At 35.2% G+C, this 72,089-nt stretch overlaps 3 protein-coding genes and 1 long non-coding RNA gene across 7 annotated transcripts in view; 1 reads left to right on the top strand and 3 right to left on the bottom strand.

Moving 5' to 3' along the window:
- Positions 1-6, top strand: part of LOC122304173 (multiprotein-bridging factor 1b) — a 4,550-nt gene extending 4,544 nt beyond the window's left edge. Inside the window, exon 4 of the mRNA XM_043116267.1 lies at positions 1-6. This exon is cut by the window's left edge and continues 328 nt beyond it. The gene's annotated coding sequence lies outside the window, so the exon portion shown is untranslated.
- A 10,521-nt stretch (positions 7-10,527) lies between these two features.
- On the bottom strand, positions 10,528-22,151 carry LOC122304172 (peroxisome biogenesis protein 6). 4 transcript variants are annotated; one of them, XM_043116264.1, is made up of 18 exons: positions 22,015-22,151; positions 21,545-21,923; positions 20,501-20,922; positions 19,270-19,893; positions 18,933-19,176; positions 18,565-18,703; positions 18,035-18,218; positions 16,770-16,934; positions 15,051-15,302; positions 14,819-14,890; positions 13,081-13,167; positions 12,805-12,927; positions 12,580-12,690; positions 12,450-12,488; positions 12,218-12,339; positions 11,835-11,979; positions 11,412-11,492; positions 10,528-10,924 (listed from the first exon to the last, which is right to left on the bottom strand). In XM_043116264.1, the coding sequence occupies exons 3-18, from the start codon at positions 20,783-20,785 to the stop codon at positions 10,835-10,837; spliced, it is 2,763 nt and encodes a 920-aa protein (XP_042972198.1). In that variant the 5' UTR covers positions 20,786-20,922; positions 21,545-21,923; positions 22,015-22,151; the 3' UTR covers positions 10,528-10,834. The 4 variants fall into 4 exon arrangements, with proteins under 4 accessions (XP_042972198.1, XP_042972200.1, XP_042972199.1 ...); XM_043116266.1 differs by having other exon boundaries at positions 21,545-21,704; positions 21,771-22,098; XM_043116265.1 differs by having other exon boundaries at positions 21,545-21,700; positions 21,771-22,098.
- Positions 22,152-44,171: 22,020 nt separating this feature from the next.
- On the bottom strand, positions 44,172-47,015 carry LOC122305648. Its single transcript, XR_006241191.1, has 2 exons — positions 46,886-47,015; positions 44,172-45,336 (listed from the first exon to the last, which is right to left on the bottom strand). It is a non-coding gene; the product is annotated as an uncharacterized LOC122305648 (long non-coding RNA).
- A 15,890-nt stretch (positions 47,016-62,905) lies between these two features.
- LOC122304171 (phospholipase A1-IIdelta) lies at positions 62,906-64,770 on the bottom strand. Its single transcript, XM_043116262.1, has one exon. The coding sequence runs from the start codon at positions 64,709-64,711 to the stop codon at positions 63,326-63,328; it is 1,386 nt and encodes a 461-aa protein (XP_042972196.1). The 5' UTR covers positions 64,712-64,770; the 3' UTR covers positions 62,906-63,325.
- Positions 64,771-72,089: the final 7,319 nt, after the last annotated feature.

Genomic DNA, 72,089 nt, shown 5'->3' with positions numbered 1-72,089 from the left:
ATCCAAGTACGAGCGCTTAGTACTGTTCATCATGGTTGTAGTCTGGGAATCCAGGTTTCAAATTTGAAATCTGAAGGAAATCGGTTTTAAAAATCCAAAATCCGGATTTCAGGGTTGTACCTTTTTTTTGGGTTAGGTTACGTTTGTGAAGAGAAATCTATGAAAATATTGTTAAAATTTGTTTTAAAACTAATATCATCAAGCCATTTTATCTTGATTTCTGTAAGAAAAAATTGCAATAAACCTTATAAATTTTTTTTTTAAAAAAAGGCAAAACTTAAATATATTGTCAGTGTATTACAGCATCTTGTTTAGAACTCTAATAAAAATATATCTACTAACACTTTCAGCCAAAAAAACTTTTCAATGGAATTACCACTTTTATGAAACCCAGAAAATTGTCTCTCTAAAAGGTTTCTACACATTTAACCAACTTTTTTATTAAAAATAAAAAAAAAATCCTTACCTTCAAAATACCCCAATTTGCCTGATACCAGGCCCCATCGCCTTTATCGATTAAGACACAAACACTTGGATGAAAAGATTCACAACTTGCAAAGTATATATACATATATATATATATATATATATATATGCACAATAGATGGGCGGAAATGGAATGGGAAAGAAATCAGGGTAGGCATCAAAACATTCAAACAAGGAAGAGGTTTTGGGTTTTAAACCTGGTACATGGACTAGGTGTACCTAGATTTTTTAAAGCGGTACCAACCTGAGTTTGTTCAAGGCCAAAACTTGTAAGCAGAATCCAGTTATCCGAATTTCGGATTGAGCTAGAAAAAGAGGGAGAAAAAAAAAAAAATCAGACTTGGATGAATAGGCCTATGAGCACTCACACACTCCCCGCTTCTCTATTGATATGTGCTCTAACCCTTTCCATTTTGACCAAAATCTAATTTAAGGATGGGACGGTTATGTCTATAAACAAGCTTTCGGTTAAATTCAAGTTAATTCTTTCATTCTCTTTGTTTTAATTAAGATAAGGTAAATTACTGTTTAAGTCTAATGTTTAAGTCTAAGGGCTGGGACTTTTTACATATTGGTACTTGTAGTTTAAAATAGAGAGAATTGGTCCTTGGACTAAGGTGATACTTCAAATGATTTATTCCATCACAATTCCGTTAGTATAGTAGTATACACAGTTATGTTATAAAAAAATTAAAAATTAAAAATCACAATCATCATGCCATGTTAATATAAATAATAAAAAAACTAATGAAATGGAAAAAATATTGCAAAATATATAAAATTATAAAATCTAAGAAAGAACTAAATTAAATATAAAACCGGTTTAACCTCCTCTTATGATTTGCAGGCCTTAATTTTACCTTTTAGCACCTCCAACTACAAAACAAAACGTCAATATGAGTAGTGTTCTGCTATCCTTTTTTACCTTCAGCAAACAAACTACAGTTTCGAGCAAACTTTAGAAACCACTTACAATAAATGAACACCATGCATATATTTCATTAATATATGTGATGACAGTGCCAAAACGAGAGAAAGAATCACCTCACATGGGCAAAATGCTAGTTGAAAAGAGGCAATTGAGAGAGCTTAGTAGATGCAGGACAACACATGGTGACAAAGAAAGGTTTGCCCTACACCAGGCGAGTAAAGGATGTTTTGACAATATGAAAAGTGAGCAATGGGTGAGGACAAACCCGGTGTAAAGCTGGGAACACTCTGAGGTAACACAGAGGAGATTAAAGGGCAATAGGTGTCATACGCAAGGCCCATGGTCCATTAAGGACGTCATAGCAGGAGTACTCATGGGAAGAGGGAATACGGGCTTGCAAGCCATATCGTTTGACCTCATAAATATGGCCTCACATCATGTGAGAGACTCTCATAAGAAGGAGGACTGCAAGTTTGGTTCCAAGGCAAGTTGTAGAGATGTGTGCGCCTTGTCCCATCAGTCGACTACCATTTTTCAAGTCTAGAGGACAAATGGATGATCGAGATTAAAGGTCTCTCATTCAAGTAAGACAATGGTCAAAGGAAACATCAGAATCTGTCAAAATTATAACTGGCAGTTCTATCATATAATAGTTATTGGATAATAGTCGATATCTCACTTTTGAGATTGCAAAGTGTTTCTCTTTTCTTTCTTCTTCTACTCAAGACTTCAAGGAAGCAGAAGACTCAGGGTCTTCACCAACTAAAGAATCGGCACCACCAGTGCAACCTTGGTATTAGAATACTATTAAGGTAGGTTTATTTCTATAAAGATACTAGAAATGTGAGGTAAATGTTTATGGGTATCTTCAGGATTGCATATTCTACTTCTCATCTCTCTCTCTCTCTCTCTCTCTCTCTCTCTCTCTCTCTCTCTCTCTCTCTCTCTCTCTCTCTCTCTCTCTCTCTCTCTCTCTCTCTCTCTCATGAAAGTGCATATCTCTTTCATTTATTACTTACTTTGATCGTTTAATTTCAAGATGATGTGGTTTAAAGTGATGTGCTTTCAATGTACTATGTACTCATTAGATGTTGAGGATTTCCTGTACCATTCTCGAGTAGCACATTACCACAAGTTTCATATGAGTAGAGGGATTTCCTATGATGAATGGGATGGAGCATTTCCTTATGGCTTCACATGATATCACGGGTAGAGGGAATCACCATGTTGTTCAGGTAGAGTGGTCTCTGTGATGATTTAGTGGAGGTGTTCCACGTGTTGACTGGTTAGAGGGATTCCCCGTGTTGAACAGGTGGAGTGATTCCTCATTATGTTTTGGTGAATGTGTTTCACATGTTGATCAGTAGAGATATTCCCAATATCGAATGGGTGGAGTGATTCCCTATACTTAGAGATGTGTTTTATTCAGAAGGTAAAATTATCGTACTTATGAATACATGTGTTTTTGTAAGAGGGTGATTTATTGTTGTGCTTAAAATATGTGTTCTAGGTTTTTTTATACGAACTCATGCATGCATATTCATTGCCCTTTTTGTTATTAGTACTATTATAGGATTTTAACTTGTCGAGGTTTCATTGAGATCGCACTGTGGTGGTTGCACTACGGTTTTGCTCTTCGGAATCGTAGACTTTGATGCATATGTAGCCTAGGAGAGTTACCCCAAGGAAGAAAGACCTTCCCAACCTGAGAAGTAGCCATGGGTAGGGTTGCAAATGAACGGAGCAGCTCATGAATAGCTCGAGCTTGGCTCATGTATACTCAGTTTCATTAACAAATGAGATGTTCGTAAATACTAATATATATTCGAATATTAAATGAGCATAACTCGTATAAACTCAGCTCAACTCAGTTTAGGCTCATGAACAAAATTTGTATAAACTCAATTTAACTTGTTTGAGCTCATTTTGAAGCTCGTAATATGTGTATATATGTATGTGTTACATTTATTACATGTTAATTATATTTTATATAGTTAATTATATGCTATTAAGTTATTTATGGTTTATGTTATTTAATATATTTATTATGTTACCAAAGTGTGAATAGGATAATTTGTATAATAAAATTTCAAGCAACTAGAACTTTTGATTTTATAATATCTATATATATATATAGATATTAAATAGTTGAGTTCATTACATTGATCTTATGTATTATTATTTTTTAATTATAATTATAAGTTAATTTATTTTTATAAAAAGTTATACCATAAGAGTCTTTTAATCAAAACTATTTGGTTGAATAGTTAAATGGTTAGATTTTTTTTTTTTTTTTGTGAAATTTAAAAATTTTTTGCTAATCAAAAGATAGAATTCAAAAATTTTTTATTTTTATTTTGAAAAAAATTGAGTTCGAGTTTAAGCTACTCGAACTCGAGTTGTTTGTTTATTTTTAATCAAGATCGAGCTGAATTCAAACAACAATACTAGTTAACAAGCCTAGTCCGAATAAAGATATTTAAATTCGATCGAGTAAACATGCTAGTTAAGTCCAATTTGACTTGACTCGGTTTGTTGACAACCTTAGACATGAGAATATGACTCTGTTTAGTTTTGTGGTTTTTATTTTTTGTAAGTCAAGATGTTTATTGTAATTAGGTGATGAACACTCTATAGCTCATATATTGATGTAAGCGATAAGCTTACGATGATGTGTAATTATATTTGAGACAAGCAATAGTGAAATATGGATGTTACTATTATTGGTGACAGGGTATTTGTATACTTGTTTAGTACTACTAGATTAGTCTTCAACTAATTCCCTTTAGTTATTTCTGTTGCAACTTCTTGTTACACGTGTGCTTTGTATATGAGCGCATAACACTCATAACAACGAAAGTGTTATACAGTCGACCGGCTCGCATCCTTGGCACCTCGGTTTCTCACTAGAGAACTATTGGAGATTAGGGTCACCACAAAATATATATATATATATATATGGGAAAACATATAATATTATTGTAAAGAAGCATTAGCCATTATACTAATAGATCCCAACATAGATCAAACTTGGATAAAAACTTATTAAAAAAAGCCAACCATGACGGGTGGCTAGAAAAGCAAGAAAGTTGCACTTCGTAGAAAAAGTACTTTGAAGAGGGGTTTCAATGATATGGTATGAAAGACTCTGTTTAAAGTGAATACTCCAATAGTCGCTTGTTCCAAACTTTGTGCAGCTTTATCGCCATGCAAAGAGTGACGAGGAGTAACATCTTAAAAAATTGGATACTTCGGCTTTTGAAAGGCACTGCAAATGTTGAGTTGATCTCTGGTAGAAGAAGAGGCATCGATTCAAGTTTCATTGGTTATGTTTGACTTAGATTATACTGGAGATTTGTAAAAAGAGTAATGCTACATACAATCTTTGGATATACAAGTTCCGGCGCCCCATTTACTCCTTTTAAAACAAATGAAGTCTACCATTTAAAAAATAATTTCTTCATATTAGTATCATATTTACTTACATTTTTTTAAAAGGAGTATGCGAAACTAACACATTCTAAAACTGTAAATATCATTTCTCTTGTATAAATGAAGATTTATGATTGGTTATGTTTTAAATCTCTAAAGTTGTGCCAATAGTTAGAAGGCGACATCACACTTGATGGCTGCTTTGGTTACCATAAAGGCATATTACAAGTTGGCAGTTGAGGGAGCAGAAGGGTCTAGTAAGCAACTTCGGCTTATGACAAGAAGTAGCCACAGTGTTTAATTAACAATAACCCGAGCCCTATACATTAACCAATCTCAAATATTAATTTTCAATAATGAAGGTTGCACTAAAGTGATGGCATGGCATGTATGGTGATGTGGCTTCATGTGTAAAGCTGATGACAATTTGCATGCACAATCAAACGAAATAACTGAGACAGCTTTAATTTTGAACTTCGAATTTGATTTTAAATTAATGATCTCATCCTTAAAACTTTTTTTTTTTTTTTTGGAAAGAAATCTTTATTTTTATTCAAAACAATAACTCTAAACCAAAGTAGCAATACAACTTGAGATTTCTTCAAGTTCAACAAGTACATCATCTATATCAAGAGTCTTCTTAGCTAAACAATGAGCCACTTGATTAGTAGACCTGTTGATGTGATTCACTGTCCAGTTTTCAAAACTGTTGAGACTCTTCTTCACATTTGATATAATCAAACCATTTTGACCCCAATGTTCTCTTTAACTACATTTAGAGCATCACCCTCACGGATGATCTTCCTCAAACCAATATCAATTCCCAGTAAAACAGAATGAAGAGCTGCTACAAGATGTGGATCAGGAAAAAGAGGTTTGTTCATTCTCATGGTGGACATGACTTTCCCTTCCTAGTCTTGGATAATTATGCCAATGCCAACCCTTGACTTCTCCTTGTTTATAGCAGCATCCCAATTAATCTTATAGCAACCATTTGGAGGGGCTATCCACTGAGCAATAGGAATAGACTCAGCATTTGAAGAAACTAAAAACTTCTTGTGCTACAGCCTGAGGTCGGTCCTGCAATTTTTTAGTAGTTTGCTTCAGAAGGGAAGTGGATACAAAAGAGTTCATATAACTTGTTTAAATCTCAAGTATGGTAGATGTAACAATTAAATGGTGTATGGACACTTAATGTTTGTAGTTGGAGATTGGCTGATGTAATTTTTATTTTAAAGACAATGTGGCGACCAGAGGTAGTCTTTGGTTGTGAATTCTTAGGGTATTCTTGTGGAGTTGGGTGTCTTCCTTTGTAACTCCTTCCCATATATGCATAAGCTAGAGATGTTACGTGTTCTAATAAAAATAGTCCAGTAAGAGATCACATACTTAATAAAAATAAATGAGAATTATTTCATAAAAAGATGTCTCCAAATAATATTAAATGAAGAAAAATAATTTGTACAAGCTCCAAATAGACAAGCCACGTACAAGCCCTTATAAAATAGTGGACCACACCTAAAAAAGTGTTAAAAAAAACTATTTTTTATTAATAGAACCCACTTTTTTATAATGACTTGTATGTGGCTTATCTATTTGAAACTTATACCTAACATTAAATCACTAAATAAACTTTTATGTTATAAAAATGATTTATTTTAAAAAGTCTAAAATTTAATCAACTGCTCTATCTAATACTAGCATGCCTGCTCGTGTTCATCATCCTCACCTGCGTGGCTAAAAACATGAAAAACAATCAAAATTGAGTCGAAAATTTAGTAAGAAACCCATTACTACCTAAACATTATAAACATAGAATTTTTCATAAAATATTTGATATTGAGAATTAAAATCATGATCATTCATACATATTCTTATATCATGCATGACCCTTTTTTTTTTTTTTTTTTTTATAAATTATCTGACTTATTATACTTATCTTATTAGCCAACACAAATAATCTTATGTGCGAGGTTGTGCACCGGCCCCACATCTTGTGGCCACAAGGGAAACCACTAATAGTATTTTAGCATACTATAGTGGATCACGCTTACGTCTATAACTTATACATCCACCCATAAAATTACATTGATACCATGCATCTAAATAACCATCTTATAAAACTTATCTTATTTTACACTTAATCATAAGAAAACTTATATAACTTGATCATAAAAAACTTACGTGTCTTATGCAAAGTTAGATACATGATATACATAATATGTACATAATTATAAATGTTGAATTAAACGTGATGCGTAATTTAACACGATCATGGACTATAAATAATGATATGTTTACATATATCATGACATATGTGGTACATAAAAAGAAAATATTAAGAATTGGATATAGTAATAATAATAATCTAACTATGTGCTAATCGTAATTTATGATCAAGTACTTACCTCGTTGGGTTGCTTTCAAGATTTCATTTTGTAACTCAACACTTATACGAAATACAAATCGTCACTAATCTTCTAGAAGAACATGTCAAATATTATACTTAATTAAATATACACCAAAAAACTTAATCTAATAAAATATCAAGTTATATATTAAAATTAATAACTATTAATATCATATAATTATTTAAACAATAATATCATATTTAGTCCTTCAAATATAATCCAGTAAGGAATATATTTTTATCTAAATCTATAAAATAAAGTGGAAATATTTAGTTCATAAAATAGACTTAATAATACTTAATATTAAAATTCTTGTAGACTATTACTATAGTTTAATCATAATTTAATACTTAACATATTTTAAACCACTTAATTATTTTAGGTAAAACTAAGTTTCTGGGTAACCATATTTATTTAATTAAAAACCAAGCCCTTGTAAAACATAATATAGCTAAAGGTAAAATACATATCTAAATTAATATTTACTTAACATAAACCCAACTGAAAACACAACTTCAATTAAAGATCAAGCCCAGCTCAACGACAAAGGCCCATGTAAATCACAAGCTGAACTTAGAATCAAGCCCAACCAAAAAACAAGGGCCAACGTGAAAATCAAAAATAAAAATCTTATAAAATCAAAAAATTGTTTTGAGTATAATTCTTTAATATTATTTTTGTTTTGAGAATTCAAGTTGTATTATTTTTTATATTTCCTTTGAAAGTTAGGGGTAGGCAATAAGTCATCTGTAACCACCATGGCGGCCACATTTCTCTGTTCTATTAGGGGATGAACAAGCAACTTGCCTGCCATGAGAGAGGTACAATTTAGAGGATTTTTAACATGGAAAAATATAATTACAAATATGATTGTGTATTAATCTGTGCACCAATATAATGTGATTGGTCAAAAAATAGATTTTATTGAAAACAGTGTTAATTTAAATTTTAAGTATGAATGAATCAGTATTGATATACAGATTAGTATGCAACTGTGCTTGTATATAGCAAAACTCTTTTAACATATAGCGAAGGGGGCGCAGGTGGCATACCAACCCGCCTGCTCATATTTTAATATACACACACTACATATATATATATATATTAAAAAACCCTAGCAATCTCGCACTCGGCCTTGATTTTCTCTTCTGTCTTCTCCCTTCTCCCTTCTTGTCTTTCTCTACCCCTCTATGTGCCAGGGAGGAACTCTCTTCCATCCGACCCCTTGTCCACCACCCAGACATGATTGTCACAGTTGGGAAAAAAATAAAAATAAAAAAAGAGTCCAAAATTATAACAAAATACAAAATCACAACAATGAACAAAATACAAAACATGATACACATAAAATTGGAAAAAAAAAAAAAAACTTAACTAGTAAAAATAACCCACGACTATTAAGAGGGACTAAGGGAGAGTAGATTTGAGAAGAGGGAGGAGCCAACAAGGAAGTCAAGAAGAAGACAACATCGGCCGCATCACTACTACAATTGCAAGAGGAAGACAGGGTGGCGATAGAGAAGTAAGAGAGAGAGAGATGAGAAAGAGTAGGACTGTTCAGTCGATCCGATCTGACCCGTAGCACCATTGTTTCGACCCGAACCAGTAATTCCACTACTGAATCTATAATTTCTGAACTGTTACCTGATACCGATTAACCAACCTGTTTTCATTTCGGGTTTCTACTTTTTTCCCTATTAGAAAGATCTAGAGAAAAAAAAAAAAAGTATAATCGGTATCGGAAAAAAAGATCTATTATAAGCAAATTTTTTTTAAACTTCTCTCTCTCTCTCTCTCTCTCTCTCTCTCTCTCTCTCTCTCTCTCTTAGAATCTGCCATTTTCAATCCATTTCAGCTTCAAGAAAACTTCTAATTAGAGTTTAAACCCAAAAGAGTCAAGAAATGCTGAAATCCTCTCTCATTTCCAGTGCTATCAGCATGGTTGATTTTGGGCGTGGGTGTGAGTTTGTAACAGTAATGCATAGAGTCTTTTTTGAGCACCCATTGGGTCTCCCATGAGAACATAGCCTGGAATAAAAGGACCAATTTTATCATCTATAAATAGATTGAAGCTCCGATCGAAGAGTCTGGAACGGGTGGGTTTGACGAAGGGCTTTTGGGACTTTGAGAGTAGGGGAAGAGGAGAAAATGCCTGAGATAGCCATACTTGGTTCGGAATGAGCGATGATTACGATGCTGAGAGGTTTATGTTACAAATCTTCCACGTCTCCGTTTGTGCAATTTTTTTATTTTCTTTTCCTCAACTCGTAACTGAAAAATTGTCGACGAAGAAGTCGTTTTCTCTTGGGTATTGGGATCAGTTCTTTGATTTTTTTCTTTTTATATGGAAAAAAAATTTAGAATCTTTGACTTTGATTAGTAAATTTCGTGAGTGATATTAGATTCTTTGGAACATCTTAGTATTTTTTTGGAGGAATCGATCACCGTCCATGCAAAGCTCAGTTGAATTCTATAAGCATTTCAGTTTCAATTTCAATGGTAGTAGAACCATCATCAAATTCGATTAAAAAGGAGTATCGGGTATTATCTGATTAAACATCAAATGGGTTTCAGTTATGACTGATTTCGATTTTTATGTAAATAGGTCGGCTCTTTTCAAGTCAAGTCAGGTTGAAAAATCGGCCAGATAAGGTTGACGACTTTTTTGTACAGCCCTAAGAAAGAGAGACTTCTGAGCATGCACAAAAGAAAAAAAGGGGGGGGGGGGGGGGGGGGTGGGGGTTTAGGTTTAACTTTACCCCCAAAATGACGTCTTTATAATAATAAAAACAGAAAAACAAAAGGTTACCAAAACGACATGGGAGGTTTGTTAGGTTTAATTTTATTCCCCAAAATTACTTTGTTATAAATATAAAAAATAAAAATAAAAATTCATTAACGAAATGACATCTTTTTGATAACGATTTTATTATATATATATATATATATGGGTTGGGCTTAAGCCAGTCAGGAGTGCACCTTGCCCCTACATGGTGCAGGCGAGGTTGCCTGCGCCACCCAAGCATGGCCGAGGCAGTGGATGCAGGGTAGCTGCGGGGCACCACTCCTACCTGCATCTACCACGGAGTGTCTTCACTGCCAACTGAGGGACTCAAAAGTCTACATTGACGCCACATCAATTCTAACGAAGTTGATTTTTATTCAGTAGTTTGGAATATAAAAAAATTAGTTAAAAGAAAAATGAAGATTATTTTATTGTCTAATCTATACCCCATCACCGGAGCCTTGAAACCAAATGTCAGCACATGCATAAACTAAATCATATTGAGATTTCTGTGACAACGATGCGATCACTGGTTTCTAAAATAATGAGAGCATTTTGTGCAACTTAACTGGATGTCTATGATACAACAAGAAGATGTCATCCATGATATACCAGTACAACAAGATGCGATCACTGGTTTGAATTGTTGATGCCCTTCGTCGTGTAAGAATAAAGGCAGCTTCAAATTATTGCAAAAACATAAACATATATGAAGAGAAGATTGAGGTAGCCCTTGCACTGTGCTCATATGTATGCAATACGTATCGCTTACATTGCTTTACTGGGAATTCATTTCGAGGCTCCTTCAAACTGAGACCGTAGCAACTCGTATCTCTTAAGCTCAGCTGCGGAGATTGAAGGAGAAAGATCTTCTAAGACCTGATAAGTTATGGCAAAGCATTCGCACATTAAACTCCAGATACTGGCTTTTCAACTATTTTTTATGGGTTAGACTGAAAATTTTGACTGATTAGTATCACGTAACACGTCTCATGCAAGCACATGACTTTCTTTGATAAGTGTACTTGATGTATAATTTGTCGATCAGTCTAAAATATCAAACTATTAAATATTTCAGTAAACCACAGATACAATTGATAGGAACTAATAGTTAAACATTCAATGGGGTTTTCTGGTATTCTCATTCATCAAGTATGAAAATTGTAAGTCAGGAAGACTAACGTGAAAAGCGGAAAACTTGTTTAAAAATCATTCATCATCATATCAATTGATAGATTAATTTCAACATATTCCAAAACAATGACACTGTCATGACCCAGAGCTCTATTGCTTAGTACTATTCTTCTCTATTTCGGCTAATTCGAAAGGAACAAAAACTCACTTGGACGAAAAAGAACTGTCATACCTTCACAAAATCATTGTATTCGACAACAACAGAGTCTGCTTGATCATCAGTGTGAGAAGAATCTGAATCGACACCCAAAACCTACAAGAAAGTAGACCAGTCTAAGTACCTAGTCTCATTAGTGAACAAACCATGAAGCATGACAGTAACAATTAGGTGTACAATTGTGCAAATGATTGCACCAACTAAAACGGGGCACAAGATAAAATCCAACAAAAATACCCATCAGCAAAATAGCCTTCTACTATTTCTAATTATTAAAGTTACATATTTAGTCAGAACCAAGGTTTTATTGTATATCTACATATATAGGGGTATATATATATATGTGATGTATTACATATATATATGTGATGTATATTCTGTAGTGCTGACTCCTGACATAAAATAAATCCAGATATAATGTACACACACTGGCCTCACCTTGCGTTTTGCAGCATGAAACCAAGCATCTGCACATAAAGCATACATGTCTGCTCCCGTGAAGTTTGGGGGGCATTTCTTTGCTATCGAGTAAAGTGATACATCTTGATGCAATTGAAACTTTCGTGTAAGTGCTTTGAGGACCCTGAAAAGTGAAAATCAGGATGCAAATAAAAGCACATCGCATTAATAATCAGACACAATTTGTTTGTTTTGATTGAAAAGTTATACACACATTTGATGGGATTTAAATCACAAGTTGACTAACGTATTTCTATCCCTTCTTGCAGAGGAGGTCCATTTAAACCAAAATAGTTAACCTAAAAGATTTACATAATGTTTGTGTGTGTCACAGAGAGAGAGAGAGAGAGAGAGAGAGTAACCGCTCCCGATAAGATGCATCAGAATTAACTCCCACATAAAGCAGCTTATCAAATCTGCCAGGCCGTAGAAGTGCTGGGTCAATTAGATCTGGTCTGTTGCTTGCCCCTATTATAAACAGGTCCTAGAAGCCAGAAAGATTGAAAAAGATAGTCCTCTCTTTAGGATTAAAGTTAAAGAAGAAGAAAAACAGTAGATATAGGAAAAATGTGAATGAAAAGTACTATAAATCACCTGTGTTGAATCATTTAGGCCATCGATCTCTGCAAGCATCTGGTGACAAGATAAAGTTTCCGGTTTAAGTATTTCTAAAGGGAACAAGACAAACAATCTGCCAAAGTTTATAGCAAATATTCATTTTCACCTGAGAAACCACTCTGTCCATTACACCCCCAGAATCTCCAGAGGCCCCTCGAGCTGGAGCAAGAGAATCAAGCTCGTCAAAGAAGATAACACATGGGCGTGCTGATCTTGCCTGAAAAGCAATGCCCAGCATCATAAACAGAGAGTTGCAGAAAATGGTCATAAGACTGCCATATTTGGGGAAAAATAAAGAACACGTGACAATATCAAAACAAGAAAAATTTACCTTCTGGAAAATGTCTCGAACATTTTTCTCGGATTCTCCAATATACATGTTGATCAGCTCAGGCCCTTTTACACTGAGAAAGTTTAGGGAACACTCAGTTGCAACAGCCTTCGCCAACAAAGTCTGAAGTTTGAAACAAAAAGTACAAAAGTTATCAAACAGGTTCTTGAATTTGAAAAAAAAAAAAAAAAAGAAGAAGAAGAAGAAGAAGAAACAGAGAGGGAGAGGGGAGGTAAGTTGAAAAGTCACTAGTAACAATGACATGCCAGAACGTACTTTCCCTGTTCCAGGAGGACCATACAGAAGAACACCAGATCGCTTACGCAACCCAGATGAGAATAAATCCTTGTGCAGCAGAGGTAACTGCATATATGACAAATAAGAATGATCATAATAATCAGAACTAATTACTGTGCAAGCTAGAAGTGGACTTCGAAGCCTACTTCTCAAATTTCATATTATGTCTTATGAAATGAGCAAGATATATGGAGGCCATCAGCATCACGTCATCTAGTCATTTCTATAGTGAAACCTAGCATAAACCAGAAGAAAGCATTCGACTTGGTGGAGTATAAGTCCATAATGTTTACAGATGCACAACTCTCCAAACCTCCTTAATATTTCTTTTTATTGGCACCAAGTGTCTCAAACAACGTCCCTACTAATCTTGGCGGTGCCCAGGCTTTCGGTACGGAGTTTCTTGCAAGTGCATCTTAGATAATTTAAGGGAAAATTCCCCTAGTCCAATGGCCCCTAGAAATTGTTTGCACCCAAGGGTTCGAACCTTAGACCAGAAGAGAGCATACCTCCAAGACCAAGGCTCTTACCACTTGAGCCACCTCCTAGGGTTTTAAACCTCCTTAATATCTTGTCCTCTTTCAGATTAAATCTATCACTAAGGACATTTCTGAGCAACGTGACAGTCAATAGCCCATAATCCTCTTTTGATCAAATGTTCTCCTTTTTTCCTTTTCAGTGAATTATACACACATGCTCAATAGATCTTCAACCCATGACCTTTAGGGGTTTATGGATGCAGGAAGTTCCATTTGAGCCAGCACTCATTAATTTTTTTAATTATCTATTCAATAACCTGTATTATAAATTCTTTTTTTCTTTTACAAGTAAGAAAAAACCTGTATTAATTTATTTTTAACCAAATGGTGTGGTAGGCTACAAAAGGTGGGCCTTCCCACCCCAAAATCCCCGCCCTTCCACGTGCTGAACCCAAGATCTCCACCTTAATGAAGGAAGAGAGGTACCACTTAGCCATAAAGGTCAGTATTGAAGATTTGTAATACCAAGTAACCTTTTTCACAGAAGTATAAACCCACTCGGTAACTTGATTGAGGGAGCAATTCTTCGTTGACAATTTCAAATACCAAGTAACCACTTTCACTGAAGTATAAACACCACTTTACAACCTAATCGAGGGAGAAACTCTACATTAAGGATTTTACCAAGTAACCTTTTTCATGTAAGTATAAACAACACTTGGTATCCTAATTGAGGGAGCAACCCTTCAAATTTCACGATATTATTGAAGAACCACTAAGTTCAGAAGCTCGTGTGAGTAGACTGGCTCTGACAATTCACAAGCCCAAAGATACAATTCTCTCTTTCAGGACAATGAGATGAAAAGGACCAACCTAGAAAAGGGTGTTAAAGACAGTGTTCAACTTTTTGAGATCCTGCACTCTGGTTGGTTAATGTTTCCAACAAGCAAACGTGATGCAATATATCAGTTTCAAATATGCTGTTAGAGTATGTACAAAAAAATGTAAAGTTTGACTCAATGCCCAAAAAAAAAGAAAAAGTGGATATTCTGATTTATACATTGCTAAATAGGCAATCAAACCAGAAGCTCCAGTAGTTGCATTATCACTATATATCCCTCCACCCACCCCTCTATTCCTTTTTTTTTACCCTTTTTCTTTGGGCATGGGGGGAAGGTCCGGGGTTGAAATTGTATTCCAATAAAACCAGTAGTCTTTACAGGTCACGTGAAACCCACCTGAACAGTATCCAATATTGATTTCTTCACATCCTCTAGCCCACCAACATCTTCCCACTTCACATTCGGAACCTATGGTAAAATGAAGGGACAGAAAAAAAAAATCCCAGATCAGAAGCAAATTTCCTCAAGAGTATTTACCCCACAATAGACCGAAAACTAAAATACAAACTTCTTATTATGAAGGATGAACTAAGAGCAGCAATGAAGCTAATTTAGTGGCTTAGTTAACCTTTGGAGTGCCCAATGCTGATGCATTCCTTTTCTTTGATCGTTCTAATGCTTTAGTCAGGTCTTCTTTACCCAAATCTTGAGGCACAACTTCAGGGTTACTATCTACTTCCTTGGGCTCAACCTTTTGATGTGGAACATTGACCCTGGGAATTAAGTTTACACCAGCATCAGCAATCAAAGCGTGCATATCCCTGGGCATGAAACCAGATGTCTGCCCAGCAATTTCCTTGATAAAATCCTCTGAGCCAGCCTGCAACAGGCAATATTCTAACCCATCAAAGTTAACAGTCATAATCAAAAGAAAATAAATAAGAGATCAAAAGAAAATAAATAAGAATCGGTTGTGTAATATAATATATTCATAGAAAACGATGTATAAGAAATTTTGTGACCTTTAATGGCCGCAAATGATGAAACACCAATCACAACACACATGAAGGGATAAATCCGTTGATTCATAGGCTCCATATGAATCTTCCACTACTTATTCAATTAAAAAATCTTTCACCCAAAAAAATGCTTGGGCATACCCAAAGAAATATTCTAGAAGGGAAAAGCTTGGAGCCGGATGGGTGCCAAATTAATTTTCACACCAGCCAATGAGAAACGGCCATGTAGGCACTCCAGGAAAATGAAGATGAGCCCGCATGCACCAAATGTTGCCTTCTTTCTCTCCTCGTTACTGAACAACACGGCCTCTTCTCTCCTCATGTCGCTGGCTCGCCAAGGTTCCACCAACAAAAGCCGCCACATTCTTCCTCTATCAGTCTATCTACGTCTCCCTCTCATTTTTTCTCTCACCGTTACTGAGTCCTAATCTCTCCTCCCTTCTCTTTGTTCCATCAGCTTCCCACCAAGAGCAACCGCAACCGTGCAGAAAATACACAAAACAACATGTGGTTTCAACAGAGACGGCGAAAGTAGCCATCGGGTCTGGGTGTAAAGATCTCAGAGATCTTTCAACTCTCTGTTTTTGTAACCATCTGAGGAATTTTTTATTTTTTTGTTTAGATCTACACATATTACCGATCGTTTGTTAATTTGGTTTGCTTTGGTGTACATCGGTATGCTTCTTTTGCTCAACTTGTAGAAATTACAACATCTTAGAGATTGTGTTTGGGTTTGATTTGTGTTTGGGTGGAAAAGTGAGGAATACAATAGAAGAAAACACAAGGAGATGGGAGCTCGAGAGGGAGAGAAAGAAGAGGGCTAGGTCTGTCAATTCATTGAACACAGATGGGGGGTTGAAGGTGGGAGAGAAAGGAGGAGAGAAAGGAGATGGGAGCTCGTTGAACGCAGATGGAGGAGATGGGAGCTCGTTGAATGCAGATGGGTCTGTCGGGAGGGGGGGGGGGGGGGGGGGGAGGGGGCCCGGGGGTTGGCCCGGTTTGGGGGGAGAGAAAGAAGGCAACATTTGGTGCATGCGGGCTCATCTTCATTTTCCCTAGCATGCCTACGTGGTCATTTCTCATTGGCTAGTGCAATAATGAATTTGGCACCCATCCAGCTCCAAGCTTTTCCCATTCTAGAAAGATGATATGGACAATGAAATAGATGTCACATTTTACTGATTCCTTTGTACCAAAAAGCTGGGTACCCATTTGTCCCATACAAGGAAGCCATAAAAATATTCCTTTCAACAACCTCCATTGAAGCATTAAATGTACCATTACTCTAGTAAGCTACATAAAGACGTAAGAAAACAGTGTTCACTTACATTTGGCAGAAGCTTGGAAAGGCTTTGCAGCGACTGGGACAGCATTTCAACCCTTTGTTCCTCCGTCAAAGGACCCATACTAATTTCGTGACTGAAGCAACGCCTTATAGTTGGTGGTAGACCTTCAGAACTGTCAGCAGCTGCAACTAGCAACACCTTCATATGCTGCATCAGCACAGTATCAGAGTAAACACCCTTGACAAACCATAACGCACAAAAAGTCATCTCTTAATATATGTAGCAAAAGAATTTCCATAGATAGTTATCTCCATTCCCAGCTTGGGTTCCATTGATACACAGGAAGGGCAAAGAAATACTTGGATCCCCCCCAAGGTCCTGTCAAACCATCTCTAGTATTCTAGAAAAAGGTGTCTGTTATACGCATCCTGTGTACTTGGATTGCGCCTTTTAGTGAAATCTTTTCTTTATTACTTGTTTAAAAAACCCTCTATTGTTACATATAAAAATAAAAATAAAAACCGCTCTCTGGTATATGGGGCATTTTTGGAAGTTCTAAACCAGTAGTGTGGCATCTAAGAGGCATGATATTTCTTATTGGTAAAATCTAAGAGGCATAATATAAAAATTATCACTTGCACTGCATGCCTTTTTCAGAGGAAAAATCCATAAGCAATATCCTAAAACAATAGTAACTTCACCCAGGGGCCATGCCTCTTGAAGTGGAACCAGTAGCTTGACTCTCTCCCTTCCCTCCCCTTGGAGACACTCACTCACTTATCCCAAAAAGAAATGCCAGCCATAACAAGAGAGGTTCGTTTCCCGGATGTTCATTTGCTTCTGCCTTCTATCCAACTTCTCTCTGCCCCATACATACACCATTTCTTTTGATCCTCCTATTTTTGTTCTTTTTTCCTATAACTTTGAGTAAAAAAGAAAACGCTACGTTTCAATCCCAAAATGGACAACTGCTTATAAATGGCCCACATTTTAATGAAACTGATAAACAGAATACTCTTTCTATAATAGATTTAGTCGGGCTAAGGAAGGTGGGTTCAAATCTGAGAGGGAAAAAAGTGGATTCATAATTACAAGTAATATTGGACAATGCAAAAAACAATACATCCAATCCATTTTGGGATGGCAGGAATAGCATCTGTGGGAAGAAAGGAAAGGATAGAAAGAAATGTAAGAAACTTCTATCAATTAGCTTACAGTCATTCATGAAATTACAATATTAAATTATATCAATATATGATAGAATGTCCAATAAGAAGAAAAGGGCACAACAAATAGTTGAATCTTACAAAATCACCATTAGGTTCTCCTTTAGTATTAGTGTCGTCATCCTCATTGATTGGCTCGGTGTATTTTCGAATAACTGATGCAACTTCTGAAGTGACACCTAATTGATCATTTGGCGAACCCTCATGAGAGCCTAAATCTCGGAAAACATCAAAATGGCGGAGAAGAAGAATTGTGGGCAAGTATCTGTTACAAAAGCCAAATTCATGAGAAGCTAGAAATGGGATAACCATTACTCAGTGAAATGGTCAGAGGCCAAGTGGCATAAAAAGTAAGAAGTGATGCAATTAAGGACTTCAAAGAAGGCCACCCCATCAAGAGTTTATGGACCGTTTCTTGAACTAAGCTCGGCATTATTTCATAAATGTTATGCTACCACTCCCTTGGCATGATTATTAAAGAAACTCTTGAAAAACCTGTTGGAATTATATCTATGCATATTCCCTTCCAAAATTATTTAGCAAGCAACAAGGGGATAGATTATAAGTGCAAAACATGGATATATCATACTCATCGTGCTCAATTGCCTCACCTTTGGGCTGTGTTGAAAGCTTGAGCTAGAGCAACCGAAGCTTTTCTCTCAGATGCCATTAGACTTCGACAGCTATATTCCACCACATGCAGGCCCAATCGACGAGAAACATATTTGACCACGGTCCTCTTTCCACATCCTGCAACAGCAATCAGATTAGAACCCACCCGAACCAAGCACAAGAACACCAACAAAACCAATTTGTACCATTTTTTTACCAAGCTATTTTTCTTTTTCTTTTCCTTTTTCATTTTCTTTTCCTCCTTTTTGTTATTTGAAAATGATATATAGTAGAAAAATGTAGGTTAACTGAAAAACTATATTTATACAGTGAACAAAGGCAGCAGATCAGGAAACATAAAACACACCTGCCAATCCAGATAAAAGAACAGAAACTCTGAACTTAGAAGACAGAGATGATGGGCAAAGAGCTGGTGTAAGAACAGAGGCCAAAACTTTCACAGTGTCCCCTTGCAAAGGAGCAAAACTTTTTGGTCCAGCAATTAACAAATCTGGGGGAACAGCAGAAGGAACACTCCCCCCAAGCACAAGGGCAGTTTGGGTGCTATTGACTCGAAGAAGTTGTTCCTCTGATGGTTCCATGGCCACAACCTGAGGCCAATATCTATATCATATAAGAAACTGGCACTACTATGACATTCCTCAAGCATATGTGCAATCATAAATTGGTAAAAGAGAATTTACCTTGAAGTAGATAATGTTATCACCACTATCTTGTGACTTCTGGTTGCAAGGAATGCACGTTATTGAATTACATTTCCAATTTATGTAAATTCTGAAAATATCACCTCTTGCCAGATATCTATCCACTTCAAAGTAGTTCTGCAGTGCCAAATCAATCATATCTTGACGATCTTCAGCTTCAATAGATGAACTTCCTTTGAGAGATTCAAGGATACCACATTCTGGTATCTTCACAAAAGAAGCCCTCAAGTGTGAAGCATATCTAGGAAACTGATCCAATGGCTTCAACCCTACACTAATCACAGAACCCTCAATCCCCTCCCTAGACAAATCCTCGTCTACTTTAGCTTGGAAGTACGACGCTAAAGCTTCTTGCCCTCTGTAAACAAGAGATTTCAAGCATGATATGTGCAAGTCAAGATTGAATGCCAAAAGTGGAGACAGATAGGCAACTTCATCATCCAGTGGCAGACAACGATTTTGAGAGAAGGTAACCGAAGGGAATACAAGCATTATACAGTATGTGGATAATCTAAAATCAGGTGACACTTGCGTTCCTGGAGGATCGAGAACAACAGCCTGGGCAATTCTTTGCACATTTGTCTCGATATTCTTGATGAGCACCTTGTGTATGCAAAATCAAAGCAATAATAATTTCAACAGACAATTCTGCATGAGTGTTCAAATTTTAAAACTATGGTTTCTCAAAAATTGTAGAAAACCAAGCTAACTTGATAAGAACTTTTCAGCAATACAAACAAAATCATATAAATTACATGAATCTAAGCTCCAACTACTAAAAATATATTTTTTTTTATAGGTAAATAAATTTTATTGGTCCACGTAAATAGGCCAAGCCCGAGTACACAGGGAGTATACAACTACTAAAAATATTGAAATTGCATTTCCAGATATCTCTAGCGAATTATTTTGTTTTATTATTGACCAAGAGATATCCGTTCATAAAAAGAAAAAGAAAATTCAAGATTTTCAATCATGATATTTAATTTATTTCATTTTCATTTTTTGTTCTTGAAAAGTGTCTTTTACAGTGATCCAAAAACTTCAACTATGCTTCTTTTTTTTCACTCAACTAAGCCTATTCGAAATAAGATGATATGTTGCTCTAGCACTGAGACTTAACAAGTTCAAAAGTTTGAGCTTTCAACTAATTTCATTTCCTTCTTTAGCCAGGTCAACCAACCAAAGGCTCTGATAGAAGTTTGTTTACCAGCGAGCCCGAAGTTATCGACAGTCGTTTAAGAGCAGAGGTGGAGAGCCCGACCAAAGCAGCGTTGTCGAGAGAAACCAATTTGGGGTCCAAAATGTGTTCATTGTTCCTCGAGAATGTGAGAATCCCTGCCCGCAACAAGAAGCCCCCAGGCTCGTTATCCTTGAGCAGCTTGTCCTCAGCAGTGACCAAGACTTGGTCTCCTTCACTGAGTCGTGACGAACATATGGAATGAATAAGGAATTTGGTGGACGATAGCACCAGAGGCTTCCTCCTCTCTACCATTGCAAACCGAAACCACTCAAAACCCTACCTTTTCCCCAAACCCCACTTTAATGGGAGCCGCTCAGCTCCAGTTTAGTTGCACTGATTTTTACGAGGGAAGAAGCCATGCATAAACTAACCGAAGATGAAGATACCAACTGCAAGTAGAAAGGGCCACATAGATGAAGATAACAGAACTAACAGCCATAGAAGAAGCTCAATCAAAGTTCTAAATTCTGGAACAGAATATTTTGCTACTGGTGTACCTTCTCAGAATTACCGTTATATATATATGTGTGTGTGTGTGTGTGTGTATGGTTCGTATTGAATGAAACAAAAGAAACAACTTACCATCTATCAACTTAAAGAAAAAAAAATAATCATAAAATAAACCAAGATAATTTAAGAATTAGTAAGGTAAAATATACATTACTGCCTAGTGATTAAAAGGAAAACAAGTTTAATAGCCATTAGACACCACTTTATACAGTAAAATCTCATAAAATACATGAATTAATAAGGTAACAACGAAAATTGATTTAGCTAAAGAGTCAAGTCAATTAAGCCAACTCATAAAACAAATAATTAGCTCAAGAAAACCAAGCAGATTATAGACAATCTGTGTTCACTCTGTATCATCATAGCACTCTGTTTCTTCTTCTTTTTCTATATATATATATATAAATGTAAGAGGTAAAAATTTATTGATTGAAAAAGGCATAGCCCGAAATTAGACAGCCATAACTGACATTAGAAAGTTACAAACAGAGAGCTACTCACCGTGCTACTCCTTGAGAAATTCAATGTTTCAGCATGCAAGCAAGGGCTAGGTGTTATTGAATTGAGCAGAGAGAGAGAAAAAAAATTGCTAAAAGTGGATGGTGGCGCACGAGAGCTCACTGCGGAGGAGAATGCGGCTTCTGCTTGCTGGGCCGGCTGCCTTGAATGTATCAACAGAGTGAGTTTCTGGTTAAACTGAACACCGAGAGAGAAGAAATCGCCTAACCGTGGAGTGGCGTCGCGGACGGTGGCTGGCAGCTCACTGGGGTGGAGTCGGTGGTAGCCTTGAACCTGAGCAAGCTAACTACGAAGGAGAGTAAGACAGTGAGCGGTGTGGCTGAAGTCGGCTGATGGTGGCTGAGGATAGTGTTGTCAGTGACTGCGGGAGGGGCGAAAAATTAGGGTTATGTGAGTATATGATTCTCACCTATGAAATGAACAACGAGGAAGAGAGGGTACGTAATCGATACCTGCGAATTTAAGAGGAAGAAAGGGTACGGTGAACGAAGCAATATATATTCGAGAGAGAGAGAGAGAGAGAGAGAGTCGAATTGAGCAAATCGATGCAGTCTTTGTGCAGGTAATGATTTTTTTCCATTTTTTTTTCCTACGTACAATATCCAAAAATTAAAAAAAATGAAAATACGTAGCCCTAGCGAGGTTAGCATTGGTTTGATTAACCCCAGTTAGACACTCGTCTCAATTTGTCTTAATTTATTTTATTTAATTATTATAATTTTTTTAAATTTTAATATAAAATAAAATAAACAATTTATTTTTTTAAATCTTAAAATAATAATAATATTCTAATAATATTTTATTCAATTTTTATCTCAACTCAACTCACTATTTAAACTTAGCTTAAACTTATCTCTAAAATTTAGTCAAAAATACATATTTTTCATAAACGCAAAACCGAACAAGCCATAATTCTATATTAGATCAGTCAAAATAATAATATAATATTATCTTTTAATACTAATTTTTTAATTTTTTTTCTTATTTATAAATATATTAATCATATGTTAATTAATAATTTAATTTTTATTTAAATTATTATTTCTCAACTATTATTTTTCGTGGACCTAAATTATTGGAGCAAAATATTCTTTTTACTATAAATAGTATTACTTCAAAGATGGAGATGGGTTTACATATTCTTTAACTCAAATGTCAAGCTAGCAAGTTATGACTACTCTAATGCAGCAAATTTAAGAGATAAAAAGCCATAAATTTAGATGCATTGCTCTAACGAGGTGACAATTGGAAATAGTTTTGGTTGCGTACTATTTTATCTTATTTTTTTTTCTTTTTAATCATCACTCAAATACAATTATTATTAAACTTATAGTTACAAAATTAAATTTTAAAATAAAATAATATTTTATTTTTATAATATGTAATGTACCCACGATTTTGACTGTTCAAGATTGAGGAAGAGATGAGATACAGATATAGAGAGTGAAGATGAATATGATAGTTGAACTTCGATGGCATTCCCTCATTTTCTCTCCAGTTATATCCTCTTCACTAAATGGTAGCGAGTTACACTTATAAATTTACAATTAAAAGAACAAAACGTCAATGTATTACATTTCAATTGAAAGAAAACACGGCATCACCTGACTTGTTCCAATTACATATACAAAACGGCATCGTACAACTTATTCAAACGACGACATCCAATTAAAAATACAAGCTCTTGCTTCTTATATAACGACTGCATTGCACCAAGACGAACAACCTTTAACGACTCATTTTCCTTCTTGATCCTTTTAAAGCCGGTGTTCTCACTTCACCTAGTTTAGCTCTCGTAATCTCCCATGACTCGAGCTCTCTTCAACCCATGACATAATATTTTTTATTTAATTTTTTTCTCACTCATTTCTTTTTTTTTTAAATAAGATAAACTTTCATTGATTAAACACATTGTTATAAAGATCTAGTTGAACAACATGTATGATACAATGATGTATCTCCTTTAAATCATAGAGATCACACTCATTCAATAGGGCATTCTTGGCAAGCATGTGTGCTACCATGTTCAAATCCCTCTTAGTGTGCCTAAAACTCCAAGCAACAAATTCTTGTAAAAGATGTATCCTCGATGATAAGGCCACCTTGGCTCCAGTTAGTAACTGATTTCTGCATTCTCTCCACCACTTAAGTAAGTCCCCCTCAAACATGATGGAATGAAAGCCAGCCTCTTTGCAAAATAGCACTGCCATCATCATAGCATAAGCTTCAGCAGTGAAAGGGAAAAAGTTGTAACTTCTTCTTGCTCGGATAGTGCCAAGGACTTGGCCATTACAGTCTCTGATAATTGCACCAATGCCCGTGAGTCCCAATGATTGGTTTATTGCAGCATCCCAGTTCAACTTGTATGTTCCCTCAAGAGGTGGTTTCCATCACTGCTTTTCAGAGGAATTAGCTACTATTTTATTTGTATACTTCTATTTTATGGTTTTAAAGAAGTTTAGATCATCCAATGCTTTATGCATCACAGAGTTTGGGTGTCTAAATTCCTTTCCATGTACAAACGCATTCCTCCTTGCCCATACTAATCTCATAATTAAGCTAACTTCCTCCATCAATGACTTTGGTAGCTTGCCCATCATTTCCTGCCAGACTTCTTTTAAGGACCTTCCATCAGGGGAGATCTTTTGAATTGGTCTACAGGCTTGACTTCACACATCTCAGGCTGCACTACAGCTCCACAAAATAGGACCTGAGGTCTTTTCTTCAAGGCCACATATAGGCCAGCTATTGTCCTCCCTTATTTTCCTCTTAAAGAGATTAGAATAATTTGGCAAAGCTTCATTGCAAGCCCTCCAAAGGAACATTTTCACTCCATTTGGTACCTACAGGTTCCATATCCCTTTCCAAAGATCCTTATATGCATTTGTGGTAGAGGGGCCACTTACAAGGTTTGACTGTAGCTCTCTATGAAGGTGATAGCCACTCTTCATAGAGAAGATGCCATTTTGTGTACCACCCAAACCAATCTATCTCCTCTATTTCCCAAGCTGATGGGGATGATTTTAATTAGTTCCACTTCCTATTGAGTGAACATGTCATTGAGGATCATGTCATCCCATTTCCTAAGGGAGGGGCCAATCAAATAAGCAACTACCATCCCATGAGATGGGGTATTAGGTCTGTGATATGGGGCAAGGAAGGATGGTCTATGGAGCCATTTGTCCTCCCATATTTTCACATGTGAGCCATTGCTTCATTGCAACCTTCTTTTAGTAACTCAAAGCCAGCATGCAGACTCCTCCAAGCCAATGATGTTCGTGCCCCTACTCTTGCATCTAGCATGGAACCATGTGGGAAGTATTTCTACTTGAGGATAATGGCAGGGAGTGAGGATGGGCATTGTAGTATTTTCCACCCATTCTTGGCAAGGAGAGCAATGTTGAAACTGTTAAAGTTTCTGAAACCCAATCCTCCATGGTCTTTTGCTTGACTAATTTAGCTCCTCTTAACCCAATGTATCTTGGATTGATCCTAACTAAGATGCCACCAAAACTTCCTTAGAACTTGGTCCAACCTGTTAGTGATGGACTTGGGAAAAAAGAAGATTCCCATAGTGTATGTAGGGATGACTTACAACACAGATTTTAGAAACATTTCCTTTCCACCAACTGACAATTTATTTGTTTTCCTGTTGTTGATTTTGGCCCATACTCTATCAATCAGCCCATGAAAGCATGCTACCTTTGCCCTTTCCACCATGGTAGGTAATTCTAGGTATTTTTCAAAGGATCCTGTGGAAGTAACACCTGCAATTTGAAGTATGTTTGCTCCACAGTCAGTGTTTGTATTTTTGCTAAAATAGATATCTGACTTTCCTTTGTTCAATTGTTGGCCAGAGGCTTGCTCATATACATTCAGAGTACTCATCATTCTCCCCCATTAGAGTGTGTTGGCTTCACAAAATAGCATACTATCATCAGTAAAAAAGAGATGGCTAACTCTAACTGGACCCCTCCTACTAATACACTTGAAAGTCTACCATTCACTTCTGCCTGTGATAATAAATTTGAAAGAACAAATATGATAAACAGGTAAGGGGACATGGGATCCCCCTGTCTGAGCCCTTGAGTTGGCTTGAAAGTTCCTTGAGCTTCACCATTAAGCAGGATGGAGTAAGAGACTGAGTTGATGCAGTTCATTACAAGGGTTATCCATTTCCTATCAAATCCCATTTTGCACATCACTGGGGATAGAAAGGCCCACTCCACTCGATTATAAGCTTTACTCATGTCGAGTTTTGAAGCCGTATAAGCTGACTTGCATTCAAAGCCACCACAATGTTGTCTGTTATGGCTCTACCTGGAACAAAAGAACTTTGGTTCATAGAAATTATGTCAGGTAGTATTAGTTTAAGTCTATTTGATAACACCTTAGCTATAACTATATAAATTATATTACAAAGACTAATTGGCTTATAATCAGACTCTTTTGGAATCTTTTACTTTTAGGATCAATGATATGTAAGGGGATCAATGATATGTAAGTGTCATTCACTCCTACTAAGGAGCCTGCTTTATTAAGAACATTAAGCACAAAATTTGTCACTTCCTCGCTCGTGATATCCCAATTGGACTGGTAGAAAAGGGCTAGAAAGCCATTAGGTCCTAGTAATCTGATCCCTTTCATTTGGAAGACAACACTCTTGATTCTACCTCTGTGAACTTCTGGAGGAGCAATTCACTTATACTATATGTAACTCTATGGGGCATATCACTGATGCACTCTTCTATGCCAGTTGGAAAGGATGTAGTGAAAAGTTCTGAAAAATAGCTGGTGAAAATGGCTCCAATATGCTCTTTGTCTAATATCATCATGTTCCTACGGTCCATGATTTGTGAAATCTTGTTGATTTTCCTCCTATGAGATGCATGCAGGTGGTAGAAGGTTATGTTCATGTCCCCTTTTTGTAGCCAATGTTGCTTGGCTCTTTATTTCCATTTCAACTCATCCTTATCTAAAGATTGATCAATCTCATTTTGTAACTAGTTGACAGTTTCCATATGATCCCCATTGCCATCTTCTTGTAGTTCTCCTAGCCTTTTTAGTTTCGGTCTTATTATTCATAAACTATTTCATTACCATTCACAAACTATCTTATTATTATTTATAAAATTTTCATTTCATCATATTTCTCAAGCATTTTCTAAAGTTGCATGAGCAAATTAGACCTTATCTCACTACTATTTATAAACTATCTTATTACTAGTTACAAAATTTTTATCTCATCTTATTTCTCAACATATCCTAAATCTGCCTGAGTAATTTGGGCTTTGGGTGGCTTGTGGAGAGTTGGGGGTGGATAACCTCAACCACAGGCTCTCAACCATTGTAAAATTTCTTCTTTCTTTTCTAATAATATAGCCATGATTGAATTTTAGGAACTAAATAACATAGCCATCATCCATAGTAATATGTTCAAAAACCGACCTAACAACAAATATTTATTGACATTATCTAAGTGATATTTTTAGATTATATTTACAAAAGTAATTATTATATATTCTCGAAGTATGAACACTTTGTACTTTTTCTATTATAGAAGAGAGTTATTAGAGACATAAAAAGATCATACACACTGACGTGGCACACTGTCACAAACATCCAACAGACGACCACCACAGTCGACCACACAAGCCATCAACTGTGCAAGGCTCAGACCTTGGCTGGTACGAAGAGAGGGCACGAGGGGGGGTAGGGAAAAAAAGGGGGGAGACGGTGAGGTAGTCCTCGACCACCATGGGCAGCGCAAGGAGGGGGCACGGGAAAAGGGTAGGGGTGGGCACATGGGAGGGGGCGAAAAAAAGAAGCAAAAAAAAAATTAGGGGGACACGTAGCACATTGGTAGTGTGCCATATCAGTGTGTGAGATCACTTTCTATCTCTAGTGTTTTTCACTATAGAATATCATTTTATTTAAAAGTAATAATTATAGAACACTTGGTACTCTTGTCCTAATCACATAATATGTTATAATAGGTTGAAAATACCTACTAATTTATCCATATATAATCTATTCCTTATGCACATGCAATTTTTAAGTATGTATGTGGCATGCCCTAACAACCTTTAACCGAAAGAAAAATTCACAAAATCTAGTGAAGACGTCTCAAATGCTTAAATCAGCGAGGAGTTAAGCTTTTCAATAACTAATGAAATTATATATCAATGGTATGTATTGTAGGGTATTTATAAACTTTGAGCTGACCTACTGTGGCAAAACTTCTTCATAGACACCATTCTCAATGTCCAAGTTTGGCGTGTTACCTTTTGTAATACAATTCAATGCCAATTAATTACATCAACAACTTATATAATTTAAAAAGAAATTATTTTCCTTCTCCAAGTAAGAAATTCTCTAAATTAATTTTCTTAATTATTAAAAAACAATATTTTACAATTATTCCTTGTTTATTTTTATTTAAATCACCTTTCTTTGCAAATAAAAAAAAATCATTAGTTTTCAATTCCTAAAAGCCGTTAATTTTACTTCCCACTACTTGTTAAATGACCCTTTGGTTTCGACTTAAATGCCTTTGCTGCTTCCTAAAAAACCCTAATACTTATTGAGGCCTCATTTGGTTACACTTATACAAATAAGATGAGATGAAAGTTAAAATTTAAATAAAATATTGTAAAAATATAATTGTTTAATATTATTTTTATTTTAAGATTTGAAAAAGTTGAATTGTTTATTATATTTTGTGTGGGAGTTTGGAATGAGATGAAAGTTAAAAGTCTAGTGATGATTCTAGACTCATCGTTTTTGTTTCTAAAAACCTATTTTATTTCAAAGTCTTGTTCAGTCAAAATCTTTTTATTGAAGACTTTATAAGTTTTACTATTAGTAGAATACCCGAGAAAGATACATTCATAAGATTTTACATCAAACTTACTTAAATTATCTCTGTCATTTAAAATAAAACATTTGCATCCAAATACATGAAAATAACCAATATTAAAATTTTTCCCTTTCTAAAGCTCATTGGGGTTTTAGCTGACTTAGACTTTAACATGATTCTATTTATAACATAATATATAGTACTTACCGCTTTGACCAAAACATAACTAGGCATGTTGTTCTCATTGAGTATTGTTATTTCCAGTTCTTAAAGAGATTTGTTATTCCTCTCTACTACCCCATTTTGTTGAGAAGTTCGAGGTATAGAGAAATTATTTACAAAATCATTTTTATCACAAAATGCTTCAATATCTTTATTAGCAAAGTCTTTCCTCCTATCACTTCAAATACTTATCGTATAACTATTTTCATTTTAAATTCTCTTACATAGCTTGGTAAATGCATTATTTACATTATATTTATAAGAAAGAAAGATGATCTAAATATATCTAGAGAAATCATCAACAATGATAAATGCATAATATTTTCCCCTTTAGTTGCAGTGGTCTAATAGTGAAAATATGTTTATTAATTTTAAAAGAAGTTTTTGTTTATTTACCAAATTAGCATACATTATAGATTTTGTCTTTTAGAAAATTTTTCTTTAGTAAACTACTCACAATATCATTTTTTTAAAATTTGGAAATAAGTTATATGTTGGCATGATTTAGTCTCTTATACCATAGTCAATTAGTTTTATTTTAAGCTAAAAAATAAATAGCATCTTATAAGGCAATTTCTTCAAATTCAATTGTATAAATATTGTTGCTTCTAAAAACAATAAATCAAACATTGCAATTATAATCATTCAAAATAATGCACTTATATCTATTGAAAGTAACTATAAAACGTTTATCACATAGCTAACTTATACTTAAAATATTATATTTTAGACATTCAACAAGTAGCACATTTTCAATTATTAGAGAAAATTCATTATCAATTTTACCTATTCCCATGATCTTTCCTTTCGAGTTGTTAACAAATGTCATGTGCCCTCCATCTTTGGACGTTAGATCAATGAATTTAGTCTTATCTCCTGTCATATATTTTGAATGTGTTTTGAACATTAATTATCTAAAAATCATTTGTTTTGACTTATAGAGAACTTCATGCATACTTACAAAAATAATTAAAATGATTTTTCTTAGTACCAAAGTTCGTTGGATCCTTCATTTATTGGTATTAGAATAAATAAGATTTTAAGGTACCTATATAGCCCTAATATTTATTATATGTTTTCTTCTAATAGGATAAGTATGATAATTATAACAATTTCTTTTACAAAAATTACAGATAACATGTGAGATATATGCAAAATTTGAGTGATGGTAATAGTATCTTCTTTGAAAAAATTATTTTTATAAAGAGTTTTGAATACTAGACTTCAATTTAGAAGGATTATCAAAGAAGTTTTTATAAGGTTTGTATTTTTGTTTTAACAAATATCACAAACCTACATTGTTAAAAACACATTTTTGACTATAAAGAAATTTTTTTAAATTTCTTTTTTTATTTTTAATAATATTTTCTAAATCAATCACTTTCTTCTTCAACTCATAATTTTCATTCTTCAAAATGATATTTTCTTTTTTTAAAATATCAATTTTGTTTGTTAAAAAAGATTTTTTTTCTTTCTCAAAGTAGTATCTTTGGCACCCAATTTCTCAAGTTCCTCATACAACGCTTCCAAAACATTATGTAATTTCTCATACAAAAGATTTTCAGTTGAAATATTATCAAGATTTGTTACCTCGTGGTCATCTTTAACGATAAGAAAAAGATTTGTTGTTTCTCCATTGCTTGTTAAACTGTCTAAGTTACTCGAATCATTATCCTATATAGCTTTTACTACTTTCTTGCCCCTGTTTCAATATTTCTTTAGGATAGCTCAATTCGCCTTGATATGTCTAGGCTTATTGTATTTGTAATAAGTTAGAGAGTCATTTTTATCTGTAACGTTCTTGGAAAACTTTTTGAAATGTTTTCTTGAAAGAGCTTTGTTTTTCTTTAAGAATCTCTAAAATCTCCTTGTTAACATTACAACTTCTTCATCTTTGTTGTCAGTTTCATCATTTTTATCAATTTTACTTTCATGAGGAACAACTTTAAGTGTCAACCTATTTTTTAACTTTCCTTCTTTTTCTCATCTTTTCAATGTGTACTCGTGTGTGATAAGTAACCCGATGAGTTCATTTATCTTGAGTTTCGTAAGATCTCTGATTTCAAGAATCGCTATCACTTTTGGATTCCAGCATTTTGGCAAAGAGTTGAGAATTTTTCTTACTATCTCCAAGTTGGAATAAACCTTGCCTAGAGCTACTAAGTTGTTTATAATATTAGTAAAATGATTATATATAGTGGAAATATAGATTCATTATCATTCATTCTAAACATTTCATATTCATAAACAAAAATGTAGATTTTTTATTCATTGACTTGTGAAGTTCCTTTAAATTACTTCTAACTTATCCCACATTTCCTTTGCCAACTTACAAGTCATTATTCTATTGAATTCATTCCTATCGAGAGCACAATATAAGAATTTTGTTGCCATCACATTCTATGTTAAGGGATCTCTCATCTTCATGATCTAACTATTCTTCTTCTTTGGTGAATTTACTCTATCAACAACTTTTGTTAGGATATAAAATCTGTTTACAACATTTTTCCAAATTTATCGATCTTGAGTTTGAAGAAATATTTTTATTCTATATTTTCAGAATAATTATCTCCATAAAATAGTGGAGGCCAACCATTAAATTGACCTTCACTAAAGGTAGCTGAAATGTTAGTTATAAGATCGTTAACTCAAAAGATAGTTAATATTAGAAAAGAGTCATTGCTCTGATACCAATTGTAGAGTAGATGACTAACCCAAGAAGTAAATGAATTGGGTTGTTTTAAAAAATTAAAAATTATAAATTAATTACACAATATAAAACATGAATAAAACATGAAACAACAGTAAATAAAAAGAGTAAGCCTAAAAGAGCTGCAAACTTAATATTTTAACGAGGTTCAATCTCATTGCCTACATCCTCGTCTCAAGCTATTCCTTGAAAGTTCTCAAGTTCACTATTCAACCTCCTTTTAGAGGAGATAAAAATCTATTACACTTTTGAGCAATATCACTTCAAAGAATCCTTGTAGAGCACTTTTTACACTAGCAATAATCTTATAAGTGGTGATTCAATTATTTTTCGTGTAGAACTCCGATTACACTCACAAGGGTCACATACACCCTTTTACTATTTATACAAGAATTGATTGTGAGTAGGTTATCATAGTAGAGTCCTTAATGAGTAAAATGAAAATAATACAGTGTAAACTATATATCTCTAAAAAATATGGTACTATGTCCACCACTCCCAACTCCCGCTGGGAGCTATAGGCATAATTGGTCCTTTTTTGTTTTTTTATATGTATTTTTTAATACTTTTAAATATTAAAAAAAAAGAAAAACCACAATATTATTAAAAAATACTTTCTTAATCACTAAGTAAAATGAAAAATTAAAAAATAAAATATATAAAAAATTCCAGCAGTAACACAGAGCGGTAAGAACCAGTGGTGAGAGTATCATTTTTCCTCTCAAAATGAATAAGTGTTAAGGCTCAATGTTTAAAGAAAATAGATTGAAAGCTTTTTGATGAATGAATGTTGTAAAGCTTGAAGTTGATATATATTTTATAATTTTGAAGATCTCAAATGAGCTATTTATAGACTTATGAGATTTTCATTTCAAATTTTAAAATATTTAAATGTAAAAAAGGAGCAACAATCATTTTTCAAAATTCTCAAATAAAAGTTTCTCATTTTTACAATTGTAAAAAACAATATCATTTACTTTTAGATTTTTTCAAACAAAAACTTCTACTTTTTACATATTTAAAAAGAACATTATTTATTTTTCCAAGTTTTCAAACAAAATCTACCTTTTGCATATGTCAAAATGAGTATCAATCATTTTTCAAAATTTTTAAATAAAATCATCTACCTTTTATATGTGTCAAAAGATGACACAAGCATTAATCACTTTTTATAATTTTCAAACAAAATCATCTACTTTTTGCATATGTAAAACAAAGTATCAATCATTTTTCAATTTTTCAATACTCAAACTTTCAATTCTATTATGCACATGTAAAAAATGACAATAAATTATCTTTCAAAAATTGAAATTTCAAACTTTCAATTTTTGAAATATATCGTGCATATCTTTGAAATTCAAATTGATGCTTTATGAGAAAAGATTGTTTTTTCAGCTTTAATCCTATTTTGAATTTTAAAAGTGATGTACAAAATTACTCTAAAAATTTTATTTACAAGCTTATTCCCTATGTTACTCATGCTTGATACGTTGATGTGCTTACCTCCATTAATATATGTACAACTTGAGTTTGAGACTCATTTATGCTTGAACATGTTTATAATTATTAAAATTTTTATGTAGATATATAATTATATGATAGTTGAGACCTTAGATTCAACACTATAAAATTTATGACTCTAGTTGAAACAAGATTTTATCACACATTGCTGCTAATGCATATAACCTCCACCTGCCGCTCACAATTCCACATTCAAATAATTGAATATGACTAATGAGTATAAAATCTATTTGCTTTGATCTTTTGAACATAATATAGATTAAATATGTACAAAAAATTGCATCAATTGTTAACTGTCTCTCATACTTCTTTCACACACTTAAAATATGAGTCATGCTTCCTAGATTCTTCTTCCCCTCCCTCCATGTCAAATACTTCTTATTTTCTTGGTTGTATCTTCTCCATTCTCTTAATACTTCTAAGAGAACATATATCAAAATAGACAGAAAGAAAGGTTGTGTAAAAATTATATTAATGTTCAACAACTGCAGATTTAGCATATTTAAATGCAACTAATCTTAATCTTAATCTACTAATTTCATAGCTAATCTAAGACTAAATTGGAAACGAATGAAGCTGAAACTTGTGTACAACTGCAGTGGCTCAAAACAGAAGCAGAAGATAATTCAGTAGTGGGCTGGTGGCTAAGCTTTGCTGCTTCTAGATTAGCCAAACTAGGTCTCACTCTGAGAAGGCCATAGACCACCTTTCTCAACAACATATTGCATGTATAATACAGTGAACATTGAATCTACACTTTGATAATACGAAACATTAAACCTGCGAGGCCATGAAGATTCTAGTGCTACAGTCAACCCACTTTGCTAAGCAAAATAACGTAGAAAAAAAAAAAAGAAAGAAGAAAGTATTCATGTTAACCAAACTAGCAAAAGCCACCTATGCTTAATAAGAAAAATTAGCTAAGTGAGCATTAAGGGCTCGTATGGGGAGTGAGATTAAATGAGAATTTTGTGAAATAAGATAGTTTGTGAATAGTAATGAGATAGCTTGAGGAGTTGAGTATTTTTTGGATTCTGGGAAATGAGAGAGAAAATATTGAACAAAAAATATTATAAAGTTAAAATTTTATTAAAATATAGGTTTATAATATTATTTTTATTTGAAAATTTAAAAAAGTTGAGTTGTTTTTTATTTTTTATTCGAAAATTTGAAAAAATTGTAATGATTAGTTTGAAAATTTTGGATTTGAATGATATTTAAAAAAGAGATGGGATAAGATGAGATGGGAATTTTGGAATGAGATTTATTTCCAAACAAGCCCTAAAGTCTAAAGTGACTTGGAACTACTAAATAATTAGAGTTGATTCTTATTTGATAAGAAAGATCATTATGCTTTCTCCTTTAATTAAAAAAAAAATGATATGATTGCAGAAGAAAATATTTTATCATAAAGGAATTTGGGGGACCAAATATTTATTTATAAATAATATTATTATTGACAACTAAACCTCAAGAAAAAAGAAAAAGAAAAAGTATGAAAGGAAGGGTGTGTCACAAAACCATGATCTTGGGGGTGAATAATTTCTCTCTTCAGCTGTCACAAACTCCATAAACTCCACAAGCAGTTCATCAAAGAACTCAGCTGGCCAGTTGCCATAGGCATTTAGATAAATCTATTCCTCTGTTGCACATTCTATGAACAACTTTTTGAAAACACGCTAGTAGCTATACGTAGGCTCAATAACATACACCGGAGATTCTCCTATAAGAAACAACATGACACTACAAAATCAGAAATTTGCTATTATTTCCTTTTCAATGTGGAAAATGACAGCTAGTCTGGTGCTCCCAAAACTGAGCAATGAAAGAGATGTAAAAGATCAGATAATCTTTCAATTCTTCTTGCATGTTTAAGGAAGTTCTTAGAGAGGCAAACTGTTGTTTTAGTGTAAATTAGAGTAAAGGAACAAAACAATCAAGTCATGAACATACACAAAACGAAGGCTTGAGAATGTGAACCAAAGATTATGTAGAACTTCAAATAGGCATGCTAATGGAACTTCAAATCAATGTAATGTTGCAAGAAGAACAAGAGAAAAGGAAGAGAGAGAGAGAGAGAGAGTAAACGACGGGATGATGAGAACAAACGAAGGTGACGATGACTAAGGTTTGAAGAGAAGAGAAGGTTGAAGCTTAAAAGATTTGAGTCAAGTGATCGATTTCGACCCATAACATTGGTTTAAGAAGTGTTAAACCTAACAATCAACTTAACCTGATTAACCCAGGTGGATTGGTCCCTAGGCTTTTTTGCATAGTCCTACTAATGAGGTTGAAGTTGATCATAATACCTAAAAGCTCATAATCATTCTGGTATCATATCCATTTTTACACCGGCCAATAGGAACTCAATACATATGAGATTTATTTGTCTTACTGTGGATCCTATCTTATTGAATCACCTCTATTCCTTTCCCTCTCCTGAACTCCCCTCCAGACTTGTAGTCACCGTCCTTTTCCAATTTGATTGTTTTGATTTTTTTCTCACTCGGAGTCTAGGATTGAAGGAAGGATAGATAAAGATAAGTGTGTGTGTGTGAGAGAGAGAGAGAGAGAGAGAGAGAGAGAGAGAGAGGCAATATAAAAAGAAAAATCAACACACCGAACATAATTTTAATAGGTGAAAAGAAGTGCGACCCATAAAACCCATAACAACAAGAGCCTCTCACAATGCAGGCAAAAATAATTACAAATAATCTAGAATTAGAGAGATAGAGAGAGAGAGAGAGAGAGAGAGAGAGAGAGAGAGAGAGAGAGAGAGAGAGAAGGATTTGGGATCTCTTTTGTTTTGATAGATTCCTTTTTGTTACCTTGAGGTAAATCTGATATCACGAAGTCTATTTGATTCTCTTGCATGATTTTATCTCATTGTAAAAGATACTCTTCGTCATTTGTTTGTAACAGAATCCCTTCTTTGTGAATGGAGTAGTAAAACCTTTAATTTGTTGGGTAGGTTGAAAAAGATCTTATTTGGTTTCTTCATTATTGTAATAACTCTTGAGGTCGGAGACCATTTTCTTCAACTTGCAACTTGATTGTTTTGTTTTGTTTTTTTTTTTTTCTCTCACTGGGAGTTTGGGACTGAAGGAATAGAGATGGGGGAGGAGGCTGACAGGGGTTGGGGGAGAGAGAGAGAGAGAGATTGGGCACAGTGGAAATTACAAAAGGAAAAACGTGATCTATTGTATGTGAATCTTTTCTCGATGATGGTAAAATCTATACGTGGCAAGTGCTCATTCGCTAGTATAAAAATGGGTATGACACCTGACCAGTTCCAAGCCTCTCCCTAAAATCATTCAAGTTTCCTTATCTTGTAACATTTAACAAAAACATTCTAGATTATTATCATCTCATTAACTTCTCATATGTACCAATTTAAATGAATATGAAGTAGAATACCTAAAATTCAAAATCTAACAAAATCAAAACAACTTAACCAACATGACCAATCTACCTATCACTTTTGTCAACCCATCCACTAGCTTTCAATTCACAACTAGAGTAGAGTTTTTACTTATTCACTATTTCCAAGTTTAACAATTTATATGAAAGAAAATACTAACATGATAGGACACAGTAGGGAGTGTAAGCCAACCAAATTGAAAATTGAAGACTTAGGGTAACAAAATAGTCATTAGAAATTTTTTGTCATCAGTGCCCACTCCTTTTATCTAAGCTTCTCACATCTCTCTCTCTCTCTCTCTCTCTCTCTCTCTCTCTCTCTCTCTCTCTCTCTCTCTCTCTCTCTCTCTCAACCCTGTTTATTTTCATTAATGAATTAGTAATTTTAAAAATACAAATATTCATAAGTCACTATCCCTTCATCCCAAATATAAATACACGCTAATAATAAATCATCGGTCACATCAAAATATGCAACACCATAAATTTTTGTTCAACTAAATATGATAAACATCCTAGAATTTACAAAGAATTATCAACTTAAAGGGGATAGGTCCATGGCTATTCCTTAGGCTGCTCTGGTCCTTCGGTCCTCCTTCCTTGAGGTAACCTTATCGAGCTATATCTACATCAAAGTCTATAGTTTTGAGGGGCGAAATTATAGTAAGACTACCATGGTGAGACCCATAACAACACTAAAAATGCAAGATATAATGTTAATAAATATGAATGCACAAGTTTCATGTAAATAAAGGAAAATAATCACCCTTTGCGCAAAATGCAAATACCATAAGCCATATTCTCAATTATAGGGAATCACTCCACCCATTCAACACGAGAAATCTCTCTACTCGATCAACATGTGGAACACATCCATCAAAATGAAACAAGAAATCACTCCACCTATTCGACACGGGAAATTTCTACCTGGCCAACACGTGAAATACTTCCACCAAATGATAATGTAATCTCTTCACTTGATCAATACAGAGACTCTTTCTACTCGTCATGTGGAACAATACGTAAATGCCCCACCCCGATCAACATAGAGAATTCCTCTACCTGAGTGGAACTCTTGGCAATGTGGTATTAGAAACCATATGGGGAATGCTTAACCCGATCCCATGAGTATAGAGCACTATGAAATCACATATCCTTATAAAAATCACCTAGTGACGCCCACGTGGCTAGGAATGGTTTGTCTCCGTATGAAAATCTCTCACGTGGCGTTGGGTCATACTTCTATGGTCATAGGTATAGCCTGCAGGTTCATATTCCTCCTTTCCCAGTCATGCTCTTGTTGAGACATCATTACTAAAGCATGGGCTTGGTATGTCATCTACTGCCTTCTGAGCACTTTTGTATTGTCTCGGAGTGCTCCAGGCTTAATAGTAGGCTTTCCTTTGCCTATTTCTAGCCTTTTATAAGGTTAGCACGTCCTTTGCTCGCCTGGTGTTATGCACTACTTCTTACTTGCTCTGTTCTACAGGGCTCGAAAAAATGGTTTGATTCAAGCCGATTCAGATTGAATCACTTAGAAATTGAACCGATTTTAATGAACTTTTTAAATCGTTTATTGAACCACTTCAATCGACTGATTTAGGCCAATTCATACCGATTCTAAACCGATTTCAACCAATTCAAAACTTTATTTATTTTTATGTTGTATGACAACTGAGTTATTATTATTATTTTTTTAATAAATTTCTTATACAAAAACATTATATAACTAAACATATATTACCTTTATATCATTGTATTCAATAATAATCACAAAAAAATTGAAAGACAAATCATCTAATTTTTTATTTTCTTTAGTTGAACAAAACAAATAAGGGTATGAATGAGTACTTTATATTAAAATTGTGGTTTAGCATAAAATATTAAATTTGCTATGTGTTTATAACTTAATAGTCTTTATCTGCTTTGTATACGAGGCAAAAAAATGTGGACAATTGAGGTTAAATACATAAATTACATTTTATTGAAACTATTTAAATACATATCATTTTTCATTGAATTTAGTTAATGAATTTATATTTTATACTCTTTTGTGCATGATACAAAATGTTTGAATTACATTATATATGATTTTTAATACTTTTTATCAATATTAAAATAACTAATTCAAAATTATCATGAATGACCCGGTTCAATTTGTTAAATCACTGGATTCATTGAATCAGTTCTTGCCCAATTCTAAACCCAATTCTGATTTTTTTTAGTCTTGGTTCTACTCGTGTTGCTCGTACTAGTTTTGCCCGCCACAACATGCTGCTTGCCTGGCTGTCTTCTTCTCGATGACATTTTGACCATGTGAGGGGTATTCCTTCCCTTGAATTAGTATGGTCCTTACATTTCCCCTCATTAACAAAAACTTATGCTTCTAAATCTCGTGACTATCACTTATTTTTAAATTGCAAGGGATGTGCCTGAGGCTAAATGTTAATAGTCATTTTCATCATCATGGACAGGTTCACCAGTTGATGGTGGGGGCATATTTGATTCTTCGTGCACTTCCATATCTGATTCCTCTGTCACTAGATCAAATGTTTCCTCCCCTTGTGTTATTTGCCGACTCCTTCTGCATCGTCGGCCTCTACTGCTCCGTTGTATACTAGCTTCTTTGCTACATTCAGTGACGTTGGTTCCCAATGAAACTCCATCACCACCCTTCTCCTAGAGCTCACATTCCCGAATTGGATGTCTTATTTTGAACGGTCTTATAGGTCAGGTGACACGACACCTTCACGATAGTCCAAAACTTCGTTACGATATCTCGAGATCAAAGCCCTTGCTCTCTAATGTTCCTCCTTAGCTCGTCATTATTCCTCTAGCAGCCTTGTTGCTTCATATCTTTCCTCCATGAATCGCTTGATTACTTCTAGCGATGGAACTATCTTTCATGTAATCTTCTTCTCCCTCACAATAGTGATAGTCCTCAAAATCTCTGAAGTATTGTGACTAGAATGAATGGGCTCTAGGGTTATTTATAGTTGCATACCTACTTCTTAAATGGTATAGATGCCCTCATTAAATATTATAACCATTCAGTTAATATGGTTCAAATAAATAGGAAAATTGTTGTTTTGCCCTTTCACTTTCTCACATGAACTCCTCATTTCTTTGGATTCCCCACAACAATTTTACCAATTGTACGATTTTGGACCATAACTTTTGTTCCTTTTAGTTCACGAGTTCAACCAGCATTTCCTCATAAGTGAGATTCAATTCTAGTTAAATCTCACTTGGACTTGGAATTTAGGGTTCTTGATCTCCAAAAATCTTTTTCAAATAGGAGATGCTGAATACGCCATGTATCTCTCTATATGACTTTGGTAGTTCCACTCTAATGCCATTGGCCTACCTTTCCGTCACTTGGTAAAGCCCAACATACATTGGGCTCAATTTTCTCTTTTTTCCAAATCTCTTCATGCCCTTCATAGACAATACCTTCATTTACACCCAATCTCTTTACTCAAAGGTCAAGTCTCTCATTCTTGTCTCAACATAACTTTTCTGTCAACTTTGTGTTGTAGCCATCATGTCACATATAACTTTGACTTGATCCTTCATCTCCTGGATTAGCTACGGCCCAATAAGATTACTTTATAGGACTTCATAACGCATCATTTGAATAGTCGACTAGTAGCTATTGTTATTAGTGAACTCAATGAAGGGTATCTAGTTTTCTCAAGTACCTTTAAATTCTAATGCACACGCTCTCAATATGTCTCTAATGTTTGGATGGTCCACTCCGACTAACCATCTGCTTGTTGATGATAAGCACTACTAAAACTCAGTTTGGTATCCATCGCCACTTGCAAGCTCTTTCATAAGTGGGAAGTAAACCTTGGATCTCGATTTGACACTATAGCCTCAAAGAAAGACTTATACATACATACATAACTTTACAAAATAAGAACTTTTATAGTTTACTATAAAGCGACTCATAGAAGAACATGACCATAATTACTTACCTATATCCTTATGCAACTAAATTATTCATTCGTTTCTCCAAACCTTTCAATCAAATCCTATAATAATTTAATACCTTAGTCATTAAGCATTAGGTGTGTCATGCTTCATGCATGGATCTCTTCGTTGTCTTTATTCTATGTTTATTCAATACCATGCTATGATTTGCTCGGTTTCATTCTCATACTATACTCTGTTTAGGGCTTTTAACTATGTGACCTGTTTCATGCTTGTGGCATTCTTGGGTCTAGGGCTAATGACATGCTCGGTTGTGGGCTTGTATCATGCTCTGTTTAAGGGTTTCAATCATATTAAGTTTTGGACCTCTATCATACTCGATTCTAGGGTTTAAACCATGCTTGGTTTTAGGAATTCATAACATGTTGGGTTTAGGTCTTGGCTAAGCAATTTGTGCAAGGTTTAAGGTTTATGGGATTATGTCTTTATTTCCTTATTACTCTAACATGCTTGGGGTTTTAGTGTATCTAGTGGGATGAGTATTCCAAACCCTAATTCCTCTTAAGTTGTGGGTTGGTTTTAAAGGTCCTTATCATGCTCGGTTGGGACCTACCATGGGTGCATGGTTGAGGGTCAGGGTGCCGTAAGGGTGGTGGTGGTTATAGATGATGATGTACTTGATATAGGGTGGTTTAGGGTGTATGTGCTCGGTTACATAGTGCTCAACTGATGCAGGACAATATTGACCAAGCTAATATCGAGCAAACTGATAAGGCCTAGATGAGTTACCAAGAATAGTAGGCTCGGATTCCACCAGTGCAGCACAACATTCATGATGATTTCTTTCCTTCTCTACATTTATTTGACGACAAGTTTGATTGATTGTTATTATGTTTTTTCCCCTTAAATTACTCCTTTGTTAAGTTATCTTTCCATTGGAATAAGAGTTTCCTTATATTGTCAATTAGTCTCCTCCTACAAGTAATCTGTAATTGGGAAGAGAATGATTATTATGTGATTTTGTCAAGTTTAAGAAATTCTCAATAAACTGTTTTAGTTATGTTCAAGAAGACACAACTCTTCTTCTCCATTTTATTTTCGTCTGTCTTCCACTACACCAATTTGGCATCTGAGCAAGGCTTTACCTGGCAGAGAAACCAACAGCACTTTGAAGGGATCAAATGCATGTTACAAGAAATCCAAACAGCCATCACAAGCGTTCGCTTTGGTGGCAACAAGATTCAAGATGCTGAGGGTGCAAACTACCCGAAGGGTGGCCATGATTTCATGCATCGGCAAAGGGATCATGCACATGATGATTCTTCTGACGTTGAAGAACTCGAAGGCTTCGTCCATGGAAACCAAGTTGCTAGAAGGGCTCTTGATAACAATCACAATTTCAAAATTAAAATCGACTTACCTTGTTTCAATGGTCACCTCTATGTTGAGAGCTTTCTCGACTGAATGCTTGAAGTGGAGAACTTTTTTGACTATATGCAAATTCTTGAAGCACAACAAGTGAAGTTGGTTGCTTATAAATTGCATGGTGGTGCCTCGGCTTGGTGGGAATAGATGCAAAACAACAGGAAGAGACAAGGCAAACAACCTGTACGCGTATGGCCCAAGATGAAGCGACTAATGAGAGCTAGATTTTTACCTCTAGTCTATGAGCAAATTCTCTACCAACAATACCAAAATCGTAAGCAAGGGGCGAGGACTATAAGCGACTACATAGAAGAATTTTACCTACTGAATGTTCGTAATAATCTTTCAAAAACAGAGGGGCAATAAATTGCAAGATATATGGGGGGGCTTGCACATAGCCATCCAAGACAAAGTATCCTTGCACACTGTGTGGTCCCTGTCAGAGGTTGTTAATTTGGCTATGAAGATTGAGATGCAATTGATAGGTCACCACCAAGAGCACTGGCTTAAGCACCACAAGCAAGGTCTGCTATCCAACAACAGCAGCCCAATGACTCACGATCATACAGCAGGTTCCAAAAGGCCAAAAAAGTAGCACTCAAAACACAAAGGCCCTAGTAAAAAAAAAGGGGGGGGGGGGGGGGGGGGGAGGTAGTAACCCATATGTGAGACCCACAACTGGGAAATGCTTTCGGTGCAATCAACCAAGACATCAATCCAATAAGTGCCCCACACGACGTTTGGTTCATCTAATAGAAGACGGAGAGGATGATCCAAGAGAATGGGATAGCAATGATGTCGATACAGTCAAGGAACTTGTTGAAGGAGATGAAGGAGAGCTAGTCAATTGTGGCATTCAAAGAATTTTGCTAGCACCGAAATCAGAAGAGAGAAGCCAGCTACATTCAATTTTCAAGACAATGTGCACTATTAACAACAAGGTATGTAATGTGATAATTGATAGTGGAAGTTGTGAAAATATTGTATCTAAGGCTCTTGTTGCTGCACTTGCTTTAAAAATTGAGAAACACCCACGACCATATAAAATTGGTTGGATTTGAAAAGGGTCTGAGACTCGCATGAATAATCTTTGTTGAGTTCCTTTCTCCATTAGAAAATTTTGTAAGGATAAGGCATTGTGCGATATGGTAGAGATGGATGCGTCTCACATATTACTTGGACGCCCATGGTAGTTTGATGTGGATGCTCTTTACAAGGGGTGAGAGAATGTGTAATCATTTTTGTGGCAGGGACGAAAACTTGTACCCATGGCAAATAAAAAAAATTCCTTCCTCACAGTCACTAAGGCTCAGTTTATGGCCAATGCTAAAGTGGTAGGGGAAGTGTGGACTCTTGTGGTCAAAGGAAATGACATGGTGGAGACCACCGATACTCCCTTGCAAGTGAAGAATCTTTTATTTAAGTATGAAGATATCATGCCGCAGGAACTACTCGAAGGACTCCCGCCTATGAGGGACTTCCAGTATCACATCGACTCGGTACCAGGAGCAAGCTTACCAAATCTTCCCCATTATCCCATGAGTCCTAATGAACATCAAATTCTACAAGACCAAGTAGAAGAGCTTATCCAAAAGGGGCTAACCAGGGAGAGTATGAGTCCATGCACTATGACTACGCTGCTCACACCTTAAAAAGATGGAAGTTGGAGGATGTGCGTGGATAGTCACGCCATCAACAAGATCATAGTAAAATATCAATTTCCCATCCCTCAATTAATTAACGTGCTCGACATGCTTGCATGGTCTAATGTATTTTCAAAACTCGACTTGCATAGTGGGTACCATCAAATTCAAATTCGGTCCAGGGACAAATGGAAAACCGCATTCAGGACTAAAGAAGGCCTATACAAATGGTTGGTGATTCGGTTTGGCTTGTTTAATGCACCAAACACCTTTATGTGGGTCATGCATTAGGTGCTCAAACCATTCATTAGAAGGTTTGTCATCGTTTATTTCGATGACATTCTTCTATACAGCCAAGATAAAGGTGAGCATGTTGAACATTGAGAGAAGTGCTATCTGTGTTGTGGGAAAACAAGCTACTTATCAACCTTAAGAAATGCACTTTTATGCACAACAAGCTGTTGTTCCTTGGGTTTGTGATAAGTGCAGAGGGCATTCATGTAAGTGAAGGAAAAGTGAGAGCCATTTGAGAGTGGCCGAAACCAGCAATGGTTGGTTAGGTGCGTAGCTTCCATGGGCTAGCTACCTTCTACTGAAGGTTCATTAAGGATTTCAGTTCAATCGTAGCACCCATTATTGAGTGCATGAAAAAGGACCATTTCGTTGGGGGAGACAATCAGGAGGCTAGTTTTGCTCTAATAAACGAAAGGTTGTCCACGACTCTAGTGCTGGCATTACCGAGCTTTGAGAAACTCTTTGAAGGGAGTGCGATGCATGCATCATAGGCATTGGTGCAGTTCTCTCCCAAGAGGGTCGACCTAAAGAGTATTTCAGTGAGAAGTTGAATGAGTCTTGGCAGAAATGGACCACTTATGAACTAGAATTTTACGTTGTCATTAAATCGCTTAATCACTAGGAGCATTATCTGATACAAAGGGAATTTTGTCCTATACAGTGATCATTATGCCCTGAAGTTTATCAATACTGAAAGAAATCTGAACCGAATTCATACAAGGTGGATCGAGTTCATGCAAAAGTTCACCATGGTCTTGAAACATAAATGTGGGCAACAGAATAGGGTCGCTGACGCCTACAGCTGTCGAGCAACCCTGCTGGTGACTTTGAAGGCCGAACTTATGAGTTTTGAGCAGCTGCAAGACTTGTATGCCGATGACCTGGACTTCGCCAATACCTGGAACCAATGCTCGAATGGCCAAGCTGCAGAGGACTTCCATATTCAAGCTGGTTATCTTTTTCATGGGAACCAATTTTACATTCCCAGAACTTCATTATGGGAACATCTGATCTGAAAGTTACATGGAGGAGGTCTAAGAGGACATGTAGGGAGAGATAAAACCATTTTTTTGGTTACCAAATGTTACTTTTGGCCTCAGTTAATGAAATATGTTGGCAAGTTCATGCAAGGATGTCCTATATGCCAAGTAGGGACGGGTCAATCACAAAACATAGGTCTTTACATGCCATTACCAGTGTCGACAAATATTTGGAAAGACTTGAGCATGGATTTTGTACTTGGCCTACCCCGAACCCAGCGTGGAGCTGACTCTGTTTTTGTGGTCGTTGATCGATTTTCAAAATTGGCACATTTCATTTATTGCTGGAAGGCATTAGACGTCTCAAACATTGCTCATCTCTTCTTTAAAGAGGTAGTTCGCTTGCATGAAGTCCCTAAAACAATTACTTTAGACCATGATACTAAGTTTCTCAGCCATTTTTGGGTGACTCTATGGAAGAAATTTGGAATTTCACTCAAGTATAGTAGCACTTGTCATCCTCAAACTGATGCCCAAACTGAAGTGACCAACAAAACTTTGGACAATATGCTCCGTTGTATTTATGGTGACAAACCGAAGCAATGGGACATGATTCTTCCATAGAATTTGCTTTCAATAGCATGTGTAACCAATCCGCTGGAAAATCACCATTTGAGCTAGTTGTCTACACTCAGCCCTCTAAGCATGCTCTGGATTTGGCCTTCCTAAATTACCAGGTATCAGTGCAGCAGTCGAAAACATGGCTGCAAGGATCACACAAATACAATCAGAAGTACGAAACAATTTGGAAAGGGCCAATGAAAAATACAAGGTCGCAGCTAACAAACGGAAGCAAGCCAAGATATTTGAAGAAGGTGATTTAGTCATGGTTTATTTGCATAAAGGCCATTTATCGTCAGGTGTCTACAGCAAATTGCAAAACAAGAAATATGGTCCATTTCTTAAAAAAATCAATGACAATGCTTATGTGATTGAGCTACCAGAGGATATGGCAATTTCTTCAACTTTTAATATTGCAGACTTGTATGAATATCATCCGCTAGATGAGCCACTTTATATTGACAACGACTCGGGGACAAGTCTTTCTTCAAGAGGGGGTGAGTTGGTGCAGGACAATATCGAGCAAACTGAAGAGGCCTAGATGAGTTACCAAGAATAGCATGCTCAGATTCCACCAGCATAGCACAGCATCCATGATGATTTCTTTCCTTCTTTACGTTTATTTGACAACAACTTTGATTGATTGTTATTCTATTTTTTTTTCCCTTAAATTACTCCTCTGTTAAGTTATGTTTCCATTGGAATAAGAGTTTTCTTATATTGTTAATTAATCTCCTCCTACAAGTAATCTGTAAGTGAGAAGAGAAGAATTATTATGTGATTTTGTCAAGTTTAAGAAATTTTCAATAAAATGTCTCAGTTTTGTTCAAGAAGACAGCTCTTCTTCTCCATTTTATTTTCGTCCATCTTCCGCTACGCCATCAACCCGTGGCATAATATTTGCATATGCTTGGGTATATGGTGCTCAACTTGTAATATGAGTGTATGCATATGTTTGGGTAGGGTGTGACCAACCCGTGCCATGTATGTGTGAGTGATGGTGTGAGAAACTACAAGAGAAATACAAGAAAACTTACCTAGAAGTAGGATGGTGCTCAGCGTGAATATTTGGTGATGGTGGCCTAGTATGTGTTTTGTGAAGCGAGGGTTGTGGCGTGTGCGGCACCATTGAGCGTATCAAGTGTGTGTGCCAAGTTTAGGGTCTTAATTATAGCATTTGTAGGATGCAAGTTGACTCACTCGAAAATAAGCAGCACAAAGGCTATCCCAAGTGTAGGAGGGTGTTGCGTAATAATTAGGAATAAAATTCCTAAATCGTCTCTTCGAGAAAAGTTATTTTAAAACCAAACTCTTATAAAATGGTGAAAATATTTACAAAAAGAAAATAAAAGTGGTGATATATATAATGAATGGAAGAGTGCAACGGAAATAAAAAAAAGGTACTGGTCATGAACTAGTTTCATATTGTTGGATTAGAGTGTAGCAAGGACAAGTAAAAGACCGAGATGCAAAACAGTAAACTAAATTTGCTGAAATTAATTAACCAAAATTTAAGGGGCAAGAAAAGTAAATGACATCAGATTAAATAAGCAAGAATTAAAATGAAAGCTTAAAGGCACAAGAAAAGTAAATGACATTAAATTAAACAAGCATGAATTAAAAAGCCAAAGATTGCAACAATACATCATAAACTTCAATCTAAAATAAAAAGGAGCTAGAGAGGAAGGCTACAGGCAGAGGAGGAAAGCTGGGCAGCAACAGTTGCAACTGCATTGTTGTGCTCCCTCTTCTCGTCCAAGTTCTCTCCAAAAACTAAAGAAAAAAAAAAACTAAGAGCAAAACTAAATTACTCTACTCCTACTCCTACTTTAGCCGACTGAAGGTGTAGAACATCTCTCCCTTTTATGGCCATTTCATGTGTCCAAAAGAAGGAAAGAAACAAAACTCATCTCCTAGCCACGTGCATGTGTCCATCCAAAAGCAAGAGAAAAAAATGTGGGCCCCCTGCATGCGTGTAAGAACCCCCCAAGGCCTAAGGCAAGTTGCATCTCACATCCATCCAAAATTAAAAGCATAATTTGTTATGCATTCAACATGTGTCAGCATGGCCTCTCTTTTTGCCTTTTATCAAAACGTCTGCTGCTTTATGCTTTGCGTGTCTTTAGTGGAGGTTCCCTTGCAAAATGCCAAAAACCAACTGCCTTCTATGAACTGTTGTGTTCAGAGTGTTAAACATTAAAAAAAAAAAAAAAATAACAAAGAAAGGAGGCTTGACAACCCCATGTGCATGTGAGAAACCATGTGCTTTCTTTTCTTTATTCATGGGTCCCACATAAAGAATAGCCATTAAATGAAACAATGGAAACAATAGCCGTTTCTAGCCCAGCAGGAAACGAAGCATGCGTTCCAACTTGTAAAGACCCGTGTGCGTCAACCCATGCTGCGTTTTGGGAGAAGTTTGAAAATACTGTCACTCCAAGAACCTAGACATCTATGTAAAGGTCACTATCAGTTAGACGTAACAGCTCACCGAAAATCATTATTTAAAAGTAAAAACAAGGAAAAGAAATAACACACAAAATAGATAATCAAAATTAAATTAAAATGAAAATAGAATATCACAATTGTGTTGTGTATATAAGGAAATATCATCCAATTAAATCACAGATTATAAAATTAAGTATAAATTATGATATTAACCAATTTAAATCACAACTCAGATTTATGCCTATTAACTATTTTTTCATCTAAAACCAATAATAGTGTTAATAAAATAATTAAATTATATTGGTTCTAAATATATAAAATATGCAATAATTCAGCTTAATCACAAGTCCAAGTGAGATAAGACTCCTAGTGTTTTTCCCTAGACCAAAACATGCTTTGTATCTTAGTCATCCTAGGGTTTTTAGCTAGGGCTAGAGTTCTTGACTTAGACTAGGTCAGTCCTAGAGTTTTGGATAGGGCTAGGACATTTATTAATCTAGAATTAATCTTCCCTAGGTTTTCGAATAGGGCTGGGAGATGTGATTTCATTTCAAGTTTTGATTATATTCGGAGTTGTAATTAAGCTAGGAGTTGTAGTTAGGCTAAGATTTGTGATAAGATTAAATGTCATGCTTGAACTAGGAATTGTTTTTGTATTAGGAATCATACTTGAACTAGGAGTTCTACATAAACTAGGAGTTGTAATTAATCTAGGAATCCTAATCGGAGTAGGTTTTAATACTAACCTAGAAGGCTTACTCTGTGGGGTCTTTAATGGGCATGGGTGAGCATAGTGATTGGGCCTTGCTCACCCTCCCTTAATCTTAATGGGCTTGGCCCAAACCCATTTGTTGGGCTAAGTCCAAAATTATTTTATAAAACTAGAAGCCTTAATCATAATGTAATCCTAGCATTTCTAATTTAGAAACTTGAAGGTTCGAGATGTTACATTACTCTCCATCACTTCTCTCCATTATGCTCTTCATGGTGCTTGATGTAGACAGGAAAGTTCGAGTTCTTTGCTTGCTATGCTTCACGGCGCCGAAACAGACCTCACCACTTTAGCGACCCAACTATAGCCAAACTACTAGGGTTGGACCACTAGCACCTTGATAAGCTCCATGCACAACTGCCTCTTACCCTGGCCAATCCACTTCTAGTCATACAATGTGCCCTGATCATCTCACCCTTCTTTGGAGCAATAGTGGGAGAGCAAGAAACTATGTACAACCAGTTGACTCCCAACAAGACCACACACACAGTAACATCGACCAAGCATAGCGTCACCACTTCCAAGACCATGTGCATGCTGCTTGGCCTAAAAAGGAAAAACAAAAAAGAAGAAGGCAAGAAGGAAGGCAATGACAAGATTAGCATGAAGGCTTGGACAAAAGTGCACTAGTATGGCCAAACATCCATGGTTGCTTGAGTTGCCATGTGCATGGTAATAAGATAAGTTGTGAATGGTCACCGCATCATTGGAGGCAAGGTGGAACACTACACCGAGCACATGGTTGTTCACCCGACACTATAATTCTTGTGAAAAAGTGCCAAGACTAGTAGAAGCTCTAGAACAACCAAAAAGACACATGAATAGCTCTTCGCCCAACACTCCCACTTAATGGCAACCACTCTTTGCTAGACAAAAGGTAGAAAACTTAAAGCGGTCACCGAATTATTCAAACTCTCTTCTCCAAGCCTTAATGTATAAATTTATTTGTCCTAATGAATTTGGATTTTAGATGTCATCCTTATAAAGCTCCTCAAGTCTCTACAAGATTTTAAAGGAATAAAAAAATGGAAACATGAGGACGAACAAGTGGATAAGCAAAGCACTTCACTCACCAGTCTTAAGTAATTAATAGTGCTTAGGTGCATAGGCTCAACCATGAGTCCCGATAAGCACAAGCAAAGCAAAAAGGAACAAAAAATTACTCAAAGACGAGCAATATGCATTAAACGGGAATCACTCAATGGCAAAAAATCCCCCACAAGCAAAAATCAAAAGAAGCAACTAAATGGCCCCATTTTGCCTCTCTTGAACTTTCTATTATGATTTTATTTTCACAAAAAATCTGGTTTTTGGAGGTTTTCCCCCACAAAAATTCTCAAGATTCCACAAGAATCCCAAGGGATGAATAAGTAAGAACCACTTTGTTCACTAGTTTTAACCAAAAGCAAGTTCAAACAACCCACATCATAAAGAAGAGCCACGAGGAGAATAAATGGATCAATAATGATGCACAATGGTGATGAACCTCCACTAGAAAAAAAAAATCATGAAAACCATCCATCTAACCTGGAGTATTAGTCGACAAGTGGCCCTTGAGCACAGCTTAGGAACCTCAGCTCTCTACCTTTGCCAGAATAGAGTCACATGTTGAGCAAGAAATGCTCGCCTGAGCAACAACAATCACTCAGACCTACAACACTCTTCCCCAACGACAACTTTCGCCTGAGCAGCAATACTCTTCCAAGCAGCAAAGGGGTCATGCCACCTTAGGTCTCACTTGGGCGCCTCGGGCCCCTACTTGAGCACTATAGGAATTGAATTCTTACCAAAACCCAAGCTGCTTAGCTCAGTATTTCAAGTCTCAAGTTCATGATTTGGGCTATTTAACTAACTAGTTTGGTTCTTAGTAAAAATATTTGAGAGCAATCGGGTTGTCCTAAAGTTAAGCACTCAAACCCTCCATAAACCAAGGCTAACATGACCATGGCAACTAATGTGTGTCCAACAAATTGAGCCCTCCTTAAACAAATTGAGCTCTATCTTAGGAACAAACACAACACATCAGCGATTGTGGCAACCAGGACTTACCTAAGCCTCTTAGTTTATTTTGATGTAATGTTTTGGGCTATGCAAGGTGGAACAACCCAATTAGAACGTAAGCTTGAAACACTAGGCATCTAAGGCCATGAGGGAGGCCCACAAGCCCATGTAAATTTCGGCCTCTATAGAAAAATTAGGGTTTGAAGCCCAATGGAAGTAGGGCACATGACTAGCCTATTTCTTTGAACATCACATGTCACCCAATGAAACCTACATTAGGACTTGATGAATTAGGACTGAATTGAGGGAAGAGAGTTTTGAGTCTTATATGTCTACCCTAGAAAATTACCCCCTTTTTGTCATGTGTCATGCATGCAAGAGGACTTGCTTGTAAGAAGAAACATTGTAAAACATGTCACTAGCAGAAAAGGGCGTCTGGAAAAGGAAATGATGAGGTTATAGGAAAGTGGTGCCTATGGAAGACCAAAGGACAAGGGGGCATGGTAACCATGGAGATAGAGTTTCGATTTCTAAGAAAGGTTACCACTTGTCATGCATGCAAGATGGAAGAGGAAAAGATTGCATTGGGAATGAGTGAAATCTTACAAGGAAGATGGAGAGCCATATGCCTAAGGGGTTTCTAAAAGAATATTGGAGAGAAACTCATGAGGTGGGGCATTGGGAATTTGTGCATGCCACCACATTGCCCAATCACATTCTTTCCAAGACCTTGGAAGATGAAAGATTGTCTTGGGAGATGAAGGGAATTTGGTAGCCACCTACACACACACATACTTCACTTGCCACTTGGCAAGCATGCACATGGGTAGTGCTTTGAGGATGATTTAGGATTTGAAAATTGATCATTTTGCCACTAGATTCAGTGAATTAGACACATGATGAAGGGCTTAAGGGGAATTAGGGTTTTAGTTGGTAACCCACACGCCACTTGTCCAAAAGTTAGCTTTTGATTTCCAACATAATCTAATGATGAGGGAGGAGAAGAGACACAAACGGTAGTGATGCCATTTGGCATCCATGCACCAAGCATTAGATTTTTCTGGAGGAAATCACATGCCTATAAGAAAGGGAAAACCGAAAACCAAGAGTCTTTTAGTCACTTGGAAGAACAACTTGAAGATTTTTGGACTACTCATGTTCTCTCTACTCTCTAACATTTTTTCTCCATCCAAACACCATTCACGCCACCCTCCATCCACTCAAACATTGTTCTAGGTGCTTGCAAGTTAAAGTCATCATTCATAAAGGAAAGCCACAAGGTAAGGAAAATCAAAGCACTTTCTTTTTCTTGTTTTTCACCCACGGCCAAGAGAGGGAATGTTTCGGTTTCCACAAGTTCTTCATGAATAAATGATCAAGACACACACACATGATCAAGAGAAGAGAAATGCTTTCAGATTTGAGGTAGAGTTTCCACGCGAGCACACACACTTGGGTACTTAGGGTTCTCTCCTCCAAATAATAAAAATCCAAACTTCTTTTGCTTAAGTTTTGAGGATGAATACTTTTGAGAGGAAGGAAGACCACAACCTAGGCATTCATTTGAGAAACTAGGGTTTTCGTCCTATTAAGTTTTGGACCTATATGGAAGAATGGAGTTCTTCTTGTCTCGAAGAAAAGCCTAAAGCACACTCACTCACACATGCTTGGATTAGGGCTTATAAGGAGTCGATTCGTATGATTCTCATACTATATTTTTCAGCTTGCTTATTATTATTGGACGTTGGATTTTTGTAAGTATACCTCTAACTTACTCTCGGATATTCTATGTATATGATATCTGAACTTGTTTGTTTATGATTGATTTGATCATGCCTTATATTCGGTTTTCTTTGAGTATTTGTTGCTAAGTTATTGGATTGATTTGTTGCTACTTGATTTACATTATGAAAATGAGTTGTGATGCCACATCTAGTATTTGGATTCACATGCTTTGATGTGTAACTTGATATTTTATGCCTAACTAAACATGTTAGAAGTTTAAGTCCATAAATTGGTTGCTTATTCACATGTATATTTATATGCATGATTCGGACATGTGTATGATTATTAGTGATTTTTAACCAAATGCATTAGAAGATTCTAAGTTTATGAAAAGATTGTGTATTGTCCATGTTAATTTTTGACATGTTTCGGCCATGATTATGAGTAATGTGTTGTCAATGCATGTTTGAAGCTCCAAGTGCATACTTAAGTGAATATTCATGCATGTTAGGGTTTGCATGTTTTGGCCATGCATAGTGTCTGTGAAATTATAAATGCTTTGTTTCTTTGATGATTACATATCTTTAAATTGAATAAAAACATGGACGTATGTTTTAATATTTTCAAGTTGTAATGCGAGATGTATATGGTTGTACATGATTACATGATGTTTGGTTTGTGTTAAGTCTCGTCATGCATTAGCACGTGTCTCACAATAAGTGAAAGGTTTCATAGTCCACGTCATATGCATTGAATTTATAAAATTATTTTTTTAAAAAAGAAAATAGTTGTTTAAAGTTTTGTCACTATCCCAAATGTTAGAATGGGGAAATACCCTAGTGGAACCCCTCTGTCCACTTGAAAATAATTAAAATAGAGTGGTAGCTCTTAAGTCAACGAAGTAAAGTCGACGGGGTCGAATAGTTCCTAAAAGGAAATAATACTGGAGCGATGTTGCACCTAAAGCTAGTAGGTGTCCTATGGTAAAGGCGAAAAGGTGAACTGTCGTACTATGTATGTTTAAGAATAAGATGTAGTCACCTTGATCAAAGTAGGCCAATGGTTGATACGGTAACTAGCGGGAAATACACGGTGCATAGGAGAGCCGTGAGATATCCAATCATATGATTAAAGTCAAGAATAAGGTCTTAAACTCCAAGATATGCTATGCTATGTTATAAGAATAAGAATCCGAGCTCATATGTATGCTAATGTTTGAAATGAAAAGATATGCTATGTAACAAAAAGTTTATTTGTTATGTCATGTCATTCATCACACATATATGTCATGCTATATTATGTTATGTCATCTGTCATTTTATTTCACGTCACGTCATGTCTCGAGTAGAGAGTATGTCATGAAATCAGTATTTTCATACTGGTGGCATAATCACTATGATCGTCTGAGTATCTCCATTGATAATTTACGCAATGTACTTTTAGAGCAATTGTTAGAGTACCTCTACCAAAATGCTCATAGTGAAATCATTCTGATTGTCAGAGTATTTTCGTTTAAAGCTATTGCTAGGTACTCCTATCGTAATCATTTTGATTGTTAAGGTATCTCATTCACAATATTCATGGCATAATCATTCTGATTGTCTAAATATGTCTGACTGAATATGTTGGGTAGAATCATTTTGATTGTTCACTATTCCTAACGAAATAGCTAGCAAAATTATTCTAATTGTCAGAGTTCATGTTCAATTTCAAGTCCAATTCATGTTAAGTTCAATTTATGTCACGTTCATGTCAATTACAATTCATATTTATTAATCAGTTATTTATGAACAAGATTCTAAGTTCATGTTCAAGTTCAGTTTCACATTAGTTTCAAGTTTCAGTTTCATGTCATGATATTTCATGTTCAATTCAAGTTCATATTAGTTCAAACTCAAGTTCAAGTTAATTCAATTCAATTCATGCCAATTCAAGTTATGTCAGCATATGTCATGTTGTTTGTCAAGTCATATCACATTTATTCATGTTCATGTGAGCATTTATATCTTTTATTGTCACTCATGTATCTTTATATTGTTAATTCAAGTTGGTTTTCAATTTGCTGAGATTTGTAATCAAAATCTCACTCGGTAGTCTCAACTACCATTACCCCCGGAATAGTAGATCATGTGCCAAGATTAGGAGTATCAATAAAGGATCATTTGGAGAAGATCGATTAGGCCACAACGCAACAATAAGGAGCTCATCACTTCGATTGCTTCAACTTATAGATAGGATTATAGCTATCTTGACCGAGTTATGTGAGTTACTCAATGAGTTAGCTTAGTAGTTATATTAGTTTGTTACGTACTTAAGGAGCGTTGTCTTCAGTACTCATGATGTTAAAGGCCTCTTGGACTAGTATTGTAACTTTTGATCACCTGATATCTTAAGTTTATGAAGTATGTTTTTTATGTTTAGGAATATTTGCTATATAGTATTGCTTAAAGAAAAAAGTTATCTGCTGCAAATATTACATATTATTTATATGCATACTATGTGCATTACATCTTTATTTGTCATGAACAAGAGTAGGTAACCTTATATTGCATGTCCCGACACTTAGGCTTCACCAAATTTCAAGCAGAATTTGGGGACGTCACATAGACCCATAGAGTCAACAGGCTCCTTGATTACTTAGTGCAAGTGACAACAAACAAACTCTAACTTTAACTCCAAAACAACAACACAACCTTGAAATCTATCTTGAAGGGCAAGAAACCCACTAGCGCCCATGAAAACAAAAACAATCACTAGATATAGAGAAATTGCTTTCCACGCTCTTCATTAACATTAAACAATCATATGCAATTATCAATCATGCATGATTATCAAGTAAACGCTCACACAAACAAACTTCCTAGAGGCCCATTCTCAAGGGCCCTTACCATGAATTTTGCAAGTCTAATTGAGGTCCATCCTCGGAGATCTTCATTGCATCCTTACAATGGAAAACCGGGGACAAGTTTCCTAGAACTTATTTTTCTACAAGTTTCATAGATTTTCTTTATCATGGTTTACTTAAAGATTCTCAAGGCATTCTGGTTGGATAAGTCAACCTCAAGAATTGCATATATCTGTTAAATATAAAATGAATTGGGTCTAACCCATCACCAATAATAAAGGAAGAAATAAGATGAGGAAGAGATACAAGAAGTTAGAAATAAGACGAGAAAGAGATAATGCCAAAAGAGGTTGACATCAAATACAAAAAGTGGAAGTGAGGTGAAGAAAGTAGGATTCAACTACTCCAAGGAAAGAATGAGAACTTTATAAAAGGAAAGGATCTATACAAATCTCCAGACTTCTTTACACATAAACTCTCAGATTATTGGGCTCTCTCTCTCTCTCTCTCTCTCTCCCCATAAGGAATGCATCTTCTTCAACCTTCCAGGAATCATGATTTCCTGCATTGCATTGAGAGCTATGAGAGGCCTTGTAAGATTGTAAAATCACCAAATATAGTATATTTCTCCCCCAAACAACCTATGAACGTAGATTTTTATGCCGAACCATGTAAATATTTTTCCTCTATCTTTATTTATATTTTATATGCTTTATTTATTATTTATTTCTTGGATGAATATTCGAGCAACGTATCGACACTCAAGCCTTCATCATGGGCCATGAAATCATTCATCATCTGCCATTCAATCATACTGTTGGGCTCCAACCCCATAAAAAAATGCATCAGCAATACCCTTACACGTATGTATGGTAAACGACATGTATTTTATAAAAATATTATATATGTATGACATTCATTGGAAGCCCCTTTTATGTACCCAAATGATGAAGGAATTTACAATTTTTTTTACTATCATGATATATTTATAGATGTCAAAGTTTCATGTTAGTTGCATGACACATGCTCAAGATATATTATGAAAAGTTATGATTTTATGTGAGTAATCATGCATTAAAATATTTATGAAAAGTTACGATTTTATGTGATGAGTCATGCATCAAAATATTTAATAAAAAAATCATGATTTTATGTGAGGAAACATGTATCATGACATGTTCTGAAAGGTTATGTTTGAAATCTATGATACAATTAGGTATGGTAAGGCAATATATGAAAAGAAAATTTTCATATATGATTATGATGAGGCATGACAGTTAACATACATAATGCCCAATTAACTTTAGGAAAACTTTCATTCAAACTTTCCAACAACTCAACAAGCATAATTGGCAATTATTGTCATCAAAGTGAGGAGCTGACGAAAGGAGACAGGACCTATCTGTCTTAGCCACCTAATGCAGAGCCATACTTAATAATTGAATCACCTTAAGCGGACGGCCCTAGAGAGAGAAGCTCTCCCTTCTCTCTAAAACCTCACCAAAAAACGAAGCCAGTTTGAAGGGGGTGGGAGCTTCGGCTCCCCTCTCCCTCTCTTCCCCTACCTAGTAGTTGTTTTTTTTTTTTTTTGTGTTTGTTTTATTTTATTTTTTCTTCAAGTCAAATAAGGGAGAAACGCCAATCTGAGATTTTTCGGCGACCAGAAGACCACATGTGCCCCACCATGGGGTTCCTCAGCCTCAAATCTTTCAGAATGCCGAATTGTTAGGGACCTTGGTCTAGTCCCTAAACATTCGGGTCCATGAGCTCATCTTGTTGTGGTGATGACCGAATGTGCCTAGCTAACTTGCTTCGCCTTGAACTTGCGTGACAATGGAGGGTCCCTAGGTTGATGAAAGTTTAGTGTTTGAGTGTTGGAAGTGATGATGATGATGATGATGATGATGATGTAGTAGGGTAATCTAAGTGATGATTTGGTGTGTTTAATGCAATGTGGAATGGCTTGATGGTTGCCCTTGGATGATGCTTAGGGTTGGTATGGTGAAATGTAGCTAGGGTTTTGGGTGGTGGCTAAAGGGGATTACGAAATTGGGAAGTAATGGACTAGGGTTGGAGTCTATGATGGGTTGCTAGGGTTTGGATGGTATTTGAATAAGTCTAGGGTGGTGTTTGAATAAGTCTAGGGTTGTTAGATTTGAATATGGCAAGAGGATGAGGATCTTGGGTAGGATTTTAAAAGATGGAGATGATTGAGGAAAAATTCCTAAGTTGTAGGAATCTATCAAGGAAAGATAAAGTTTCAGTTTTGACAAGTGGAGAGGGTCTTGATTGACTTGAGTAATTCTAGGAATTGAGTGATTTTAGGAATTAGATTGGAAGATGAGATGAGGATTTCTAAATTGTAGGAATTACCTTGTGGGAGTCTAGGTGGTTTCAGCTAGGGTTTGTGGGAATGGATGAAGGATGGTTAGGGTTGCCAACTAAGGCAAGAGATGTGTGTGGAATTATGGAGGCAATGGAAATTTCGGCTAGGGTTAATTTGGATGGGGGAAGACTTGTTGGAAAACTAGATAGGGTTCTATGGCTTTATGGAAGTGATATGATATGGACTTTAGTCTTATGAAGGCTAAATATGTGTTTGGTAAGTGAGAAAGTGTATGGAATGTGTATGGAATGGATATGAAATTATAGATCTAGGCTATGGCATGTGAGAATTATAGACATATGGATGTGGAAATGTGTTGGGCGTGATTTATGATTGGGAGATGGGAATTTGGCCTTGGAAAGATGGAGGCTTAGGATATATATGATATGCGAGAAAATGCAAGAAAATATATTAACAAACTAGAGAATATAAGAACATAAAAGTATTTTTGAATTTTTTTACTAGAGAATGGAATTATGGAAAAGATTGATAAATGAACGATATGAAGATTGAATGGAAAATAAACAAGAGATTGATAAAATGAATCGACACATATTCATGAATTGCAAGGTGATGAAACAAAGATAGATAAATGGACAACACATATTCACGAATTACAAAATGTTAATCCTCTCAGTGGGATTCACAAATTGCACCCAAAAGAGCTCAAGTGCACAACCACCTCAAGTGTTCACAAGAATAAACCAAACCAATCCACAAAGGAAAAATGTCAAAAGATAGAAATGAAATGACTAAGGGTCCTATTTATAGAGATTACAAAGTGGAAACCCCCAAAAACTCCATTGGCAAATAATTAAATAAAAATAATTAACAATGAATTAAAGTGATAAAATAGACTTGCATGGGCCATGGTGGCCCGTGACATGCAATGGCCCATGGATGGCCTAGTGTGAATCATGGTCCACGACTGGGCTAGTCTGGCTCATGGCTACTGATGGGCTCAACATGGTGTCGTGTATGGTTTGCTGACAGGCATGGCATGGTGCCATGCTTTGGCTTACTGGTGGGCACGACATGATGTTATGCGCTGATGCTACATAGCCCAGGCAAGTGGCCTAGGGGTTGACTCCGCATGGCACGGGTTGGAGTCGTGCATTGGATGGCATGCCTGATGTGGCATGCCACTAACCTTGTTGCTGCTGCCATGTGTGCTGAGCATGTCTTAACATGGCCTTGGCGTGCTAATGGCCAGGCCATGGGCTGTCACGGGCAACGCAGCGTGCTGCTGAGTGTTAAGGGCATGTCATGGTTAGGGCCATGGCATGCTTGTTGGGCGCAGTTGAACATCACGAGCATGTCATGTGTTTGCCATGGCAGTGGCCATGACATGTCTATGGAGCTGTCAGGTGGGTGCCATGGCATGGGCTATGGGCTGTTTGTTGGACACTCAAAGCTTGTCAGCAACAGTATCAAGGCATGGGTCGTGGGGTTGTTAGGGCTAAACCATGGTCTAATCAAATGGAAACAAGTGAGCCATGTTCCAGTTGACTCGTGTCGTTCCTGTGATCTTCTTAGGGTATGCACTAGACCCCTAGAGAAGTCCTCCAAAGTTAGGTTCGACCCCATAAGTGGCCCGATCTCAGATGTCCATGCATGTCTAGGACCTTATCGAAGGGTGATTTTTGTTAGGGTCTTGACACAAACGCGACGGTAGGAGGAGCAATGTGTAGCACGCATGCCCGAGTTGAAAATGCGCCCATGGCTTCTACGTGCCACTGTTAAGAGCTTTCTGCAACGCCTCATGCAGCGTTTTTGGGGCCAGCGACACCAAGCTTTCAAGATCGACCGTCGGGTTGACTCCTAGAGTGGTGCATGTCCTTCACACGCCACTTTTAGCCCTTTGCCCAGTGCTTTTGTTCAATCCAGTGTTTTATTTTGTTTGTAGTTATGTTTTGTCCAGTTTTTGTTATGTAATTTTTGTTCTATCTCTTATTGTTAGTTAAAAATTAAAAAAAAAAATAAGTTATTAGACTTGGTGTCTATAACAATAGAGTACATCGTCTCTTTTGGAGGATAGAGGGTGATAGTTACCTTGCCTCCTTTAGAGGATGGAGGGGAGAGTGACAGTACCTCACTTCCTTTGGAGGAGGGGGATCATTTAGTTCTATTTTTACATAGTTTGCTTTTTTTTTTCTCTCTATTTGTTTTTTATATATATTTGTTAGTAAGAGTTTATAGAAGTTAAAACAATGTTTGTCACAAAAAAATTAGTCGCAGATGTAACTTCAAATTCACTAAATAAAATGAAGTTTATTTTTATCATAAATAAATAAATACTTGATAATTGAATCCTAACAGAGTGAATGTGGCTTTCATATCAACTGAAAGTTAGTGGTTCAAACTCTAAGTATACTTAGAGGGGGGGTGAAGCGGTAATTTCTAAATCTCATTGAATTACTTGAAATAATAATCAATCAGATCATTAACAAAAGCAAGAGAGAATCAATACAAGTCGATTTTAAAAAAAAAAAATTAAATTAAATTCTTTATAACCCATTTAAAAATACTTATCAAAATATTTGAAATAAATATATCTGACTTGCAATGGGGAATAAAATAAATATATAATTTTGATCGGCAACGAGGGTATGATTTTATAGCTGAAAAAATAAATAAATAAAAAAAATTGGAGGACGTCACAGCTAGCCAGCTGTAGCTTATCCTCAACGTGTGATTTTATTTTATGAACCAAAAAGCACGTTTCAAATGACACACCCACGGGACCACCCCGAATTTGGCTGTAGCTAGAAATATTATATTATTATTAGCCTTACGTATATACATATATAATATATATGTGTAGTTTCAAAATATATATATATGTGTGTGTGTGTGTGGTGCTAAAGTGCGCCGCGCAGTTTTGATTGATGAATGTGTCCATTAGTATAAATTATAGATTATATTTTATTTTTTCTATTGTTTAAATATTTCTAAAAAGTAAAAAAATATACTAATAAACTAAAATTAAAATGAGAAGATACTATTATTTTCTTATTTATATTTAAAAAAATCTAAATATAAATATAATTATATATTAATATGTGTATTAAATTAATATAATTAGTTAAAAAATAAAATTTATTAAAAATAATATTAATTTAAATTTTAAATATAAAAAAATCAGTATTATTAAAAATAACAATACTAATTTATAAGAAGGAAACTGACAGTGTTAATTTATCTCATATATATGAAGGAAACTGACAGTGCTAATTTATACGAAGGAAACAGTGCTAATTTATATATTGACAAAATACCTCCGAAAACGATGTTGATGATAACTGACGGTGACAGGTATCTGTTCGAACTCTAGTCACACGGACTTCTTGGCATAAATGACCCTGCAATTTTTCTCTTTGTCTCGGACGAAGATCCGAGCATAATTACTCGAAGTAATTATTATTTAAATATTTTTTAATTTTTAATTTTTAATTTTTTTATCTAATCATTATTTAATTATTATAAATTTTTTAAACTTCTAAATAAAATATAAAAAATAAGTTAATTTTAAATATTAAAATAAAAATTATATTATTTAACTTGAGTTAATCTACCTATAATTTTTATTTGAGAACTGCTAACACAAGCTCATATTTATCTTCAAAAACTATTTAAAATTACAATAATATATTTCTTAAAATGATACTTTTTTCCCTTTCACCTATACATCAATGGTCTCCACACACAATCCTCTACTTGGGACTGCAAATAAAATTTCTTTCCTAACTTTATAATATTTTTATTTAATATTTTTTCAAATTCAATAAAGCATTTTAACTTAAACTATTTAATTATTATTCATAAACAATTTTACTAATATTCACAAATAATTTCATTATTATTTATAAATTATTTCACTATTATTCACAGATTTTTTTATCTTATTTTATTCTTTAAGCATCCTCTAAAATCCCGTTTGGTTTCACAGACGGTCTTAACCTATCTAAACATCCAAATACCATTTAAGTACAAACACTCATATTCAATTTCAAATTTTTAACTTTTCAATTTTGTCATCCAATCATTACAATTTTCTCAAATTTCTAAACTAAATATAAAAAATAATTCAACTTTTTTAAATCTTAAAACAAAAATAATATTATAATAATATTTAAATTTTATAATATTTTTATTCAATTTTTTTCCCAAAACTTCATAAAACATCATAAGTCAAATTTTTTTATTACTATTTATAAACTATCTCATTATTATTCACATATCTTTGATTTTATTTTATTTATGTAACCAAACAAAATTCCAAATGTTTTAAGTTTTTATAATGTCAAAAAAAAAAAAAAAGGGAAAAGAAGAAGAAAAAAGACCAATGGAATGGTATTGGTAAAGGAAAAGGTAAGGCCTTGTTTGGTTAGCCAAAACCAAAAATCTCATCTCATCTCATCTCAACTCATCATTACACCTTTTTCAAATCCCAATACAAAATATAATAAACAATCTAACTTTTTCAAATCCCAATACAAAATTAATATTCAAAAATTATATTATAACAATATTTTATTTATTACTATTTAAAACATCTCATCTCATCTGTGTAACCAAGCGGGGCCTAAATTGCATGGTTCCATGATCCTAACCAATAGGGCCATGATTTGTAAATCAGAAATGCTTGGAGTCCACCGTTTATAGGGCTTGTTTGAAAATAATTTCCATTCTAAAATTTACTTCATATCTTATCTTTTTCTCAAATATCACTCAAATATAAATACTTTTAAATTAATTATTACAATTTTTTAAACTAATCATTATAAGTTTTTTAAACTTACAAATAAAAAATAATTTGACTTTTCTAAATCTCTAAACAAAAATAGTATTAAAAAATTATATTCTAATAATATTATTACTTTATAATATTTTTTATTTAATTTTTCTTTCTCATTTTCTAAAATCTTATAACTCATCACATTACTATTCACAAACCATCTTCCTATTATTTATAAAAATTTTATCTTATCTTACTTTTCAAACTGATTCATAGTGCTTAAATAAGTGTTTTTAATGATATTATAATTTTTTTAAAATATATAAAGATATAAATAAATAAATAAAGCGAAGAATTTGATGGGCTACATCCTTCAGCACGACTTTGTAAATAAAGTTTGACCTCGCCACATAGATCTAATTGAACTTTGTAAATAAGCATAGATAACTCAGCACCACACTCTCTCTCACTCTCCCTCTGTGTGTGTGTCAGTATAATTGAAGTTTCAAATTAATTCCAATAAAAAAAATGGCTCGAGTAACGTAGGTTCTGAGTTGCGTTGCAAGCACCGTGTAAACGGCATCTGAACAGAGCAGTTCCGTTGGGCAGGAGTGCACCACAAATGTTTGATTAAAGTCCTATATGGAAATACTTTCACATTTTGAGTACATGTAAATAGAAAATAATACAAACCGATCCTAGCATAGTTGGAGATTACGAATTCCGACATAGATAGATGTATATTAATTCCTAACACAGTAGATGTATATTAAGCCTGGTTAAGCCAACACTAGATGTCACGAAGGCAAGAGAAAGGGAATTAAGTTAAGAATAGGCAGCACCGCAGCAAATGATTACAATCCCTACAGAGAGACTGTAACAAACCCACCATGTCTCATTTGTGAGGAGAAGATGAATCTGACAGCCATCCTAATTGCAGACAATTCTTTACATTATTTCTTAACCAGGCTTGGGTTTTGCCTCCTAAATACAGTTTTCTTATAAAATGTGAAAATAAAGCATAAAAAATAACATTAATTCCTTGAGTAGATAAGAAGCACATTCTATTATACTAGTTCTAGATGACAAACAAGGAGGAAGCTGCATCCGTATGCCACCGACGGATGAAATACTATAAAATTGAAGTACAGAACAACGAACAGATAAACACCTTGAATCTTCACCAAACATTCAATTCATGATGTTCCTAAGAATCATTACTCTGGGACAGGAAGGTCCTCGTCATCCGGTGGAGCCAAAACCCATTCCCCGTTCTCATCACGCACCAACCCTTTGTTCTTCTCCACCCACCAAGACCCTGGTATCAAGCACTCATCCTTGAGAAACTCACACGACTTGTTCACCAAAGCCAGGCTTCTCTTCACCTTCAGCTCAAACTCCCCCTTCTCCCCATTCCACCCAGCCACCACATGCAGCATGGCCTGCAAATTATGCCAATCAGACGGATTCTTCGAGTCCTTCAAGCTTGTTGACTTCCTTGTATCTATCACCAGCTCGACTCCTGTGTACTCGTACCCCAGCAACAGCCCTGGATAGTGCGGTATCAAATCGATGGTGTTCTTTACATGCAAAACTTTAAGATTTGGATACTTCTTAAACCTCTCGTTGAAAGCTTTGTTCCCAACTTGTGGGCACCCGAAAACAATGGCTGAAACCGGAATATCAGAAACGACATTCTCCACCAAATCAAAAGCGCTCAAGACCGATAAGCTTGCACCAAGACTATGCCCTGTTAATGTCACGCTTAACTTCTCCTCTTTGTATTGCTTCATCAGCTCCTTGACCTTGGTCAAAAGTTGTGTTCTTGCGTTTGTTTTTGTGAAGGGCGACTTGGGGTCGTTCGAGATGTAAATAGTAAGCCATCCACTCATAACTTTTGGCACCTTTTCGTTATCACCATCGCTATCACTACTGCTGCTGCTTCCATCATTGCCCAATTCAGCACTCGCATTTGAACGAAGCAACTGCTTGGCAGACTTGAGGTCGGCGTCGAACACATCAATCCACTCGTAGTTCCTTGTCGTTCCGCGCCATACGACGTAGATTTCCCGTCGGCCTAAGGCTCGGCTGACCTCGTCGGTGGTCACGGCGATATAGCCGATCCAGTTAGATTCGCGGTCCCAGGACTCGCGGGACTGCGAGTGGAAAAAAAAGGCTTCGCGATGGCCGACTTTGGCAGTAGCATAGATGAAGGAGACGACTTGGTAGTCCGAAGCGGGCTCGAACATGACCTTGTGGAAGAAGGAGGCCTTGCCGTAGCGGCATGAGCCACAATACTTGGAGTTCTCGTCGTTGTTGAAGGAGTCGTAGGTGGCTTGGCATAAGTCGCCGCATCGGAGGATGAGTTTGCGGAGGGAGAGATTGAGTGGGTCTAGAAGCCCTTCCCAGCTATTGCTTCCTAAAAGTACTGACCATGATGGTTCAGCTTCAGCTGATTGGTTTGTTGTGTTCATGGCTTCAATGGAGGTGTGCTTGGGATTGCGAGGGGAATGAGCTTTGTGGGGATGTGAGCTCGATTGAGAAGGGAAAGTATGTTTTGTGTGCTTGTTACCCATAACTTGATAGATAATGTTTTGTGGCATTTGACGGGAGAAGGATGGGAAATAGCGTTGGGGATTACAAGTGGGTGGTCATAAGAGGTAGATTCAAGTTGGCGGCCATGGTGTGACCGATAATGAAGAAGCCATTTTTTTCCTTTATTTTATCATGCCATTGTCAGTTTTGCTTACCATATTATATGATTAATGATTTACACCAAACCATACCACCTTTTCATTGCATGCTCTTATATATAATATGATATATTTATTATTTAATGATAAAAAAATATATAATAAATAATAATTTAATGATAATAAATGTGTCACAACTTATTTAATGAGATGTAAATGAGATAGTAGTATAATGTATAGAATTTTCTATAATATATTGATTAATTATTGGATGTTTTTGTTATTTTCATGTTATCTCAATTAAAATTTATAACTATACAAAAAATTTTAATTACCTCACATATAGTGATAGAGTGAAAATAATAATAATAAAAATATCTTTCAATTTCTCTATCATATATATTAAGAGTTTGATAGTATGATGATATATATCTTAAATTATCTAAATAAAAAAGCTTGGTTTGGAACCCCCACCTCCCTTATCATAAAAAATTTCTCTATTATATATGGCTTACGTAAAAGGGCTCATCTGATTGGCTATTTTGTAATGACACAATGGGGACAAATTTGACCAGTGAGGGAACGTGTTGGACAGAGTAGTTAACTTGGATGCATTTAAAAACCTATTGAAAATGTTTTAAAATGTTTGGTTAGTGATATAGAAATAGATTCTCCCTTGATTCGACGGTGTTTCAAATATTGTTTAAACAAAATAAGAATTTATTATTTATTGCAAGTTGGGTTGGGATCAAATCTCGTGGGAACTACAATTAAGGCCGGCATCAGTTGAACAAACAAAGGCCATGATGCATTAGCTTTTTTTTTTCCTAACTCTGAAAACATTTTTGTTAGATATTAGGTTAGTTTTACCTAATAATAGTATAATATTATTGAAGGTTTGATTTGGAGGGTTGGCAATGGGAGGAGCATATCACACTTATGCTCATGCAACAGTTGATGTATTAATCAACCCCCACACTAGAGATTGGAATTCTTAGTTGATCAAGGAGATGGTTTGTGCATATAAAGCATATTTAATTCTGAGCTTACCCTTAAGTCCACTGATATCAGATGATAAACTCATTTGCAGGGGCACTTCATCTGGTTATTTTACAATGAAGAGTGCTTACGATATAGAGAAAGATAAATGTAATGTCCTGAAAGAAATCTGATAGAATTTAGAAATATCACGAAGTCTCGTAAGGATTTCACGAATCGAGCGATCGATTAGGTTTTAGTCTATTAGCGTATTCGGGTCCCAATCCACTATGGTGAGGGAATTGCATTTTTATTTTATTGAGGCACTTAAGAGTATAATTTTATAAAATGAATTGCACCATTAGACTTGTATGAATATTTATGATTTTATGCTGTAATAAAAAAATTTTTAATTTTTTGAGTGAATAGTAATCCTTCGGGAAAGTACCACATGGCATATGTTTCAAACAATTATCAAATCGTCATGCAGGATGTCTAAATCCACTTAGAAAAACTAAAAAACCTTTTTCTTGGACACATGCTCTCTTACATTATTCACTATTTCATCCAACCAAATATTATTTGGCCAATCAAAATAGGGTTTCAACCCTAATAAAATCTCAAAAAGTTGGAGGCAAATCAAAGCCCCAAACCCTTTGTAGAAGCCGAAACCTTAAATCTTCCCAAACCCTAAACATGGCTGGTTTGTAACTAAGTGTTTTCTCACTTGATTAAATCACTTCCAAAAGCAACCAAACCCTGAAGTACACACTCTTACACCCAAGTCCACTCCCTTACACCTTGGTAATTACACATGAACAAAAAAATTTAGGATTGGACCAAACCCTAACCGTGACCCCAAATGGATGCATTCGATTAGCCCCAATTTAGTCCATCGAAACTAACTAGTCCAACTAAACTTCTTCAACAAGCTTCCACTCCCTTACAAGGCCATGCCACCTCATTTGCTACTATGATTAGTGTCTTTGATGGCAAGTCAAACGAGATCCATCAAGCCCTTCACCCACTTGGTAACAGCAGCAGAAAATCAGCCCACTCCCGTAAGTTTGTTCTCTTCTCTTTTCACAAGCCAACCTTACCTCACTTATCATTCATTCAACCACTAAATCAGCCATCTTCCTATACCCCATGCCACCCTCACTTTCCTCCCTGACTTAGTACTTTCCTTCATCCACCTTATTTAGTAATGAGTCTTGTTTACTTGAAAGTGTTTTAGTTAATTTTTCTTGGAGATTTGTTAGATGAAAGTTGGCGTTGATGGTGGAAGGAGTCAGCTTGGATGATTGTTGATGAACCTTGGGAGTGTTGTGTTATTTTTATGAAAAGTTGTGTAGATCTTGGTTTGATAAAGTGATGAAAGTTTATGACTTGATTTTAAGCATGTTAAGAGTTTATAAAATCGTTTTACATGATCTTTGAAGTGGTAGAAACCGATTGGTTAAAAATGAGTTTTGTTTGGTTTAGATTATTATTTTAGCTTTAGAATCTTGATTCAATAGTTACGATTAAGGGTGTAACGGATTCGATTTTGGATAAAATTTGGGATGAAACCGGTATGACCCAGTTTTGCATTTTCAATGACCGATTCCGCACTAGTTTTCCCCCTAAACCAGTTCTTCTGGTTTCAGTCCAGTTTGGTCCGGTTTTTCAGTTTTAATATATTATATTATATATTATATAATATACATAATATAGTATATTATAGTATATAATACTATAATGATAATGTATTTTATTATATTATAATTGCATTATAAACTATAATGATATATTATAGTATATTATAATATATAATTATATAGTATTAGTATAACTATTAATACAATAAACTATAGTGACATAAGATTTTAAAATTTAATAATATTAGATTAATTAGTAATTTATCATTTAATACAAAACTATTTTATATATAATTATATATTATATATAAAAATTATATACAATATAAAGAATTAAAATATATATATAAATCGGTCTGGTTTGGTTTTAGAAAAATAAAAATCAGAATTGGACCCATTTTGACCGGTTTTAAGAAAAATAAAATCAGTACCGGCCTGAACCAAACTCGGTAGCGGATCCAACCTACCGGTTCACCAATTTTCTTTTACACCCCTAGTTATGATTTTTGTAAATCTTATTTTAAAACATTGGACTATGGATTAAGAATGGATTTTGAAGATTTATAACTTAGGTCTTTGATTGGATTGTTGAAGAACATGCAAGAGTTTGAGTTTAAGCATGAACTAGAGGCTCTCGGGTGGAATGTTTATTTTGGTGGATTATTTTCTATGACATGCTAGATTTGATGCTTGGATTAAGTTAGAACTTGAATGTGAGGTATATGATGATATTCTTTCAAGATTTATTGTATGAAAATAAAAGATCTAGTCACTATGTTTCAAGTCAAAAAACATGCATGATTCAATTTCAATGTTTTCATGTGACTCACTCAAAAATGAGTAGCACTAATGCTATCCCAAGTGCAGGAGGATGTCGTGTAATAATTAGGAATAAATTCCTAGATCGTCTCCTCAGGGAAAGTTGCTTAAAATTAAACTCGTTGAAAAAATATGAAAAACTTCACAAAGAGAAAATAAAATGATGGTATGTGCAATGGATGGAAAAGGGTACTAGTCATGGACTAGATTCATGTCTTTTGATTTTGATTTTCGGATTGGAATATAAAGGACTAATAAATTAAACTTAGAAATTAATAAAACCAAATTAAGAATTAAACTAAATTAGAAAGTAATTGACAAAACATGAATTGAAAATTGAAAATGCCCAAAACCAAGATTCTAGAATTCATCTCTGTAATTAAATCACAAATTCTCAAAATAACACATAACAATTGTAATCACTATTAAATGAAAACTTAAGGAAGTGGAAAAAATAAATAACACGAAATAAGTAAACAGAAAATAAATTAACCAAACTTCTAAGTAAAAATATCTCAAAAGTATTCTATAAACTTTAAATTGAAGTTAAATAAAAATAGAGAACGAAAAGTCTAAACGAAAACTCCCTTTCACTATTCAATTGAAATTTAAAAGCAAAAAGGAATAATTTCTCACATATCACTCTTGAAAATTAATCTCTAAACCTTTAATAAAAACTCTAGAACAATTCCTCTACTCCCCATGTATGATGTTTCAGAAAAATCAAAAACAAAAACAAAAGCTTAAAACCAAACTTTTCTTGCAATAAATTAAGGTAACACAATTAATTAAAACTTCTAAAACAATTTATTTTATTGCATGAAACAAAATAGCACACTTAATTAAAACTTCTAAAACAATTTCTTTTATTGTATGAAACAAACTAGTAATGAAACAAACTAGCACACTTAATGGAAATTAAGGTATTACACTTAACGAAATACAATTCTAGAACAAATCTTAATACCTAAAAAAAAATGCTAAAACAACAAAGCTTTGAAGCTAAAAGGAGAAACAAAATTTCCGAAAACAATAAAGAGCTAATTCTTTCAAGTACATAGCAGAAAATTGTGTGTATTGAGTTGTGTTTTTCTAAGTTTGAGTTGTGTCTTGTAAGCTTCAGATTGCACCCTTTTATAGCCGAACATCTTGGCTAGTTGCATCTCCATTCAATTGGTTTCACACTTCAATCTTGTATTCACACCTTAATTCAGCCACCTTTTGCATTCACACCTTAATTGGTTTCACATTTCAATCTTGCATTCACACCTTAATTTCGGCCACTTCTTGTTGCATTCACACTCAATTTGTTTCACAATTCAGCCGCCTCTTGCATTTCTCTTAATTGTCGTGTCTTGCATTGCATTCCTCCTCTCTTATTTTATTCAATTGGTTTACTAATTCAAACCAAACAACCAAGTCTTCATGCCTAACTTCTTGCCTAACTTCTTGCAAATTCATATACGGTTTCTTCATTGCCTCCCAGCCGACTTCTTCAATCTGTTTTCTTCAATTTCAGCACACAACACTCACCCACCTACTGCTTCTAGTCGGTCCAAACTCCCTTACAATTCATTCCCCCTTCAATCACCTCTCTCCTGCACCTCACTTACATCCAACCGACCTACACACCTCCAGAAAAATAATTCCAGCCGACTTTAGCATTGGCCTACACGTCTCCCTTCAACTCCACACGTCTCCCTTCAATTCCAGCTAATCACCTCCCATCGAGCTTTTTCTTTTTCATCCAGCACAACACAACTCCCATATATATATAAATATATATATATATATATATATATATATATCTTTAGATGGCTGCCATGTCAAATTCGGTGGAGAGGCAGCCTATTTCTTCAATGTAGATTCGGTGGACAGCAGCCTTCATCTTCCTTCATTTCGGTGGAGACAGCAGCAGCCTTTGATTGCACCAATCCATCACATGTTCCTCACCTTAATTTAGCTGCACCAACCGATATAAGTTAAGCCAAACAAGCAGCCTTTCAATTAATGTATAATTTAGGTGGGTTGGAAATGAGTTGGTGGATTTGTGGAGTGATTGGTGTAGCTGTGTATGAGGTTAGATGGAGTTGGGATTGTTTAAATGGTGGGAAAGCTCAAGACAAAGTATGAACAAGGCATGAACATAATGAACCATGGTATGCATGAAAAATGGAGATGGAGATTAAAAAGAAAACACTCAACAACAAAATAACATAAATGAAAAATTAGCTTGAGCAACTTCCATTCAAAGATGGCAAGAAGTGCTTCTATCTTTTGAGGTTCATGGATTGAACCCAAAAGATGGAAAGATAGCTCAAGAAACTTTATGAACATGAAGAACAAGAAAAACAATGGTACAAATGCAAATGATAATGGAAAGCAAGAAAAAATTATGGACTAGAATGCACAGTAATCAATAGTTGGTAGAATTCAAGCAGAAATTCATGCTTTTAATCAATTAAAATCACAACTTTGATTTATTTATTTTAACCATTTTTCCATTTAAAACCAATAATAATGTCATGACGAATTTAAAATACATTGGTTTTAAATAACTAAAATATACAATATTTCAGCTCAATCATCATGCAAGCCGAATTGTCATATGTCGTGTTTTGTGATTGTTGAAGTTAGTCAAGCATGCTATCATCTAAGTTTGTTTGATGAACATGTTAGAAATTTTATTTATGGACTTTTGGAGTTCTTGGAGTTGATATGAAAGTGGTTGACTAAGAACACCAAGATTTGGTTTTATTTGATCCAATCTTGATGTTTTGGGGCATTTCCTTGAAGTGTTGAGTTTAAGGTTTTGTTTAATGTATGGTTTAGTGTCTTGGCATTATTTTAGAACTAAGGATGTAATTTTTTAGAGTTGTTATATTTGGTTATGGCATGTTAGTGTGTTAATTGGCCAAGTGACAAAGAAATCATGGATTTTAGCCCACGAGTGAATCGGCCAAGAGGAGTTTTCATACTTGGGTTTAGTTTTAAAAATTCTAAATTCATATTTAGATTTAGGATGACATTACATGAGAAATGTAAATTTTGATAAGTTTGCGTGCCTGTTTGCAATTTCCTTTAGTTTATGGACAAATTTATAATTTCTCAAAAATTAAGGGGTAACATATATCTCATTTTAGATTATGTTCTTTTTACGCTACGTTTAGCTTTTACATGACATTCTGGAAATTAGCTTTTAACTTACTCCCAATATTATCATGTATGTACGGTGGTAAGATTTTAATGATTATATTCATGTTCGTTTATGCTTAATATGATCATTTATAACATGTCATACCATGTCATCTATTACTGTTACATGATTATCTGCTACATGATTATCTATTTCATGTCATGAATGTCATGTCCTGTTACATGCCGTGAATTCCATGTCATAAGCATTGAATTTGTCATGAAATATTTCTAAGTCATGCATGAGTCTTTTTATTTTTATTTTTATTTTATCATAACCCAAGTGCTAGGATGGAAAGTTATCTTAGTGGAATTCCTCTGTCCACTCTAAAGTGTTTAAATTGTATGTGGAATCCTCTAGGTTGACAAAGTACAGTCAACATGCTTTGAATGAGACTTAAGTAACTGGTTTCCAGAGCAAAGTTAGACGCCCAACGCCGGTGGTACTAAAATTATACATTTACAAATACAAATTATCGTGATGTACTCACAACTGGTGTAGGAATCTATGATGCGATGCAGTATTTGGCAAGAGCACACAATCCTTAGGGAGTCGTGCAACATTCATTTTTTCAAGGACACAAACATGTATATGTAACAAGGTCTCAAGTTGATGCAAACATGTCATGTCCAAGTTAAGTCATATTATGTTCATA

Source organism: Carya illinoinensis, chromosome 3, assembly GCF_018687715.1.
Source record: "Carya illinoinensis cultivar Pawnee chromosome 3, C.illinoinensisPawnee_v1, whole genome shotgun sequence".
Taxonomy (NCBI): Eukaryota; Viridiplantae; Streptophyta; class Magnoliopsida; order Fagales; family Juglandaceae; genus Carya; species Carya illinoinensis.
This window is presented reverse-complemented; position numbering and strand designations above follow the sequence as displayed.

Bases quoted from the DNA above. Each gene is read 5' to 3' on its own strand.
- LOC122304172 (XM_043116264.1), bottom strand. From the start codon at position 20,785: ATGGTAGAGAGGAGGAAGCCTCTGGTGCTATCGTCCACCAAATTCCTT. The intron at 18,219-18,564 runs GTGAGGCAATTG...CTTTTGTAACAG, and splicing joins GCTTTCAACACAGCCCAAAG to ATACTTGCCCACAATTCTTC. The intron at 16,935-18,034 runs GTAAGATTCAAC...GTGCTGATGCAG, and splicing joins GAGAACCTAATGGTGATTTT to CATATGAAGGTGTTGCTAGT.
- LOC122304171 (XM_043116262.1), bottom strand. From the start codon at position 64,711: ATGCCACAAAACATTATCTATCAAGTTATGGGTAACAAGCACACAAAA.